General features: G+C 43.0%; 5 protein-coding genes and 1 long non-coding RNA gene across 7 annotated transcripts; 4 read left to right on the forward strand and 2 right to left on the reverse strand.

Annotated features, from left to right (window-relative positions):
• Positions 1-696: 696 nt before the first annotated feature.
• LOC115388904 (glycerol-3-phosphate dehydrogenase [NAD(+)], cytoplasmic) lies at positions 697-5,127 on the forward strand. The gene is made up of 8 exons (XM_030092212.1): positions 697-777; positions 2,281-2,458; positions 2,572-2,712; positions 2,817-2,955; positions 3,223-3,335; positions 3,714-3,950; positions 4,047-4,153; positions 4,470-5,127. The coding sequence occupies exons 1-8, from the start codon at positions 731-733 to the stop codon at positions 4,564-4,566; spliced, it is 1,059 nt and encodes a 352-aa protein (XP_029948072.1). The 5' UTR covers positions 697-730; the 3' UTR covers positions 4,567-5,127.
• Positions 5,128-8,779: 3,652 nt separating this feature from the next.
• On the forward strand, positions 8,780-29,397 carry cers5 (ceramide synthase 5). Its single transcript, XM_030092211.1, has 10 exons — positions 8,780-9,089; positions 17,472-17,577; positions 18,653-18,783; positions 20,462-20,519; positions 20,599-20,649; positions 22,220-22,312; positions 24,808-24,936; positions 25,900-26,006; positions 26,799-26,955; positions 28,295-29,397. The coding sequence occupies exons 1-10, from the start codon at positions 8,917-8,919 to the stop codon at positions 28,499-28,501; spliced, it is 1,212 nt and encodes a 403-aa protein (XP_029948071.1). The 5' UTR covers positions 8,780-8,916; the 3' UTR covers positions 28,502-29,397.
• On the forward strand, positions 22,325-24,801 carry LOC115388906 (uncharacterized). Its single transcript, XR_003931528.1, has 3 exons — positions 22,325-23,372; positions 23,457-23,459; positions 23,500-24,801. It is a non-coding gene; the product is annotated as an uncharacterized LOC115388906 (long non-coding RNA).
• On the reverse strand, positions 29,169-29,600 carry cox14 (cytochrome c oxidase assembly factor COX14). Its single transcript, XM_030092213.1, has one exon. It carries the CDS (start codon positions 29,592-29,594, stop codon positions 29,412-29,414), a length of 183 nt encoding a protein of 60 aa, XP_029948073.1. The 5' UTR covers positions 29,595-29,600; the 3' UTR covers positions 29,169-29,411.
• Positions 29,601-31,256: 1,656 nt separating this feature from the next.
• bcdin3d (BCDIN3 domain containing) lies at positions 31,257-32,975 on the forward strand. The gene is made up of 2 exons (XM_030092184.1): positions 31,257-31,466; positions 32,111-32,975. The coding sequence occupies exons 1-2, from the start codon at positions 31,260-31,262 to the stop codon at positions 32,648-32,650; spliced, it is 747 nt and encodes a 248-aa protein (XP_029948044.1). The 5' UTR covers positions 31,257-31,259; the 3' UTR covers positions 32,651-32,975.
• A 1,631-nt stretch (positions 32,976-34,606) lies between these two features.
• ppp4r1l (protein phosphatase 4, regulatory subunit 1-like) lies at positions 34,607-51,452 on the reverse strand. Of its 2 annotated transcripts, XM_030091831.1 has the most exons (20): positions 51,223-51,452; positions 47,615-47,659; positions 47,022-47,151; positions 44,834-44,940; positions 44,594-44,736; positions 44,296-44,442; positions 43,699-43,806; positions 43,111-43,176; positions 42,459-42,617; positions 41,631-41,755; positions 40,611-41,125; positions 40,214-40,527; positions 39,764-39,850; positions 39,460-39,645; positions 38,298-38,459; positions 38,088-38,188; positions 37,736-37,856; positions 37,190-37,324; positions 36,528-36,669; positions 36,280-36,425 (listed from the first exon to the last, which is right to left on the reverse strand). In XM_030091831.1, the coding sequence occupies exons 1-20, from the start codon at positions 51,227-51,229 to the stop codon at positions 36,280-36,282; spliced, it is 2,946 nt and encodes a 981-aa protein (XP_029947691.1). In that variant the 5' UTR covers positions 51,230-51,452. The 2 variants fall into 2 exon arrangements, with proteins under 2 accessions (XP_029947690.1, XP_029947691.1); XM_030091830.1 differs by lacking the exon at positions 51,223-51,452 and having other exon boundaries at positions 34,607-36,425; positions 47,615-47,714.
• Between the last annotated feature and the right edge of the window lie 281 nt (positions 51,453-51,733).

Below are 51,733 nucleotides of genomic sequence, written 5' to 3' on the forward strand. Positions count from 1 at the left end.
ACTTTTTAGAAGTTGGGCTGATCTGTGATCAAGTGAACTTATACGTTACTGATTTGATATGTGGCAAAGTGTTGGATTATAAATGACAACTGAGTGTAAAATCTTGGTTGTAGAGGTAACATTCAACTGATAAAAGGAGAGAAAAACAATCGGTCCTTTGATGTGAAGTTACTTAAAATGTAAATGCGTGTCTTGAAAGATAAAATACAGTAAGCAACTGAATATTGACACAAGACTGAAGAAAGGCTACAATAAAATACTCAGAGTAAACGATGAACTAAAGGTTTCTAAATTACTTTTGAGAAGACTGAAAAACAAGTTAGGCTGGCTTTAGAAACGGTGTGAAAATGAATTTAAAGTAGAAATGTAATATAGTAAATGGCCAGAACTTAGTGTGAACCTGCAGCCTGTGCTGATTGAATCAGACTCAGCTGATTGAGACAGGATGAATTGATCCCTGGGTATCAGTTCTCTTCTTGTCAGCATGTCTGTCATGCTTTACGCACACTTTTTAGTGACCAAGCTGCATCTGGATCCGGATCGATCCTGCCGCTCCTGTGAGGGTGAGACTAGATCCGAGCAGGTCTGAGCCGACACCAGGGGGAGGAGGAGGAGGAGAAGGAGGGGAGAAGGTGTGTCTGAGACTCCGTCCCTGTATAAATACGGCGCGTCCAAGACTCAGGCTGTCTTTGCACCAGCAGCAGCAGCTCCGTCTGGGAAAGTTCAGCACATGATGGCAGCACCCAAGAAAGTCTGTGTGATTGGCTCTGGTAACTGGTGAGTGCAGAGTTTCACTGCATGTAAATCAGCTGTAATGCACTTTTTCCCCCCCTCAGGACTTTTCTCAAGAGTTTACAACATGACAGGGTCCTGCTGGCTGTGCGCAACACCAACCCTGAAGTTTTTTGTTTTTTTTTTAATTCTCCAGATGAGTCTTCACACGTTTTGCAGCTTTTACTGACTGCAAACTCAGTGTTGGCAAAACTTATTGTCCAGACGGCAACTTTAACCTTCCGTGAACAGGCGTATAAATGATTCATAAAGTTCATAAACCCGCCTGCTGTTCGGAGAGGAGGGCTGTTCTGCGTCCGGACGCCTCTCGCTGCTTGGATGCGAGACCTTTGGCGCCTCGACATGACAAAATCTTTATTAAAGATCGGCCCTTTTATTTATTCCGCCGCACTGTTGCTGAATCAGCCTCCGTGTGGTGTTGATGTCCCTCAGCCAGCGTGACATTTAGAGCAGTCGATGCTGGGAGCAGCGAGCGGGACTTACAGTTCTCTCTGGGCCGCAGTAAAAGCAGATATAGAGGAGGGATGGGAGGGATCAGAGGTGTCACCCTCACTACCAATGAATACACATCAACAAGGATTGTGTGTTCTGATTTAATGATAAGGATTAACAATCTGATGTCAATTAATTTTATGCAACCAATAATCTTGCATACAGTATTACTCACAGAGTTGTTAAGGTGCAAATGTTAAAATAGGCCAGACAGTTAACAAAGAAAGGAAATTACAGTATTTTGTTCGTGGTAAATCACATGCATTAGTATTTAATTAGCTGTCATGCAATAATTGTTGTTATGCAATAATGTGCAGCCACATTTTGAATCCCTGTCTGCTTGGAAGGCTACATGTGAACGTCTGTGTCTGTTGGATCTAAATGAGCTGTAGTTAGATACATGTTGAACCCTGTGAGATATAGCAGCACCTAGAAGAGTATATTACTGAACCAGTTCATTCAGGGAAAAGGTCAACCGACTGGTACTCGATCTCAAAACATGTTCATTAAGATGGATCTTCAGTTTTTATATATACGTACACCAAACTGTATTACCTTGTAAACACTTAAAGCAAGATTGTTTTGTTTAGATATGTCATGTTTATCATGCTATTGTTTTAATTATGAAACACACCTTTTCTCACAGATCACAGAATTTGCATATAAGATTATTTTATTAGACAAAAGTGCTACTTCAAGTTTTAATAGGTGAAAAAGGCATTCAACATCCCAAAATGACAGTCTTCTGCTTGTAGTTTTTCGTGTCTTTTTGTATTTGATTGCAGATTTCATACACATGGTGGTGAAATTTTCCTCTTTCTCTTGTTTGGCCCAGAAGTGGTCAATACATGACCTTATTAGAGGCTCCCTGAGGCATCACACTTTCATCTCACCGAACAAAATAAGGAGCAGTTAACCCTCTTTTGGAGACATAATGACTTCAGCCTGCTGGTGTCCTGACAGCGCAGTGATCGCCATGTGTTGTCATGTCCACAGGGGCTCTGCCATAGCCAAGATCGTGGGCGCCAACGCGGCCAAGTATGACACGTTTGACACCACCGTGAACATGTGGGTGTTCGAGGAGACTGTGGATGGCCGCAAGCTCACAGAAATCATCAACACAGACCATGAAAATGTGAAATATCTGCCCGGACACAAGCTGCCCCCCAATGTGGTGAGTCTCCCTCGCCGCACTGAGCTCTCCGAGTGCAGAAAACACTGTGCCTTTTCTCTCTTTGTTGGAGCGTGATCGACATCTCACCTTGACTCCTCTCTTTTTTTCGTCAGGTGGCCGTTCCAGACCTGGCTGAGTCCGTGAAAGGGGCTGACATCCTGATCTTTGTGGTCCCTCACCAGTTTATTGTGAGAGTGTGCGACACCATCAAAGACCACATCAAGAAAGACGCCCTGGGAATGTCACTCATCAAGGTACTGCTTTTCTGTACAGAACACAAAACGTCAGAGAATGACAGTCATTCTTTAATCGGGAACTTGTTGTAAAAGTCTTCATGATGTCCATTTAACTGGTGCAGGGTGTTGATGCAGGACCAGAGGGTCTGAAGCTGATCTCAGAGGTCATCAGAGCGAAACTGGGCATCACCATGACGGTACTTATGGGTGCTAACATCGCCAACGAGGTCGCTGATGAGAAATTCTGTGAAACAACCATTGGTATGGAGTAGAAAGGACATGAGCAATAATGCATTAAAGTTCATTCAGTTATAATCTAGACTGACCATATACATCAACCTTTGCACGCGTAACAAAAACAGCTTTCTCATTAGCTTGAACGATTGTATTTTTCTAATAAGGAAACTACGTTGAACATATTTCATATTTCTCTATAATGATCTTATTATTGTTTTTTCATAAAAGGATAACATGTACAGTGCAAACCACTGCTGATGATTTACTTGCTGGTGCTTGATGTGGATGCAGGGTGCACAGACAAGGCTCACGGGCCCACGCTGAAGAAGCTGATGCAGACCACCAACTTCCGCGTGACTGTGGTGGAAGAGTCTGACGTTGTGGAGATATGCGGGGCACTCAAGGTTTCTCTCCGCCACCCAGCGAATAACTAACCTCTACCTGATAAGAATTCAAGGTTTAGAAATGCCTAATTACACTACCAGGCATCTGCATGCTGCTGTTTATGTTTTGGCTGCTGAATTTCAAATGGCTGGTTTGCTTTGAAATTAAGTATGTTGGAATGAATGCTTTATGCAATAATTTAATTTTGGTTTTAAGGTTAATTTTGTAGAATGTTTTTTAATGGCTGTACATTGGCATCCAAAATAGGCAATGAAAGACCTTATAGTCAATTTAGCAAAGTAGAAAATGCTCAAAAATGGATTTCCATCTGACGAATATGGCTTTGCGTCCATTCACATTACATTAACTGCAGCTTTTACCCTTTATCGTCTCCTCAGAACATCGTCGCGGTCGGAGCAGGTTTCTGTGATGGCCTGGGATTCGGTGACAACACTAAGGCGGCAGTCATTCGTCTCGGCCTGATGGAGATGATTGCCTTCGCTAAGGTCTTCTGCACAAACTGCCCCGTCTCCCCTGCCACCTTCCTGGAGAGCTGCGGCATCGCTGACCTGATCACGACCTGCTACGGCGGACGCAACCGCAAAATCGGCGAAGCGTTTGCCAAAACAGGCAAAGTACGGAACAGCTTTTATCTTCTTAGTTTTTTTATCTTTGATGCGCGACAGAAAAACATTAAGTGATGTTAGTAAATGGATCTGCTTTCTCTTCAGACCATTGAGCAATTAGAGAACGAGATGCTGAACGGGCAGAAGCTTCAAGGTCCCGCCACTGCAACGGAGGTGCATCAGGTCTTGAAACAGAAAAATATGGTGGAAAAGTAAGTTATTTTTATACAAGGACAATCTTTATGAGCTGGTAGCTTCTCTGCACAAAAACATGTTTACCGGAGTAGTTGAGTTTGTGCAAAAAAAGAGAAAAAGAGAGATACCGTGGTGGATATCTTTCCTCTTCACACTGCTCTGGTGAGGAAGTGAAGATGCTGCTGGCTGCAGCTTGTTTTTGTAATCCCTGTCTCGATATGAGAGGGCTTCTCATCTGATTCCTGACAAGAGAGCGATTAAGCTCGATGTGCCAAAATGCTGGACTATTCTTTTAATGATTTCAATTGTTCTCTCCCTCTCTCTCCCCTCCAGGTTTCCTCTTTTTACTGCCGTTTATCAGATCTGCTTCAACGGCCACAAAGTCACAGAGTTCATCAATTGTTTGCAAAACCACCCCGAGCACATCTGAAGGACCGATGAATGAATGGAAGTTGGGAAAGACTTTTCCTCTGAAAACCACTGTGTAACCAAGGAGTTATGGGGACATCGGAGGTTGCATGAAGTTCATGCTCAATCTGACTCCTCTCTTCTCCCGAGTCTCAGAAAGAGAAAACTAAAGAAAACAAAAAAAAAAAAGAAAAGTAATGAAGAAGTGGCATTGCCCTTCATCTTCCTGAGCTGCTGCTGCACTGACCCGAGGTCATTACTTATATTGAACGAAGCATAAACTGTTTCTTCAAATTATTTAATTACTGCATAAATCTCCTCAGTCTTAAAAGTTTTAGCAATTCAAAATACTTTAACTTAAACAATACACACACAGACAAAAATGAATGTTACTGAATATTACATAATTTATTGTGCAAAAGTGCCTTACCTTGTCTTATCACAGGCAGATATGTTTTCCAGTGTTAAACAAAGCACTGCAGACAAGAACAGTCACCGCCGCTGTTTTTCATTTGGACTTCATAAAATATAACCATCTACTTGACATGGTTTATTTAAAATAAACAATTTAATTTGTCTTATCTATTATCTGTTTGGAGTTTCCTGCTTTCTGTCCGGAGCACACTCTCACATCCACCCAGAGGAGCAGCCTGCTGTAACCTGACCTGAGCTTTGCCTGGCTGCCATTCTAAACTCTTCACCTTTACCATTTTCTGCGGCATCCACTTCAGTGTTTCAGCAGTGCATGCCCAGTCACAGTTCTTCATGTTGTTCACCAGCGATTATTTGCTACCGTAAACAAATCAGTGTGATAATTCTTTTTTTGCAACAATTGTTTGTGTTTTTCAATCTTCTCAGTTATGTTTCAAACATTTCTGGAGATCACAGCCATCTGTCCATCTCCATGTAACACAGAGGCCATCGGTTTTCAGTGCCTGTAACGCTCTGGTAGCCTGTTCCCTCTGCGCCTTCAAATGAAAGTCTGCGCAGCCTTTGCCCAGCATGCAATCTAATTAAAAAAAAGGGAGGGTAAAAATCCTCTTCGTGCACGTCCTTTGATCACAGAAATGTGTTTATTTTCTTTCATTTGCCAGCTCTTCTGGGCTTTTCTGGGGTGGACTGTAAAGTTACATCACTGACCACTTATTTAAAACTGGATTCCCTTGCTGAAATCTCTTGCATAGCTATTGAGTCAACTGCTTAGTGAGATTTCTAATAATAACACACTCTCCGAAGGGGCACATGCCCATCTATAATTAGATAGCAGAAAGCACTGCAGCTGCCTCATCCTCTCTTGACAACACTGATAACGGGGATGCTCCCTTTTTAAAATGAGACACTATTCCTTATCATAATGACATACGGCGTTTTGCACATTTTAAAACGAACACCTATAGATATTTATGGTGAGTTTCCCAGGAGTGCACTGCAATCTTCAACTTTTCCAGTGCAAAAGCAGCCTGTCAGTGCAAGTCAAATATTGCATAATAATTAAAATAGTAAGATTAAAGCTGTAATGCACCTGCTGGCCACTTGAGTGTGCAATCACATTAATCACAAATCATCCCACCCCGTTAGTGTTATCAGACCTCCAGGGCGCATGCTGCGATAAGCTATCACCCGGTTAACTCCAAGGGAAGTGATTCAATCTCAGAAATGCAATTCAAATATTCCACTACGAGACATACATTTTGCCTCCAGCAGTTTAAATGAAGTGAGACGGACACCGTGGAGCAGGCTCTGCAGTCTGCACCGTCTCCTCAGAGGGAGAGCAGGGACCCGCCTCACTTCCTCAATTCCACTCCAGATCGCAACAAGTGTCAAGTTCACCGGCGGCAGCCATAAAACACCGGAACACAGGCTGCGATGGTCTGAGAATTAAGAAATAAAAGGGCTTAATTCAACTCTCACGACCAAAACTTTTCCTTTTTCAACCAATTCCCACAGGAGAGAAATTCATCTGGACCTGATCAACATATTTTTAATGTTGATAATATAAAAGAAAATAAGGCAACCTATAAACTGGCATATTTAAGGGGTGATTTTATTGCTGATAACAACATTTTGTTTTGTTTTCCTATAAAGAAATTTAAGAACCACAGCTGAATCACAAAAGCAGATTTATGAATGACCTTTTTGGTTGAAAAGATTGGTTTGGTTGTTTCTGCTATTTTTTAAGCCAATTTTTAACATTACTTTGCCTTCACTTTCACTATATACAGGTATAAGGTAAATATAAGGGCTCCACTTCACCACAACAGTGCACACATTTCACTGTTTGAACAGCTGTCTTACACTCTTAAACTTTTAGCTGTCCTAACACACACACACCCTTCCGCTGGAAGAACACAACCTGTCCAGGTTGAGACTGGAATCAAATCAAACCACCACCGGCCTACATTGAATAAAATTCTGTCTCCCTTTAAGATTTTTGCTTTTTTTCCTTCCTATTATTTTCTTATTTGTCATCTGAAACTACATAAGCAATATACTTTGAGTAAAATTGTTGACAGTCAATTTTGAGAAAACTGAACCAGCACAGAGGGGCTAAAGCTGCCGCTCAGAGAAACTGAATGGAAACATCTTGAAGTGTCTTTTAAAAATGATTAATTAATATAGTTGCTGTGTGGTTAGATTTGATTTGGTTTTAGAAAACAGTTATTGCGTTGTTGCAACAACTAGCATGGCACTTGTCTTTTATGAAGAAGTAATCAGACTCTCAGCAGCATGTGACTGAAAAGCTGAGAGCTCAGTTTAGGATTATTTTCATTATACCAATCAATCATGAGTTGTTTGGTCTCAGAAACTGAAGATCAGTCAGCTCACTGTGTTCTGAAAAGAAGAAGCTTGAACTATGAATTTTTTGAAGACTTTTGGGATAATTCATTTTAAATTAAAAGCTTCAAAGCTTCCTGTCTTCAAAGACAAAGCTCCCATGCACAAAATAAATGTGAAGTGTCTATTTCAATTCTTGTTTTCACATGTGTCTTGTCATAATTGCAAGCACAGTAAGTAGGGGTTCAAACACTGACTGGGCCTTTCTGTGTGTAGTTTGCAAGTTCTCCCTGTGTGAATGGGTTTACTCTGGATATTCTCATTCACTCCCACAGAGCAAAAACATGTACATAAGATGAACTCTTGACTGTACATTGCCACGAGATGTGCATGTGTGTGACTGTCTGTCTGTCTGCCCTGTTATAGATTGGTGACCTGTCCAGGATGCACCCTGCCTGCCCTATTCCATAGTTTGCTGTGTTTGACTCCAGCACCCTGCAGCCTTGCACAGGATAAATCAGTGTAGAAGAGGGATGGATGGATGGATGGGTGGACTTGAGATAGTAAATGCGGGGAAAATTCCCACACAATATTCAAACTCCATACAAAAAGTTCCGATGACCAAACTTGAACCAGGGTCATCTTGCTGAGAGGAGAGCGATCTACCCTTTGATCGTTTCACAAAATTGTGATGTTCACCTGTAATAATGTCAGATTTAGTATGGCCGTTTTTAAAGTGTGTCAATATGGGCTCTGCATAGGAGGAATTTACTAAATTGGGTATCTAGTTCACAACGATTTTGTTCTTTTGTTGATGGCAGTAGCTCAGTTGGTAGAGCAGGTTGTCTTATAACCGGTTGGCGGTTCGATCCCCGCTCTTGCAGGCGTAAAACTGTTGTTGTGTCCTTGGGCAAGACACTTCACCCACGTTGCCTAGTATGAAAGTTGTGAGAGTGAGTGGTTGGTGATGGTTGGAGGGGCCGATGGCGCAGATTGGCAGCCTCGTTTCCGTCAGTCTGCCCGAGGGCAGCTGCGGCTACAGTAGTAGCTTACCACTACCCAGTATGGTGTGAATGAATAATGCAATGCAATGTAAAGCGTCTTTGAGTGTCCTGAAAAGTGCTATATAAAACCAATGCATTATTATTATGAGTCAAGAAAATGTTTGAGATGAGTAAATATTAGATAATTGCTATAGGATATGAATACTTTTATTTATTTTGATCCAAATTGAATTTCCTGAATTTGTATTGAAGTTGGTTAATGATTTCTGGCGGGAGATTGTTCTGCGTTGCTATTGGTCAGAATGGCTCCTCTCTGCTGATCAGCCAATGGCGACGCGCTGTTCACCCGGAAGTGTCGCTGACTTTCTCTTTTCAGACAGACCGCCGTCACAGTTATTTTGAAGGCGTCCACCGGATGTCGGTCCGCTCTCCTCGCTGCTTTCACCCTGGTGCGGTAAAGTTGAGTGAGGCAAGTCATCCCGCAAGTGACACAGGGCGCGCAGAGAGACGCCGAACAAGTTATTTACATAGTTTTTCTTTGAGGTAAAAGCATTTCGCTCCAGTTATCCGGGGACAGGGACGCCGCTACGAACATGGCTGCTCTCTCAGCCTGGTTCTGGAACGAGAGGTTTTGGCTGCCGCACAACGTAACCTGGGCGGATCTGGCGGACCCCGCTCCCGGGGTGGAGTATCCTAAAGCTGGACATTTGTTTACTGCCCTGCCGCTGGCTCTGGTCATTTTCACCGTCAGGATGCTCTTCGAAAGGTGTGTACGTGCTGTTTCAGTTCTGCTCTTTTCTCCTAAATAAAAAGGAATTCCTCCCTCGGACGAGGGAGATGGGTTAGCTAACAGGGAGGACCGGTGTTTTCACACAATCACAACTTTTCCTCCTTTCTAAACTCCATCATGTGTCTTTTGTCAGTAGCTCTAACGTCAAAATTCCCCAACTATGCCTGCTCTTATTGTCTTCTTTTCATTGGGCATGATTGTCACTGGTATTAAACACACTGTCCACAGGTTTGACCAAACTGACAGTCGTGTCAGTGGTCCTCTGGAGACATGAAGACATGTTGACACCCAGGCATCTTCAGAGCACCTTAATTCCACCCAGTAATCAGTTAAGCGAGATGCTTGATATTTATCAACTTGGATATTTTCAGTTTCAGTGAAATCTGTTAACAAAATAATCCAATATTTTAAACACTTTCTCGTTTGATTTTTTTTTTTGTAGGCCGCATAATCCGAGAAATCATCTCTCTCTCTCTCTCTCTCTCTCTCTCTCTCTCTCTCTCTCTCTCTCTCTCTCTCTCTCTCTCTGTCTCTCTCTCTCTCTCTCTCTCTCTCTCTCTCTCTCTCTCTCTCTCTCTCTCTCTCTCTCACACACACACACACACACTTTGATTTTGTATCCATCAGTTGAATTAAAATGAATTGTTACTGCTGAACCCACAGCACAGTAAAGTGCTTTACCCACAGTAAAGTTGTCTTCCTGTAAAAACAAAAAAAACTCTTGGCATCTTGCCTTTTTGGCTCTGAGTCCAAACGTGTGTGTCTTTGTGTGGAAACAGATTTAGGCCCCCATAACAGGAACAAAAACGTTTACTTACTCATACACACTCACTCACACACTAGTTTGCTACATATTTTGTATTTTGGACACCTGCGGGGTTTGAAATGTCCAGGAAGAATTTGGCTTTCGTCAAACATCAACAGTGAATTTTTGGATTTGTTTGATTATTGCTTCATAGCAAGTGACGCTATCTGCCTTGGCTGACCCTCTCCCTCCAATAAAGATAAGGCAGCCTTGTACTCACACATATACAAAAGCAGCAGTATCACATATGAGGCAGTTTCCGAGTAGCTCTGTGCTTTTATAGGTGTGTCTCGCTCTCCTCCCAGGGTCACCTGTGAATCCTGACCCTGGGGGGGTGATGTTAGTGCTAACGATTAGTTTAGAAAAAAGTCCTGTAGGTTAAGCTGAACAGCCTCAAGCGTGAAAGAAAGATAATGGATTTCTTGTGAGGTTTTCATCACCGGTTCACAGATCTGGAACTTGTGACCACCGACACTAAGAGTAGCAACAGGAAAACCACACTAACTGTCAGAGAATTATTCACTGTAGAAGCCACTTTGAATTTGACAGGACCTGAGATTGTCTGACACTTTTGCATATCAATAGCGTTCGTACGAGCCTAATTAGTTTGTGCATGATGCTGTCTGCGTAGGGGATATGTGGGCCTTACGTTTGTTCAGCATAAATACCAAACCTGTGATCTTGCAGTTGAATATGCCTGTAATGATCAAAGTAGGATACAGCAAGGAAATGTGGGTCATTTCTTTGGTTAAACAGATCAAGGTTAAAGAATACTTGCAGACACGGGTTCAGTATCAGTGCAATAGACCATGGTAATTTATGTCTTGACAACTTGTTGATAAAACCATAACCCTAATATAACTAATATTATTTCTCTTGTTTGTTGTCTGAAGTAACCAAACTTTTTATCGCTGAATATCACATTATAACGAAGTGTCTAATATATAGGTGTTATTTGCTTTTGTCCTTTTTACCCAGCCTTAGACATGTACAAAGTCATGGTATCTCCTCTACCTGTGTCAGATTATTTTGCACATTATTTTTTAAACAAAATTCACATAATTAAAAAAAAAAAGTGTTATCCTCAATCAACTGTGTTTGTGCAAAGGAAATAAAAAAAAAAAAAAATCTGATTTTTCTGAAACACCGTAATGTTCAACAATGCCCACCCAGAAACTTTAGAAAGTGCTGTGAGGGTTTGTTGGGCCTTTCTTCAGGGCGAAACTGTTTCCACTCTTAATCTGGCCTCAGGTTCTGCCAACGGAAATGCTCACCAGAGTTCTCTGTCAAAGCACCTGAAGTTGAAACTTACATTTTCGAAGTGTGACAGAGACATACAGTATGTTCACAACTCTTTATCACAGGCAATGAGGCAGCTTTCCTCACCTCGAGCATTGATACATGTAGTATTAAACACTCTTTCAAGTCGCTGGGTGCTTCAGCAGTCAGTTCTGCTCACACCTGCTAACTTGTGGTGTGTCATGTTTCCATATGAAGCAGAGCTTATGGTGATCTGGGGGTTTATGTAGTTATGAACAGGTGGTCCCCGAGTACTTTGTGCTGCATTTTGAAACACTTCTTTCCCTGTACCATCACTTCCTGTTTCATCAAGTATCTGGCACGCTTTGATGTATTCCCCACAACATTTTTTGGCTTTTGTGCGACGCTCTGCGCAGAGTGGTGGGGGATAATGGTGTGTACATCACTACTTCCATGAGTTGTTGACAGTAACGTTTGTGAAGTTTTACTGCAGCATTCAGTCAGGGCTTGACTCCATGTTTAGCTACAGTTATTGCCATTGTCCTTCATCATGTTTAATCAGTAATGATATTATCACATGACATTGTACTAACTGCAGTAGTATTTTTCTTTTTTTTTTTTAATCCCAAGCTTGTGGGAACTTTATGGAGCGCAGCCCTAAAGCATATCAGGGTCAACCTAAAAATGCCATGGATGACAGCTGTGCTTTTGGTATCTAACTTTTCTGTTACAATTCAGATGTTTTCAATTAACCGGAAATAATCAGGAATCAGATATTGGAGGTGTAGAAACAGAGTCGCCGAGGTGTCTGATAAGAGGCTCGTGGCTTTCAGCCACCTGCCTCAGGTGCCAAGGCTGCCGGTCGTTCCCTCTGTCCAGGGAGAGGCTGGCCCGACGCAGGGCGATGTTATCAGAGAGCTTTAACTCCCTCGCCAATGCCCAACACCACAGCCGGCCGCCTGGCTCATTCATTTATTTATCGGATGAAAACATCACACCACAGCTTCAGTTCCTGCCCTGCTTTCTGATAGGTTTACACACGCACGCACGCATGCACGCGTGCGCGCGCACACTCACGCACCTATGCTTTATTGGACAGGAAGACACAACAACATTAATGAACTTGAGTCTAGATGCAAATTATTTTATTATGCCACAGATTTCTTTTGACAGGAGTCATGTCAAAAGCAAAGTAAAAACTCTGCAGCTTCATGTGTTTGCTTGTCTGTTTTCTGTTTTAAGTTTTCTCTGCCAGTTTTTAGCTCTTCTGTCACCATTTTACATCTCAATCGATTAGTCAAATGCCTTACCTGCTACAATAAGATGCATAGAATCTTAACCAACTGCAGTCATTGCTCCAGTACATGATTGATGGGAAATAAATCAACAACTGTCTTGATTTAAAACAGAATCAATGTAAAGTTTGTTACTCTGAATTATCCTTTGCCTGTTGCAGCTGTTCTTAAGCACTTGGATTTGAGCAGCTATCACAGCAGTGAGTATATACACGTTATAATGCCTGAAAGCACTTTACAGCTTCACAGAATCCATTACCGTGACCTACTTGGTTATTTCAATAGTTTATTCAGGTGGCTTTATAATGCTTCTAATGAGAGATAATAGATTGCCATCACTCAGTGAGGAACAACAGTTCATTTTCTGAAAACGGCTTTTCTGCGTTCACTCTCCACCCGCTGTTATTGTCCATGAAAGCTTTTCCTTTCGTCTTCAAAATGCCAAATTTTTACACGTAATTACCACGTGCTTCTGCAGAATTCCTTCTCGACCTACAGGTTTGTTGCTCACTGCCTTGCAGGAAGGTTAAGCTCAGCCGGAGCTGCCACCCCCCCCTCCCTACCAGTTCATTCTTGTTTGATCATAATCATCACTTTGCTGCTGGCACTGACTTTGTAGAAGGAATCGGGCAGGCTGTATTGTGTGTGTGTGTGTGTGCGTGTGTGCAAAGCCGCTGTAAGCCGTGTCATGTGTTGAACACTGTTAAGATTACAAAGTCAGATGTGTATGAGATTATTATTAGTCAGACTTGTTCTCATAACCTTGCTGCTGCTTATATTGACAGATTCCTCTTAAATTTTGTTGTTAGTCTATATTTTTATGGCGTGGCAGTGCATCCTGTCCCTTACACTATCTCCCCTCAGGGTTTCAGTGCCTCACCCACTTCATAATATTGTCTTGCTCAATAGCTGCATTTCCACTGTCGCTTATGTTTTGAAGTGGAGTCAAACAAAGGCCGCAGTTCCATCCAGCACTGTGCTATGACGAGAATCTAACCTGTACCTGTACCTCAGGCCTGGCCCTGGCCTTGGCAGCGTCAGGGTTGTGTGTGCAGTCTCCCTTGCTGTGCAGCCATTAAGGGCGTCCGTGTACACATATCGCACCGAGCCTGTCTCTTGGTAACGCGGCTGTGTGTGTTCTGGAGTGGTCAGTTAGGAAAAAGGAGCTGGGATGTTTTGACATTTCAAGTAAATAGATTATTGTAACCGCCCCGCCCCCTCGTTCCCTCTGCACAGATGCCGAGGCATGTATGGGGTGTTTGACACTTTGTCTGTTTATCATAAATTTGACACCCGTTCTCACAAGAGAATCCGCTGTTTCTGTGCCGCCGCAGCTCATCGTTTACCTCCCCAGTGTGATTTGGTGAGTGTTTCATAGAGAGTGAACGCAGTAACTTGGAGACAGCCCGTGGAGTCAGTTCAGGGTGAATCAGACTTCCAGATGTTACGTCACCCTCAGCGCCGGTGTCACGCCGGAGCTTTTAGCTGATATAGTGCAAAACACCGATCGCTGCTTGTTGTCTGTGATCATTAAATGTGTTTTATGCTCATGGTGCTCTTCAACAGTGAAATGTGGATTACCTCAGGTAATATTTAACAGCAGCATACCACGTAAGATGAAACAATGCAGTCCAACCCTTCTGTAGGCTGCGCTTTGCTTTGGTAATTAGCTGCTCAGTGTCTGCTGCATATTTGCGATGCTCTACTTTCGCTGTCATTTAGTTTACGTAGTTTGTGAAGTGAAACCTGTCTTGAAAGGTCAAGTAAGTTACAAATTTCCCTTTTTAGGAACTTTGGTTCCTATTTTCTCAGCATATAATCACATGTAGGTTTGAAATATGTTCTTGAGAGCTTTATGAATGCAGGAGACATAAACTATAAAGTCATTGCTTTAAGGTAGACGTTACCTTAGCCCAAGGAACTAAGTGCTGAGAGATAAATTCTCACTGGGATGAAAACACTTAAGAAACGGAGAGGACAAGAAGTTTGAATGGTTCTGCAGACAAAAGGCATCGATTTTTCTTTTGTGAGTTTTTCCTCTTCTTTACTTCAACACAATGGCTCAGGCTTTTCTTTGCTAAATTGCGGATTCCCACCACCAGGAACACTCTCTCTGTACCCACGCAGGACAATGAAGGTTTCGGCATATAGGAGATTTTGTTACGGTTCAATACAGATGTATTACCGCTCAACCAGTACTTGAAGAACCTGATTTAATCAAGCTGTCAGACTTCAAGGAGTTCTCGTGGTGAAATGCAGCAGTTTCCTCATCATGAAATGTCTGTATGTTCAGTGAAGAGTGAAGAGTTTCCACATTCTGGGTATCATGAGAGTGAACTCACAAAAACACACAAGTACACTACAACAAATATGTTATGAGCAGTTGATAAAACACTACTTTGTTTTGAACTTCAAGTACATTCAGAGGAAACACATTTGACAAGCAAAAAGCTGAATTTGCTTATAAGTCCAACTGAAGAGGTTTTCTTGTCTTGAAGCTTCAGCTTGTCTTATGTCCCGAATTTGTGCTTTAATGAAAGTATTAATCAATCCTGGAAAATGCTAATTAAATATCTGCAATAGGTAACATTCAGTGTTGAGTTGAAAGGCTTGATCTGAATGACGGCAGTCATCAGCACACTAATGATTTTTCAAACGACTCGTTTAAGTTGACACACCTATTAAAGAATTACAGTGATGTTGAAAGATTAACTGGAATGACTGTCTTTGTTGGGCCCGGCTGCAAGCAGTTGCATCTTCTTTCAAACACTACTTATTAAATTAGGCGGAAGCAGAGAGTTTTGTGACGATATATTTAACTACATGTAGCTTTTATCTTCTTAAAGATGTCAGTATTGTTGTTTTTAGCACAATAACTTTTTTTTTTTTTTTTTTTTTTTAGCGTAGTTGTCCACCACTATCAGTGTTGGGAAAAAAATATTTGAACATATTCTTGCATGTGCAGCTCAACTTTCCTCAGATGAAGGTATATACTGAATATACAGTATGTAACTTGTCTAATAGTCCCAAGACTTTAACAGTTTTCATGAAACACAGCTGCACCGTCTTCCCCCTCAGTAGAGATTCTCCTCACAATTTATTGTTTTTAGACAGGATGTAAGTTATCAGAAGTATTTTTTCAAAAATGAATGATGGTTTTGAAATGAAAGCATGAAAACTGTTTCAAGAGGGAAAAGTTTTATGATCACATAACAGATTTGATGTCAATATTTTGTTTTCAGGTTTTAGTTGTGGGTTGAATTTCTTGAAAGGCTTTCATTAACAGGACAATATCGGCAACCGAAAGCCAGTATTTTATCCTTGACTACATTTTCCAACCCAGACCTGCAGCTGTGTGATCACCAGGGTTCAGGTTATTTTGATGAGTTCCAGAAGACACTGAAGTGCATCTCACATCTGACTTTGAAAATACATTGAAACATGTCAGCTCAAGTTAAACACGAGTTTTCAAAGTGGTGCTCAACCAGATATAGCGATTGGCGGTCGGCCCACTCCTGCTGGTATCGCCAGCAGCTGGACTGGAGCGTTGCATAGTGTTCAGGACATGAGCCAAACTGACTCAAGAGCTGAACAACATGTAGAAATGTAAATAGCAGCATAACAGAGGAAGCTTGCAGACTGCTCACTGTAAACATTGCCCATTGTCATTCCTCTGTCGCTCTCTACTAGCTAGCTGTAGACCGTTGTTAGCTGGGATGTGTTGCCTCTACAGGAAATGGTTTATCGTTGACAACATCGCCACCTATTGCCACAGTTGTAGCATGATTTAAAAATAAATCGATTACACTTGGAATACAAGTACGCAATAGCAGTCCGACTGAACAGCTGTAGCTCTTCAGAGAGATTTTCATTTGACAGATTAACCACCTGAAATAAGTGAATAATTAAGTCTTTTTTAATTTTTTTTTTTTTATACTTCTCAACACTAAGATTTAAAAGAACTTGTTGGTTTGCAGTTTCCTTCCACTGATTCGTCCTGGCATGCTTTTCCCGATTGAAGCTCTCTGTCATTTAGTATGTCTGGAGATCCGTTAGCCTGGCACGCCAGACTATCTCTCCACGATCAGAGATACATATGTGTGTAACGCACAAATAAAGTCGGTCTGGCATGCCAGGCTAGAGATCCGTGGCTGCAGACTGTCTACACAGCCGTCACACTGACATACATTCATCATCTGTTGGACTCGGCCCACCGAGCCTGGATCTCTGACCCCTGCAGTCTTCTGTTCTGCATCCGTCTCCTGGGTCTCAGTTGAGCTCCGAAGAAGAACAAAATGAAGCATTTGTGTATAAAAACAGTGACAGTCCACCAGTGACCTGTAATAAATTTCAGGTTATATTTAGTTATTGTCTTTGGCATGTACTGTATCAACCAGCTGTTGGTGCACAGCACCATCGTTCACCGTATTTGTCTTACTTGATTGGTGTCGGCAAGCAAGTAAGGCAGGAAAGAAATTTCTTGATCTCAGTCGGAGGAGCAGTAATGAATTTAAAGATCGTGTCCTTGCTCATTGCAACTGTTAAGTCATTAAGCAAAGCACATCTGCAGGGAAAGTTCATGAAGGGTCACAGTGTTCCCATAATGAAGAAGACATCCCTAAACCACTGGGGATTTTTAAAAAAATCTTTTTCAGCAAGTTCTTTTTCCCCTCTGTATTTCATCTATTGCTTACCGTTAAGCAGCATGGCTAACAAGCTTTCTGTTTTTTTTTTTGCTGGAGATGAATAATACACTGCAGGTTTGGAGCGCTGAGATACGCAAGAAAGAAACTTTGTATTTTGAATTCAAAAATAACCCCAGACTGAAGCTGTGTGAAACAAAACACACCAACTCAATTTTTCTTATTTTATTTCTGTTTTTCTTTTTTTTTTGTTATCTATTTATGTTAGTATGTTTTTGTTTTGTTTTTTTTTATTGTGGTTTTGTGCATATTTAAGCAGCATGGAGTCATTTTCCTTCTCTCACTTCTGTCACAGATTTATTGCTGCTCCCTGCGCCCGAAGTCTCCTCATTCATCCTGGTGTGAGGAGAAGAGCTCAGCCCAATGTGGTGCTGGAGAAAGTCTTTACTTCCATCACAAAGGTTTGCTTCGCCCTTTCAAAGACACTTCAGTGGACAATTTTATAATATCATCTTTCACGTTGTATAAAAATCCAAGGTGGGAATGTGATTGCGAAGCTGTTTGTGTCGAGCTGAGACGTATGAAGTGGAAAAACGCATTAAGGATAGGTGTTGTGATATGTCTGTGTAATGTGTAACAAGCGGCTCAAAGTCACAAGTATAAAACTTTATGGTATAAAAACTGATCTGTCATAGACTTCATCACTGACTGGACTTTGAACATGAGTACTTCTCGTAATCACAGCGCCGGCAGCATTATGAGTTATAGAAAAACAAATTACAAAAAGACAGTAACACTGCTGATATGTTTTGACCAGTTGAGCAAAAGCACATGTAAGTTACAGCCGGAAGAGTGTGAAGTCTTTAAGCTTGATGTATTTAGATTTAGAGTTACTTGCAATGCATTCGTTTTAGGCTTCTTTGCTATGAGGAGCAGGGGAGGAAATATCAGATATTTGTGCTTTGATGCCTGCTGATTAATCGTTTGGTTGTCCGTTTTTAGTCTGACACTTTCCTTCATAAATGAGTCAAAGATAGAATCGGTTCCAATAAAAACTCCTTTCCTAAGTTTTCATTTTCTGCTTCAACTTACTCAAAATGTCACCAGTAGAGGTTCTTTCTTAGCCAGACTCCTCCTGTGAAGACTCACTCTGGCAGGCTGCATCAGAGTTCTCAGAGCTATAAGCTCTGATGCCGCCTGTTGATAAATCACATTTTTTTCCTGGCAACAAGATGGCAATTTACAGTGAGCTTGTGTATTAAACTGACCTTTCACTGAAGGAAGTGTAACCAGACGCAGCCGTGTGTGACAAAGCAGTGACTCATTTCTGACTCAAATGGAGCGTTTGTAGGAAGCGTTTCACCTTCATTTATCCCCCGCCACTTTTCACTGAAAGTTCTCACCTTCATTGTAATTTTTTTCCAACAACTTTCACTCCTCCTGAGACATCAAAGCCCGGTTTGTGAATTACAAGCAAACTCGCACAAATGTCGGCTGTAAAAATATGTGACTTCGCCGTTTCATCCCCTGTGACAGAATCCAGACTTCCGCCATCTGGGTGGCCTGTCCAAGCAGCTGGACTGGGAGGTGCGGCAGGTCCAGCGCTGGTTCAGACACCGCAGGAACCAAGATAAACCCAGTACACACACTAAGTTCTGTGAGAGCATGTACGTTGATTCCTATTGTGTTCACCTTTAACCTCTCCGCAGGCCTGAGAAAACTCTGGTTGTTTGGTTTGGTTTTTTTCCCCTTAGTTTTTTTTTTCCTGTGTGTGTGTCAGTGTTGTTTTTGGCAGCCTATTTTGATTTAGTTTTAGTCTTAGTCTTTTGGACGAAATGCTTATTAGTTTTAGTCACATTTTAGTCATTTCTACACTTGATAGTTTTAGTCTAGTTTTAGTCGACGAAAACCAAACGGGTTTTAGTCCAGTTTTAGTCATAAAAAAGCCTTAAAAGGAAAAAGACAAAGGAAATTGTGAACAAAACAAACATAATAAAATATACTTAAATGGCAAAAAAACAACATAACACATTGATGCCTTTGAATATCAAATAATAAACTGGACTAGTTTGATACTTTTGCAAACTCAATGCAGTGCTTATATGAGCTCTGCAGACAGAATGAGAGGACTAATAGGATTTTTGCTGATACTTTCAAGTTATTTTTATAATGTCAATGCTGATATAAAGGCTGAGATCTTTTATTAAAACTGGTCTGTTATGTTTCTGTTACTGATTTGAACTGAGCCTGTTATTATTTTGGAGGAATGATAAAACCAATATTAAGATGGTTATTAGGAAAATACGAGCATTAAAAATACTGAAATAAACTAAATTAATCCCTTGGGTACACCTGATGGTATGAAACACTTGGAAGTCTTCAAAACTGAAATGACAAACATAACTTGAGTTTGATAAACTTTGTAAGTATTCCTTACCTGAAATTTCTCCATACAAATATTAAACAAAAGTCAAAATGCATTTCTTCAAAATAAGACAACACCTGAATTATTTAAAAAGAAAGAAAGAAAGAAAGAAAGTAAAGATTTATTAGGTAGGCTACTTGGGGAAAAACTCTTCACTAATTAATGGTGGGCTCCTATTGCAGTTTCACAGTAAGAACAAACAGTCAAACAGTTGGATTAGTTCCTCCGTCTCCACTACCAGACATTCTGTTTTATTTTCTGCTGGATTCTGGTTTAAATACATTCATAAATCACTGCGTCTTTTCCTCTCGACGAGCCCCGGCGAAAGTTGCTGCCGCTCTCGAGTGCGCCGGTGCATGCAGTGCAGGCGTGGTCAAACAGGAAGCAGCTCGATCTGTGTGAAAAGCTGGGAGAATCGCATTTGTTTTAATTTATTTTGAAAGTCAAAATACTGACATTTTCGTCTCGTCTTGTCTTGTTAACGAAAACAACAGATAGGTCTCGTCACATTTCCGTCTTTTAAAGAGATATTTTTAGCTCGGCACGTCTCGTTTTAGTCACGGAAAAAAGGGGCGTTGACGAATTATTTTCGTCGTCGTCGTCATCGTTAATGAAAACAACACTGGTGTGTGTGTGTGTGTGTGTGTGTGTGTCTACATTTTGAGACACAGACTTTCCACAGCTCTGTGCTGCAGGGACTTTCTGTCTATAGGAAGGCCCGACAGCAATAGAGAACGTGCATTCTTTACTGTTGTGGGGACCTGAATCTTTGCTTATTATAGGGGAAAGTGTTAGGACCAAAATGTTTAAATACAATAGGAGTCTTGGTTACAGGAAGGAAGTTAGGTGATGCATGTTTCATAGTTGTTAGGTTGCTGTGTATATCTGATGTTTACCACATTTTCCTCTTCAACCTCCAGGTGGAGATTTACATTTTATTTGTGCATATTTACCTATGGGTTCCAGTTTCTTTGGCAGGTAAGACCGGCCACTATCAATTGCTGTATCTTGATCCAAGAACAAGTCGTCGTGTCTAATTTTCTGTTCTTGTTTTCAGTCTCCGTGGATGTGGGACACGAAACACTGCTGGTACGGTTACCCCTACCAGGTACAAGCCCGTCTGCTCACCTGTAATAGCGCTCATTCTCAGACATTAACCAGCAGGAAGCAAACATTTATTTCACACCTATTTGAATGGACTACATGAGCTTTGTATAAGTGGATGAATTACTGTGAAAGAAGTTACTGCTGACGTTTTAACATTTGCACCATAATGTAAATCCAGTTTATCCGTTTGCTTTTACTTCTCTGCTTTGTTTGTATTCTAAAGCTGATTTTGGGTCATAAATAGAAGCATTAGTAGCATATAGACTTTCTACTTCATTTGATCTCATTATGTTCGGGAATAAAACTGTTTGACACTCGCTGTCATTAGTTGTTTGTCGATACGATTTAAATTCTTAACATTTAGAGACCAGATTGTTCAGTTGACATGAACGCTGAATTAAGTAATCGGACTGAGGTGCAGGTTTCTATGCCTCAAGAAAAGCATGTGTATCATTCCCATTTGTCATTTTTCACACCAACATGCGAGCTTACATCAAGCTTTATCTGGAAGCCTTCAGGAATTGAAGGTGGTTCAGAGTATATTCAGGAAAAGACACGTGTGTGTGAATCGACACAAGGCGACATTATGCTACAGAAAAGCACCGAAAGCCTCGCTGGTGGGAAATAAACTGATGTGCCACTTGCAGGGATTGATTGGATCACAAGCAGTGTTACACCTCCCCATAATTTCAATGGAACATTATTGGTCTAATCAGATGTTTAAATGTTTACATGATGCAACTGTAATCCGATCTGCATTCATTGGGTTGCATTATGCTTCATGTGACGGCTGCTGTCGAGTCTCTGAGCTTGAGCTCATAATATATGAGGTTGGGGGTCATAGAGATCAAGAAATACTCAGAGGAAAAACATTTTTCTTTTGTGTTAAATCAACATCTCCTGGCTTTTAGCTTATCTGGCCTTGGTTATCATTTCAAATAGCTGCTGGGCTTGTGTAATGTGATGATGTGCAATGTGATGATAAAACCCTCAAAACAGTGCCATATACTGTATAATTCATGCTCTCCTTGTCTCCCCGCCGTTAGAAGCTGCTGCTGTTGTAAACACAGGGGAAATTATGGGGCAGGACAGGCTTTAAACTGCTGGATATTCATCTAATTTGTACATAACTTAATTATATTTACTTTATTGAATTACCAAAGAAGTCCCTCCATAAAACCTCCACTCAATATGCTGTTCCGCAGTTTATAGTCGTTTTATGTCACGAAGTGACCGACGGTTCACCTTCACGTCTTACAATAAGCTAAACGTTTATCATCAGGTGTATTTTCTTCCGCGCAGTGATTGTGTTGATTGAAAACAGGCGCAGGCATGAGACACTGCACTGGGAAGCGCAGCTCCTCGTGCCTCAGCGCTTATGTAAGCTGGACTCTGCCTGTGATTCACTGGGCTGGGATGTGCTTTGTGATTCTTTGCTGCATTGTTGAGCGGCGGTGGTCTTTCTTATCGCTGTGTGCAATCGAGCGTGATTTTTTTTTTTTTTTTTTTTAAAAGCCGAGTTCATTTTTGGACCAACTTGCTGAACCTGTCTCTGCTCCTTCTGTGCTCAGGTCATGACTCCGGGTCTCTATCATTACTACGTGATGGAACTGGCCTTCTACTGGTCGCTCATGTTCTCCCAGTTCACCGACATTCAGAGGAAGGTGAGAGGAACACTGGTCGGCTGTCTGTCGGAGCAGACCACACTAAAACACCCCACAGCGGTTACCACTCCCTGGCAAACGTTGGTCAATACACGTATTGTTCCTCATTTGGCAGCAGCGGCAGACAATGTGTGCGCACGGGCGTGTGCGATGCACGCTTATTTGAATTTCTGCATTGCGCTGGTAAAAGTTTCTCGCTTGTTTTGTTTCCAGGCCTTCACTCAGGAGTCGGGGGTCACATGTTTTCCTCTCTTCTGGAGCGGGGTGTGGCTGATGCTGCTCGGTCTGTGCATGCCTTGTGTTTGCAGCGCGAGGGAGCCCACTGTCATGTGACTGCAGGATGGAGCAGGCCTAAGTCTATTAGAATTACAGAAATTCCTCAGAATGGCAGCGTATCAAAGCTGGGGTCAGCTCCAGCTGCACACGCTTTCCCTTTAAAGATCTGGAATGCCATTCCTATTTTCATCTGACAGCCTCATCTCGTTTCAAATCCACCTTCATTATATTTTTTTCCTCCTCATGATGTGATATTCAGGTGACGCAGACTGAGTTCATTGGACGGTTTTATCAAGCTCACGCCTTCATTCATGCAGGAAATTCCAAAAGGCCTTTCTGACTCTTTTCACCACCTTTGTTCCAATCGCACAGATGGTAAACATGTTCGTTATCAGTACTTTAAGACGAGCACAATATCCAGCAAGCTTCGGTGATAAAGTTGAATTCGTCAGTGCAGGAACACCGCCAGGCTTTAAGGCGTATCGAAAAGATAACGATCGACATTGCACCTTTGCTGGATGGACTCAGGGCTTGGTTGTGTGCGCACCTGGACCTTTAGGATTCCTGCATTATCTAAGGAAATGACATCTATAAAATCTGTCTTACAGCTGCATTTGTTAGTTTCTGAGGTTTGCAGATTACAAGTAGTTCGGTTGTAATATACATACCAAAATGAATGAAGACCGGGGTTCAAAGAGCTGGATGGAACACGTAGCAGTGTGTTTCCGAACTATTTCAACGCTGGCGATTGCTTTGTTATTTTTAAATACAGTGTTTCTGGTAGGTGAACTCAGCAGGCTAGCAGGAAGACTTGGTTACACATGCTTGCACTCACTTGGCCAAATTTGGCTGTAATCCCTCCTGTTAGAAAGTCTCTGCAGACCTGCCGAGAGACTCTTTTACACTCAAAGGTGACACAAATACACAGGTTAAAAATGTCAGCACAATATCCTGGAATTACGCTCCTAATTCCACTTCCTTTCAAACACTGATACTGCTACTTTAACACTGACAGAGATTATCATTGCTACTTTTCATTTCATGGTGGAAACATTTTAATTATTTGCTTGACCAGATCTCAGCTGGTTCTGGGTGTGCTCTCCAGTCCTCCAGTCTGCTGGTGTCAGCTGCTCCAGTGTCAGATCCACATGGCGCTCTGTGTGATTGTCTCTGGGTGCTGCTGAGCGCACTTCGTCTTTCACCTGCATTTCCTCTCACTGACCATGTCGGCTGCATGTTTCACACAACACAGACACATCTGTTTTACTTCGCTTTCCTCTCTGTTTCTGCTTTAAAAAAAAAAAAAAGTGAACATTAAGTAACAGTAAAGAAACTGAAACAAGAAATGAGATCTTCTGAGCCATAATCGAGGCTGTTTTTGTTTTCTTCCCACTGGTGTATGAAAGCACAGCTGAGTTTCTTGAAATGCGACTATAGCTTTGATTTGGATGCAGACCTACTGCTTCTTTCCAATGAGATTTTTTTTTAAGGATTATATAACATTTGTATTTTGTAGATAATGCTTGTCCAGTATCTGGCAATAACCTGCTGGGGTTTTTGTTCAGTCCGTCACCTCAAATGTCTTCAACTACAAAATGTTGAAGTGTTCTACATTTTTGTGCTTTTTTTTTAATTGACTTAATTTAATCTCTGTGGTTTTTCTTGCCTAGGTCATTCAGTAAGCAACAGTTCCCTATTTTGTTGGATGAGTCGTTATGCTCACAGATATTATTACTTATCGTGAAGCTCTTTTTGATGTGGCTCGGAATTCAAAGTTAGGTCAGTGACTGCAAGCTCCTCAGTCCTCGATTCAGTGTGAAACAACTTCTTACTCGACAATTAACGTGTGTTTTCATAACTTGAAACTGATTTCAGGAAATTCCCTTTCCAGAACACATTAGTAAAGAATCCTCTGACGTTTGCCTTCCTGTCATTTAGCAAACTGTTGCTTCGCTCATCTCAGAGGACAAACATTTGCTCCGTCCTCCATCCTCTTTTCCACTAGAAATGTTTTTTTTTTTTTTTTTTTTTTTTTTTTTTTTTTTGCATGAATTTGTCTGAGCAGCTGATCTAACCGATTGGGAGTCATCCATACTGATTCCAGGTCCTTTTCCTTACAGAGAGGTTGTGTATGCCTCAGAGAGCTTGAAGACACCCGAGTCTGAAGCGCTCGGCGCGCACGAGCGGCATCCTAACGTCTCACCATGTTTTGATTTCAGGACTTTCTGATCATGTTCATTCATCACTTGGCCACTGTCGGCCTGATCAGCTTCTCTTACGTCAACAACATGGCGAGAGTCGGGAGCCTCGTGTTGTGCGTGCACGACAGTTCGGACTTCCTGCTAGAGGTCAGTCTGACACAAGAAAACTTTCATTTTCACATCAAAAAGTGGCAAATAATGAATTAGTACTTTATTACTGCACCTAAGCACATTCACTTCCTTTCAGTATTTATTTCTCTTTGAATGTTTCACTTTTGTTTCCTACGTTTTAACAGAAATATCTCTCTTCTCTCCTCCTCACATTCCTCAAACTGGCTTGTTCCTTATTTTAAATTCTACTCAGACAAACAGTAATATATGAATGCATGTGCTTATGTAAAGTAGCTGTGAATGAATGCTTCTACTTATTTTAGTTTAACTTATTTATATTACTGGCATACTCAAGTAAAGAATGTGAGTACCGTTGCCAGCTTTGTGTAAATCACTACTTTATACTGCTTTCTCTTTCTTGTTGCTTCTTGTCTGAAACAGGCACAAGAACCTGCTTTACGATGATCTTTTTATTCCAGTTTTTCCGCTGTGCTCTTCGCATTTCTTCTCCTCAGTCATAATATTTTCACATCTACACAGGAGATGTTGACACAGAAGCCGTCCCATTGGTTTATGTGTTTGGAGCTGAAACGAAGATTCAAACTTTCAGTGCAGCTGATATTGAATAGAAATAATCACAAGCATGCTTATGCTTCCCTCCAAACACAAAACAGAAGTTATATAGTAGATTTATTAAGACGTGGCTGCTGCTGGTAATGGAGAAGCCTCGGGTTTCCCATTCACTCCTTTCCCTTTTGGATATTTATTGTTCAGCTGCCTTTTTGCCTGATGCCAGCTGGCCTCCTGAGCGGCGGAGATGGATTGTGATTGTTGTTTCGTGTTCTCAGTCACTTCCACTTGGCTGAGGTTCAAGCTTATTATGAGTACGAGCCTGAGAATTGAATACAGCCCATGTGCAGAGCAACAATTCTTCACCTCACAAAACTTAAGCTTCATTTCATTTCACCTACTTTTGCTTTTTTTTTGTTTTTATAACAGGCAGCCAAGCTGGCCAACTATGCCAAGTACCAGCACTTGTGCGACTCCCTCTTCATAGTTTTTGGTGTGGCATTCTTCATCACACGACTTGTCATTTTTCCAATATGGTGAGTACTTCCTGACACCCCCACAACACCTGAGTGAATACCGAGGCTTTGCTGCTGCGTTGTGATCTACATATGACATCTCTGGTGTATGAACCACTTTGAGTTTTTCGTATAACCACATGGTGGTCATAAAGTGCTTTGATTTCTGGAAAAGCCATAAGTGCACATTGGCGTCGCCCAAAAATATGGAAGCGTAAAAAGCCTGGATTGCACGTCATCCTAACATCCTCGCATCGAGATGCTGCATTCAGCGTTTGAATGACTTGTTAACAAGGTCCTGCGCCTGTGACGGGTGGGATACACACTGTACAGCAGTGTTGAAATCACTCGTGGTCATTTCCAGGACCCCCTCAGGCGTACGGTGACCTCTGCACACGGCCGACCGTTCCTCAACAGACGTGGACGTTTCAGCTCCGACTCCAGAGAGACAGACAATAGACCGCCTATCAGTGACCGAAGTAACCCGAGCAGCTATATTCAGTGTCTTGGTGTGGATGAGTGATAAAGCTAGTGTTGCCGCTGAAGCTACCTGGACTGAAATCCATACCTGTGCAGGGGGGGCGAGTGAGTCCATTGACAACGGCCCGTCACTCATTTAGATCTAAAGGAAGATGTGACCCGAGCAAAGACTCCAGTTTAATGGAGGAGCTGTGTATTTGCATGACCTTTCTCAGTGTGTGACGTCAAGCAGGACCCAGACTCCATGACAGGAACTCAGCTGTTTGGTTGCCGTTTCCTCCCAAACAGGATTTTCTGTGTGAGATTTGTCCGTCTGTGTTTTTGGTTCCAAAGGGTCCTGAACTCTACTATGTTTGAGAGCTGGGCCATCGTCGGGCCGTTCCCCTCCTGGTGGCTCTTCAACCTCCTGCTGCTGGTGCTTCAAGTCCTGCACATCTACTGGTCCTACCTCATCGCCCGTATCGCCATGAAAGCCATGTCCCGGGGAAAGGTGGGTCAGGCTAGTCCGTGTCAGGAAGGATGTTTGTCGGACACTAATTTAGATTATTATTAAAATCAAACGAAACGCAAAGATGCTCTTGTGGAGGCGCGGGGCTCATACTGGTGTAAACCAAGATCCACAACTTTACCTTTACCAAGTTGTTCCATGAACAATGTTTAAGAGCCACATCCCAGCCGGGCTTCTGCCTCCCATCAGCCTGTGTGTGTTGTAATACGCAGCACAGCAGCTATTTCTGGTGATATTTTTCTTTTTTCTTTCCACGCCTGTCCCTGACGGTGTCCCGTTCTCTCTGCAGACGCAGTTTGTCTCCTCTCCCTCCGGGATGAGAGAGGGAGACCCCGTCTTTCTCTCTGTCTTTGTCCAATGAGCCCTCCTCCGCCGCTCTCTCGCTTCCCTCCGTCTGCTCTGTCCCGCTTGACAGCTTCACCTTCTCTCTCTCTGGCTGTAAGTCTCTGCTCACTCCCTCGCACTGACGCCCCTCACAAATCCTAATTTGCATCCGTCTTATCTGTTTTCATTCGGCGGCAGTGTGGTTGGAAGGGATTTCAATTGAACAGCTGTCGGAATGGAGGCGGGTCTCCTCATGAAGTCAGGAGAGTAGTAAATAATGTAGTCGCTGTCATGAATGTCAGGTATTTGCAACTGTTTCTCATTAGGCGGGAGCGCCTTCACACTGTCCCACACCACCACCCGGTGGCAAACCGTGTGGAATAATTCAGTTCTTAAAACCATTTTTAAATGATTTGGCTTGTTGAAGGATTACACCTTTAATTTTGTGCATGAATCTTTTTATTTTATTTTAAGTTACTCGAGTTTCTGCTCATTCTCCCCAAAAAAAAAAAAACGCTTTCTTTCAAGTCAAAACACTTCACTAACAGCTGTGCAGCTTTCAAATACAATCATGTTCTGGACACTCTGCTTACCCTACTTGAGCTCGGTCGGTAACTCGTTTTTTTTTTTTTCCTACTGATATCAGTGAATCATGTCACACCCACACTTAAATGGCTTCAGAAGCCGCCTTTCCTGTAGATAACTAGAAAATAAAAATGTAATTAGATACAAATTGAACTTATATCGAAATGATAGTCATCACAATAATACTGATAGTTTCTACATATTTTCTTTTGTTTTTTTGTTACAATTGAGACGAGCTTTTTGTGAATGAAGTTTTTGTTGTACAGAAAAAAAAAGGCTCCAATTTTGTGTATCACAAATTCTACAGCATGTCTTTTAAAAATTCAGGTTTGTGCTTTCTGACATTTAATAGTAACTTTACAGTCATATATTTGGCGGCTTGTTATTGACCGACGGTCTCCTCCCTCTGCAGGTGTGCAACGACGTCCGCAGCGACATTGAGAGCAGCTCTGAGGACGAGTCTGAGACGGCAGCTGACGACCCGGAGCCAGAAGCTTCTCCTCCGCAGGGCTTCAACGAGAGCCTCGTCTGTTCCAACAACTCACGAGGCTCATGTTCTCGCTCACACACGCAGATCACACTGACAGTGGAGAGCGTGCACAGGTTCACGCGTCAGTGACGAGGGAGACACGCCCGCCGGCGCGCGGCTTGTGGAGAGCCCAGCGGTCCAACGTGGCCCCAGAGGCGACATTCAGCATCTGAAGGGAATGACTTAGCATCGTCTTATTTTTTTTTTCTTCAAATGTTGGATTCTCTTTCGTTTGTGCGCCGACTGTGCAGTTTCAACGTTCTCTTCCAGTTTTATTGGCGGGATGAACTTGAGTACTTTGGGGTTTGCGAGGTGAATTCAGTCTGAGTCGCACTGGGCGGACACGTCAAAGCAGGCGTTTCACGCAGAAATGACTAATTTCGGTGTTGTGATATTAAAGAGTGCAGCTTCATGAGCTTTTAAAAGCAGGACACCTGCTCTGTGAGTAGAAATAAGTCCAACATGCTCCAACATTTCTACCCTTTGCATTCCACTGTGGATTCATTGCCATTTGACCACACTGTTTGCTACTTTGAGATCTGTTTTACTGTTTTTACTTCTTCTGAGACCAAATGTGTGTGAAATTGTTTGTCATTGCCTACAGGGGAATCCAGGTGTGACTACCATACTGACTGTCTGGTATATTGTTCTACTGTTCTCACTTGAGTGCCTTTATTAAAAAAAAAAATAAGTATTTCCAAATATATTCGGTTGTTCAAAGATTTCTTTCATGTTGCAGAAGTATAACATTAAACTGTGCAGTTGAAGGCATTTAATATATTACAAACAATTACAGCCATCTTCATTGTGGCAACAGAACAATCTGCCAGAGGACACTGATGCAAATATGTTCCTGCTTGATTTGCTTGGAGAAGATTCATAAACAAAACCTCGACCTTCGCACGGAGTCCGTGTCCTTGGTGAAACCACACAGCCATCCTGGGAAGAGGGGGGGAATGAGAAATGTCCACATCTGTGCAAAGAAAGGAGAGCAGTCCGTCTAACTGGAGTCTTTGATGACTTCAGGGTCTTGATTCTCTGCTGCCAGTTTCAGCTGTTTCTGCCTCTCCATGTAGCGATAGCCCCGCATCGCGCACAGGTAGCCCCCGTACAGCGTCAGCGCCATCATTGAGGCGGAGAACGCCCGATATCCAATGTCCGCCAGCCGCTTTCCTGACACCATGGTGACGGTCCTGAAGGGAACAAAGGAAGAACAGGCAGAGGAGTTGAAGAATGGGACATATTGAGAGAGAAGTAAACAGTTTGTGTTTAGTTGAGATGGGACATTTATTTTCAGAAATTGGAAATTTTTAAATGAGGTTAATATCATACAGTAACAGTTAAACTATGTTAGCCAACTGTATTAGAATGTGAGGAAATCCTCTACTGTAGAAAGAACCAGCTGAAGGGAGGACGGCGGTTCAGTGATGTTCCGTCTCTCAGCAAGAAAATCCCAGGCTGCAGTTTGGAGAGTTTGCATATTCTACCTGTGCATGCATAGGTACATGTTTCTGTGTATGAGAATGTGAGGGTGTGTGTGTCTGTGATGGACTGGCGGCCTCTTCAGGGTTTAACCTGCGTACACTCAAAACCAATAAGCTAAGAAGTGGATCAACTGATGGATTGAGACATTCGTCCACAAGATTAAACCTAATTTATCTAAAAATGTTTCAAAGTAAAATTATTTTCTTGAAACAAGCATGAATGATCGGTGTGATAAACTTAATTTCAAGGCCATATAGTAACGCTTCAGACTCGTCAACTGACCTGATTAATCTGAAGATCAGGAGATAATAGATAAACCAAACAGAAAAGTTAATCACAGTTGTTCTTTTTTCATACGTCTGAAGGCAGCTCACACATTCATTTCAACACAAGTATTACCTCTGACATTTATAGAATTCAAGTTAAAAAAAAAAACCATGATCAAAGCAAGAAAACGACGAAACCATTTTACATAACTGAACAGGCTGAAGTGACATGAAATCTATTTATTCAAATAAAGGTGCAGCAGCACCTCCGACCACCTTCATGTTTGCATCAACAGTATTAACGCAAGTCACTGAAATCACTTAGCATATTTTCCTTGGTAGCGTTTCTTACAAAAACCTAATTACAACGTGTGACGTGTCTGTCCAGTGTTTAGGGTTTAATGACTTTTGTTTTTGTCTCAGTTGAGGGTAATGAAAGTCAACCCCATTCCCGGTGTTTCCTACACGAGCTGAAGCTTCAAAAACCTTCACACGTGTGTAAACATGCGCGCAACTTTCGCATTATTTTATACATTAGTCCCCACATTGATCTGAATTTGAACTTTAGCTTACCTTCTGATATTTAAGGCAGGAATAAAAGCAGAATCACGTTATTTCTGTCAATGTCAGCGCACCGAGCTGTAGCAGCGCAGCTTTCGTAAGGTACGGAAGCTCAGAGGGCGACTTTCTTCCTGAGGTGGAACACTGCGGAGCAGGTCGGGGAGCGCCCCCTGGTGGCCGGGAGTGGAACCGCAAGCTGCACGGACGGATTCGGGTGAATTTGTTTTTTTGTTTTGTTTTGCTTTGTTTTTTTTTTGCCTAATGATGATAACAGAATAATTAGGAAACAAGTGTTACCTCGTTGGAGCAACACAGTGGTTACCAGTATGGTTATTGTTCCCTGTGTTTGGCTGTGTTTAGACTTTTCAGAAGCGATGTAAAATCTACTAAAACTACAAATGTAGTTTTGACCCGCTTTCTGCAGATCTCCACAAAGCGGAAAAATGTAATTTCCTTTCGCACAGTCTGGAGAAGTTTATTTGTGGAAGTGTTTCCTGTCTTGCCTACACGGAAACATTTAAGTGGTGCACATAGCCATGGCGGCATGCCCTACGGCTTTTGACTGCGATGCTGAACTAAACGACCCCGGAGCGGCTCCTTACGGCAATTTCATAAACTACTACACCTTCAACCCCCCGGAGAACCGCCTGAGCCTGATCCCCGGATCCCTGCTGCACGATCTGGGATACGGCGGCGGAACCGAGGGCGACACGCTCATCCTGGATGTGGGCTGTAACTCCGGGGTGAGTCTGCGCTGTTTAATGTCAGAAACGACTCTGATCAAGGAATATTCTTAACGCATTGGTGATGACTTTAATGCTGATGTCGTTTTTCTCGGCGGTAGAATTGAAAAAAAAAATTAAATTGAATAAACAAATTTAATTTATTCAACATTTCAACCATTATGCTGCCTAAGTGTAATGGAGGCATTGCATACACATATGTATCATATTTTCATTAGATTATTTGATATTGCAAAGATGACGCATCACATGTCAAAGAAAAATTTTATTATGAGAATTAAATTTCTTTCAGGAGTCATGAGTGAACTGCAATTCGTTATTTTCCTGAAAATGATCTGTGTTAAATTTGGAAGCAGCAGCATTCATCCATCCATCATGCATCATAGTGCTGGAGCAGATGGGTGGAGTCAGGTCACACCACTGCTGACCACTTCATCACAGGACACTCATTCACAGTACTGACAGCCTCAGAAGCAAGGTTTTGGACTGTGGAAGAAACCTGGGTCCCACACAGACAGAAAAGTGGTCAATAAAGAAAATAACCATGAACACATGATGTTGAACATCTGGGGTTAAAATGTGGAATTTCCCTGTAAATGACTTTTTCCCTTACTATTTCTCTTTTCTGTCTTTGTTAATGTCAGGAGCTGAGTGTTGCTTTTTACAAGCACCTGGTGCAGGAAGACCAGTCAGAAGGGAGGAGAGTTCACCTCCTGGGCTTTGACCTGGACGAAGCCCTCATCCAGCGCGCCCAGCAGAACAACCCTCTGCGCGGCAGCATCGCCTTCATCCCTCTGGACATCACCAAAGACACGGAGCAGCTGCAGGACTACCTCCGCCTGCACGGCTGCCCTCGCTTCCACCTGTGCCTGTGCCTGGCCGTCACCATGTGGATCCACCTGAACCACGGAGACGCCGGCCTGCTGCGGCTGCTCTCCCGTCTGGCCTCCATCAGCCAGCACCTGCTGCTGGAGGCCCAGCCCTGGAAGTGCTACCGCTCCGCGGCCCGCCGCCTCCGCAAGCTCGGCCGCTCGGACTTCGATCACTTCAAGAGTCTGGACATCCGCGGGGACGTGGCGGGACACGCCAGGGAGCACCTGGAGAGACACTGCGGCATGGAGCTCATCCAGAGCTTCGGCAGCACGGCGTGGGACAGGAAACTGCTGCTGTTCAGGAGGAGGTGACGCCCGGAAGGAAGCGTTTACAGGGGTCTGATGTGCTGCAGAGAGCAACCACAAGACAGAGCACAACCCAAGCTGTTGTTAAACAATTCAACAGAACTGGACGTCTATAGTTTTTTTGTAACTGCAACAATATATTCTTAATAAAATGTCATTTTTCTTCAGAAGTTCTTTCAGAGCGTGTATTTTTTTGCCGAGACACTAAACATGATTTTGGGTTTGATATTAAAATATTACCTCACAGTAAACCTCATCTTATCTCTCATGTACACAGTGAAGCTGAACAATACACAGCAAGTATGTTTCAATAAAGAAGGCTTGGCATTGTCAACTGTTAATGTGAGCGGAGTCATTCTTTATAACCCATCCATCCATCCATCCATTTTCCACCGCTTATCCGGGGCCGGGTCGCGGGGGCAGCAGTCTCAGCAGGGATGCCCAGACTTCTCCGTCCCCAGACACTTCCTCCAGCTCCTCTGGGAGGATCCCAAGGCGTTCTCAGGCCAGCCGAGAGACACAGTCTCTCCAGCGTGTCCTGGGTCTTCCCCGGGGTCTCCTCCTGGTGGGACATGCCCGGAACACCTTCCCAGGGAGGTGTCCAGGAGGCATCCTAAAGAGGTGCCCGAGCCACCTCAGCTGGCTCCTCTCGATGTGGAGGAGTAGCGGCTCTACTCTGAGCTCCTCCCTGGTGACTGAGCTCCTCACCCTATCTCTAAGGGAGCGCCCAGCCACCCAACGGAGGAAACTCATTTCAGCCGCTTGTATCCGGGATCTTGTCCTTTCGGTCATGACCACAGGTGAGGGTGGAATGTAGATTGACCGGTAAATTGAGAGCTTCGCCTTTCGGCTCAGCTCCTTCGTCAGCAGAACGGACCGATACAGCGACCGCATCACTGCAGCCGCTGCACCGATCCACCTGTCAATCTCACGCTCCATCCGTCCTGCATCAGCAGGATTACTATTGCAACAACACATCATCAGTAGGATAAAACTAACCTGTCTCACGACGGTCTAAACCCAGCTCACGTTCCCTATTACTAGGTGAACAATCCAACGCTTGGTGAATTCTGCTCCACAATGATAGGAAGAGACGACATTGAAGGATCAAAAAGCGACGTCGCTATGAACGCTTGGCCGCCACAAGCCACTTATCCCTGTGGTAACTTTTCTGACACCTCCTGCTTAAAACCCAATAAGTCAGAAGGATCTTTATAACCCATCTTACCATTTTTTTTTTTTTTTTTTTTTTTTTTACTTAGCTGCATCACAATGAGTCATCCAATATTTCCACAATACCCTGAAGTTCACAATATTCTTAACTTAGGGAAATAAAAGATCTTTGCTCAAAATGTTTGGTAGGATTTCATGGAATTCACAGGAACACTGTGCAAAAAAAAAAAAAAAAAGGCTCATGGTAATAATATTTTAAGCAGGAACAAATTTAGTCATCTGCTGATTCTGAAGACGGAGCAGCTCGTCTCTTATTTCAGCTGAACGAACCACAGCGGCCGGAGTAATTTTCATCATTTTAATTACAGAATACTAAAAATAACATTACATAAAATGTCTTTTTAAAAGAAACCATTGAATATTACAAAGGTTGTAAATTTTGTAAAGTTAGGATATAAAATCTTTGAACAGTGGTGTATAATTGAAAAAGAAAAATAATTTTCATAAAATGTATATATTAACTGTTCTACTACATAAAAAATGAGATGGACACAAATTGCAGACAGACGAGATGAGTAGACACCGCCATTACCGCAGTGAGCTCTCCTTTCCAAGGAAGAAAGACTTTGAGATGCACAGCACACACCACAATCAGCTTCACTTCTCAACTTATGTCTATGTTAAAAATAAAAAAAAGAATCGGGCAGAGGGGGTTTATCATTTACAACAGAGGGGAAACAAACAACCTCAAGAGACTACAAAAAGTGACTTGGTGACTGCTCCCAATATTCACACACATACACACACCTGGATGGGTAAAAACCCGACTACACTGGCCTTGGTTCCAATAACGCACCTGTTTTTTTTTTTTTTTTGTCGTTTCCTCCACAGGTTCAAAGCTGTACAAAGATCTGCGAGAAAATGTTTGTGAAATCTCATACTTAAAATCGTTCCACCAAGACGGAGGGGGAAAAAAAAACAACAAAAAAACTAAATGATCAGGCGTCTTTCGGTCTGCTGACTCAGCCTTTTCCTAAATCCTACTGTACAACCGGTTGGTCAGATCAGCTGAAAGAAACCGTGGTCACGACTCAATGTCAGGAGGTCAACTTTCGAGAACAGACTATACACAAGGGGGGGGGGGGGGGGGGGGGGGGGGCACATGCATAATCCAACAGTGTGCTTGCTTTCTTCCTCTTCTCTCTGAGTTTTGCGTCACCCTGTGTCGTTTCATCGTGAGCCCTTGTTGCTGATGTGTTTTGTCGCCGACGCCACAGAAATAGCAGACCGGGGACGTTCGGGGCCCGTCTGGACGACGTCCCTCCACGCAACGCCGCGCACTGGCCACTCACGTCCAAGCGGAGGTATTTCATCCGTCCCCTGCCGTTGTGGGAGACGCGTTGTGTCAATTTTTTTTTTTTTTCTTTTTCTTTTTTGGTTGACAAGACACGAAGCGAGGGAAGGGGGGGGGTGGCGGGCGAACGACGGTCCGTCAAAGTTCATCTCACACAAAAAAGTCAAAGATATGGGCTTGAATGGAGCCACGCCGAGTGGCAGAGCCGCTGTTCCCTCTGTGCAGTAGTAGTGGTTTCAGTGGTCCGATGAAGAGCAGGCGAGAGGAGGAGAGTGGAAGGAGAGGAAAAAGGGAACAGACATTGACCCAGAGGTGTGGGGAGCGGCGCAGGATGTCGGAGACATCGGGGGGGTTGGGGGAATGACGCGCGAGACACCAGCAGAGCTACTTGGTTGTGGCTGGTCTGTTGCTCGGATGGCTGGAGGCTGCGGGATCCAGGAGCTGCTGCTGCCGCTGCTGCTAAATAATGCTGTTTAGGTTCAGATGAGTCCCCCTGAGTTAGTGCACACATCAGAGTCAGGCAGGCCTCGCCCGCTTGTTCGTTAAGGAAATCCACAAAAAGAAGTAAATAAGAGGAAAGAAAGAAAACTGTTTTTTTTTTTGTTTTTGTTTTTTTCAATTTTGTATTGAGCTTAGAATCAGCTTTGGAGAGAAAAAGTGAGTAAAAAGAGAAAAAAAGAGTGCCTGTCCTGGTTTTACCAGTCTGTGACTGAGGAAGGAGTCGATGCAGTTAGTGTGAAGAAGGTCGAGTTCAGGCGTGTTCGTCCGCTGCCACGATGCTGCACAGCCGACGTCTGAGTCCTGCTCATTTTTTTCTGAGAAGTTTGCCTTTCTTTTTTTTGTTTGTTTTTTTTGTGAGTGTGCGTTTACGTCCCTCCCGCCCAGACGCCGACTCCCGCCGCCGGTCGAAGGTGTGATGGAAATATCTCACGTGACTCCAGCGGTCGTGGGTGAGGATCCGGGCGGCAGGCGGGCGGTCGGTCGGGGCTCCGGTCGGGTGCTGGTGTTGCAGGTTGCGCTGAGTGTGCGTCAGTCAGACAGACAGGAGGGTGAGGCAGGCAGGCAGGCGGGGGTTTATTTTTTGAGGAGGGCGATCGGGGAGCCGAGGCTAGATCAGAGGAGCCGTGTCCATCAGGTTCTTGTTGGGGTCCAGGCTGGCGAAGAAGCGGACATCTCGGTCTTTGTCGGACTGCAGGGTCATCACCGTCTCCTCCAGCTCGTCGGCGTAGGCACAGCCCGGCTCCTTGAAGTACGCTGGACACACACCGGGAAAACAAAGTCAGGGGGAGGAGAATTAAACACGGGAATTCAATCATCTCTGTACCGTTGCAGTCGAGATGTTTGTGTGTGGATTACCTTTCTCCATCACGCTCTGCCGTAGAGCCTTGGCCACCAGAACCCGCACGTTGGCCACCGGGTCCGAGGAGAGGCTGAGCAGGCTGGGTAACAGATGCTGGCTGAACTGCTCCATGGGCATGCAGTCCTCCTCCACGATGGCCTGCAGGAGTCACCAGCACACACCAACACACACACACACACACAGATATGTGAGGCATTCAGGAGGACGAAGACAACACAGAAATGTGGACCAACAGGCTGGTGAACAAAAACTTTTCAGTGATTCTCATCAGGTTGTAGAAAATGAAAAAAACTAAACAAAAAAAGAAACAGAAGAAATATCTACTTGTTTGTCTTTTTCAAAACCAAGACTATAAAAAAAAGAAAGAAAATATGACAAATGTTCCAGAAAGTATAAATCAAATCAGAAGCTTCCTGAAGTTCCGTCTCTAAACAACTCTGTTTGAATATTGAGTTACTGATACAGAGACGAGACCGGCACGATACCGCTTCAAAATGCGCTGCAGTGTTCTTGATACGTCTTCATATCACTACAAAACACTGAAGTATACAATCCATGGTTTCCTGAATAACAGTGGCCTCTCTCTTCTTGTGTTGGCGCCTCGATCGAAGCTGCTGCTCTGCTTGTCGGGGGCTGAGTGAGGATGAGGATGTCTGACCTGGCAGATGAAGGCGAAGGCCTGCCTGCCCACCCACTTGGGACAGTGGCAGAACCGCACGGTGAGCTCGTTGATGAAGTTGAGGCCCAGCTCATCAGCTCCACTTGCATACAGCTTCTGAAGGATCTCCACCACCTGAAAACATCACAAGACATGACGCGGTTAACGGATTCACCCCGAGACGGGAAAGTGATCATCTGTGGCAAATTCTGCATTTCTATTTGCAGCGTATTGATTTTTAAACATTTAAACAATCAGTAAGTATATTTACTTTCTATTTTGCATTAAGACATTAACAGTGGGTAACAGCTTTATTCTATTTCATCAAGGAGGCTGACTACGCGGCTGCCCTCCAGCTTATTTCTATCTGAGCTGAACTGATAAAATCCATTCTGAAAGCATTACTTCATCCATCTACACACTCTGAACACGCTCCGTCTGTGATTCATTTCCCTTTAGTCATGGATTTTCCACGGTTTCTGCTGACACAGCATCCCCCAGCAGAAGTTCCCTCCGCCAGCGAAAACCCAGACGCTGCAGACGTACCAGCTTATAGGAGATCCACCTGACCTCGGAGACTTTGTCAGAGCAGAGTGTGAGCGCGATCTGTCTGAGGTAGTCGTAGACGTCGTAATGGCTGTACAACTCGATGATCAGGATCAGCTGCCTGGGAGAGGGAGGGGACAGAGAAAGCACTTCACACGCTGCGCACGGAGACAACACAACGACAAGCATCACTTCAGTGAATCAGTAAATAATGACTACAATAGGAAATAATCTGGTTTCAGCATCAACAAAGTCACGAGAGCAGAATTCCACCCTGCAGCAGTGTGAGTGGAAATCCTGCTCAAATTCAAATATTCTTCCATTCGTCGTGTGGCAGAAGGAGGAAACGTACTCTGCCAACTCATATCTGAATCTCCAGTTGCGACTGTTGTCCGTCACCATGAACTCCTGCAGCTGGTACAGATACTCTCTCCTCTTGTCTGCGTGAAGCAGCTGCAACAAAAACAAAGTCGCAAATGAGTTTGGTTCTCAGTGAGAACTACCGTCTCCTTCCTCTTCTCTCATCTTTAAGCAGTTCTGTCGCTCCGTCGATAGATCCCACCTTCAGGAAGTCGTAGAGGTGCTTGAGCACGCCGATGCGGACCTCGTCCAGGTCTTTCAGGAAGCCGTTGAAGATGGGCACCAGGTCGGCCGCCGTCAGCTGGTCACCGAGGATCACCGCCAGCTCGTGGATGGAGAAAGCCAGCGTACGTCTCACCTTCCACTGAGAGCGAGGAAATGGGAGCAAATACAGAAGATGAATTCAGCAACAGAAATTGGAAAAAAAAAAAAAAAAGTTAAACAAGCCTTTTGAAATATGTTTTTGAAGAGAAGTACCTAAAGTATGTGAAAATGGAAATGTAGTCTGAACTTTATATGAACTCTGCAGTTGAACTCGAAAGCAGTGTTTTCTACATCGTCCAGTTGTACTTTGCCAGTCTTCTAAAAATAATTTAAAAAAACCCAACTTGTTTACATGGACTCTGATCAGTACATAAACAGAATTAATCACGAGCCCTCTGTCTTTAAACCAGCCCTTGTTTCTCTGTGCCTCTGATATATGAACGAGCCGGTGGTCAAATGCCGTGGAATATTTTCAAACACGAAGACGGTGCAAACAAGTATTTCACGCTGACGACACGTCTCTTCCTGCATGTTTATTTTAACTGCGGCATCTGACACGGTTAAAATAAATACTAGTCGATGTGATACAGTCTGGGAGAGTCGCATGTGACAGAATGTCTGTATGCAGATGTCAGTAGATCTAATGTATTTTTATCATATTAAAACGCCGCTCTAGCTCCATAGATAGAGATATATAAAGCCAGAATTAACATTAAACCACTCAATTTGAACCAAAACCAACTGCCTATATAACATCAACTGGATGCTTATGGTACAAAATTGTGATTACATAAAATCTGCAATCTGTATTGATGTTTTTGGCTTTTATTTCAGACAAAAAGGAGCAGATGAATTCAATTTAGATGAGAATCAACTCCCAGCTAAACTGTGAGAGCTGAAAGAGTACATTTATACAGAAATAAAATAACTGGCAATCCTCCACTGGCAGAAATCCCAGAGGTCCAAACTCTAAAGTGCCTTTTCTGAGGCGTCATGTCAGAATGAAGCTGGCGCTTCTCATGTGGGGATTGTTCTATTTTAGCATCAAACAGCAGAGCTTATCCCACATTACACCAGAGGCTTCCCGTTCCTCTTCCTACCTGCACATCAGTAGCCAGGGTTTCATACGTGTCTTTGAGGCAGTGCCAGTTCTGTCGCCCCAGCGTGAGCGCCACCCCCGGCAGGCTGAAGGCACAGTGCTTGGCGATCTCTGTGTCCACCGTCTGGGCCCGGGCGGGGTCCGTCATAGACAGGTACTGATCCAAGAGCTGCTGGGGGATGACGTTCTGCAGACAACAAAAAATCAGTTTAATTAGTCTTTTCCTTTTTCACTCCATCCATGTCAGCACTAATCAATACTGACTGTGAAGGAGTTATTCAATATATCGAGCAGCGCAGACTGACCTGGATCTTGGGCTTTTCCTCAGACAACGGACTGTGAGCAGAGTCCTCTTTTCCTTCCTCCTCCACACTCTCAATCAACTCAGACTCCTGAGGGAAACACAAAATCACAGATACGGTTATGAAACACAGACGAACACACTGAAAAACCTCTTCGGCCTGGTAACTTTCTATAGATGTAATCGCCCAAAAGCAGAATTTACAGCTGCTGGCTATACAGCAGCTTCGGGGCCTTCTGGATTTAGACTCCACCATTGCTGAATTGCACCTTTTCATTGGGGCAGAGAAGACGCCACATGCAGGGAGCACAGAAAGTTGTCTGGTCAGCTTCTGATAAAATGAGAGCTGAGGAAAGTGAAGACTTGGCAATCTCCCTCTCCCTGGTGCATAAATCCACACCTGCATGGTCAGGATCTGCGGCAGAGAGCTACACATGAGAAAAGATGAGAATACCAGAAGAGGCGTGCTGGGAGGAGACTCCTCCTGGTCCTCCAGAGGATCCGTCTGCGTCTCCTCGTCTCCTTGCTCCTGGACGGGACAGGACTCTGCTTCTGAGGGAGTTTCCATCTCCATGGACTGCTGTTCATCCGTGCTGCTCTCTTCGCTCTCTTCGCTCTCCGACTGAACCTCCACGGATTTGCTCTCCACTGACGGGCTGCTGGCCTCGTCCTCCGGCTGCTCCTCCGGCTGCGGCTCGGCGGGGCTGTCGTCGGTGGGGCTGTCGAGCTGCGCCGCCTTCAGAGCTGCCGACAGTACCTGCACTTGAGCTAAAGGCAAGTAACAAAGAACCGTCGGTCAGGAAAGAGCCGGATGTGCACAGCTCAGACGTGCTGCGGCTCAGCATGCTCACCCTGCACGTCGGGATCGTCGATGTGCGGTTGCAAACAGTCCAGCACCTTCTGGATCTGGTCGCTGGTCGCTTTGCCATGGGTCGACTTGGATTCGGAGCAGTTCTCCTCCCGCTCCTCCCCTTCCTCCTGGTCCACCTTCTTCTTTTCCTCCTTGTTCTTCACGCCCTCTGACGTTTGACAATTCAGCATCTCCAGCTCCCCACTGATGTCGGGCAGAGGAGACCTCCAGTAGTGGAAAGAGTTAAAGTTCTCGTCTGTCTGCTCCGTGTCTCTCGTGTTCTTAGTGTTGATGGTCACTGCGGGGCGGTTTGCGTGGGCGAAGCCGTCGTGCGCGTCTCCGGGAGCAGAGGTGTGGCTGTCGTCAAAGCTGTGCAGTTCCTCGCCGTCGGCTGTGGACACGTGCTCCGGCGACGGCGTGGCGCGGCCGTCCTGGTTCGGAGGTGTGTGTGTGATGGTTCTCTCTGTGTGGCAGCTGCCCATGTCAGAGCAGTTCAGGGAGTTTAGGGAGCAGTCGCTAAAAGGAGAGAAATGACCAGGGATGGTTTTATATCATATTATTGGATTCTTTATAAAGTACAAACTGTAACAACAGAATAAAATACATTTTTTTTCCTCCTAAAATTTCGAGCCCCAGCTCCTGGAGAATATTAGAAACGCGTGAAATCATTTGTACGACAAATCTCAATACAATTGTCTGGCTAAAGAGGATCTTAGAAAACAGCTCGTTTCCAGATTCCATCCCTCTGAAGATCATCATTCAGACAAGTAAAAACCAGTCAGTCCAGGTTAGGGCCAATTAAACCATGATTCATTTATCTCATGACACAATTCAAACAGTCTGTAACAGGAAGGAAGGCTCTGAAAAGTTCTTTCGTCCTGTTGATTTGCTAGATGTATTTTTAATAAATGATCATGGACAAAAATAGCTCATTTAGTTTATCATTGGTCAAAGAAAAACATAGGCAGAGAGAAGGGGAGAAAAAAAAAAGTGTTATGATTGTTTTCTGAGGTGATATTACCTGTCTGACGTACACCTGGGGACCTCGAGCAGAGCTCCGTCCTCTCTGAAGTGAAGGCCTGTGCTGGAGGGGTTGGCAAAAGTGGAGATAAAACGCCCAAGAGACTGAAACGCCGCTTGTCGCACCTGCGAAGACAAACGCATCGCTTACATTTAGCACCGCGCACAGTATTGTTGTGAAAGTTGTGCTGCAGAGTATACGCGTCGTCACCGAGAGTTTAGAGTAAACCAACTGCAAATCTTCTCTTCTCTTCCCACTTGGTCCAAACTGGAGGATTACATCACAAGTGTGAAGTGAACACTGCTTTTGAGCCGTTTGTTAGTGACACTTTAAACGCTGCCATCAAACTGAGGGTGCACAGGGAACAGATCTGTTTTATTCTCCAGGCAAATGTTCTGCGGTGGTGTTGCTGTGCGCAAGCACCGCAGAGGAATTCCTGCTGCTCCATCTCCACTTTATAAGCTCCTGATCTGCTCTCAGTCGAGAAAAATACCACCGCAGCAAGCCTAGTTCAAAGTTTACGACGGAGTTCACTCAGCACAACACTCAGCAAAGTTCTGAAGGTTGTAAATGTTGTAAAATTATGAGGGAAGCGAGGTTACAACCAGGGGTTCATTGGTTCCTATCCCACAGCCTACAGCACAACCGCTCTGCTAGACTCTCAACCCCCCAACTGCTAAGTCTGCACGGGCCACTCAAGAGTTTTTGCAACGACTGGCCTCGTTTCAACAGAACACACAGGATGTTACAAGTGCAAGTCTTTTTTTTTTTTTTTTTAATGCAACCCCTTGAAATGCAGCTTCTCCTGTTCGTGTTTCTGAGTCTTACCCAGCGGGACTGGTCACTGATGAGGTTGATGAACAGGGGGGACAGCTTTGCCCGTCGCACCTCAGGGGAAGTGGAGTTGGAGACCATCATGAAGCATTCGGCACAGGCTTTCCTGATGCCCCAAAGGCTGTCTGAGCACAGATCGAAGAACTTGGGCATCTGTGGTTCAAAGAAGGGAAAAAATAAAGCTGAGTACAAATGAAACTGTGTTTGGGTCAAACAAACTGCTACTATATAGAAACTATCTGAGCATGTTTACACGGTGAGATCAGATTCTCCCCGATTGTGAAGTCAGATTGTCCCATTCAAATGAACAATGGATACAGTAAAAAAGTGGGTTAACAGCCACTAACAATTCAATCAGTAGATCAATCCGACAATGCTTTGCACTGTGGTGTTATTTGATTCCACCTTTTCAAACAGGATTTGGAAAAAAATGTGGCCAGTGGGTTTTGCTTGATCTCTTTTGGAAATTCTGCAATAAACAGAGTGTGAATCTGAGAGCAAAAGATAAAAAAAAAGGGTCTCAAAAAATAACTTTGCTTAATTTTATTTTCAGTTGAATTGTAAAAATGATTTTAGGGCATTAGGACAGTTCATTAGACATGTGCAAGTATTAAATATGTCAAGCAAAGAGTAATGAGTGTCTCACCAGCAGTTTTTCTGTGGCTTCCTGACCAACAATTGAACAAAACTCTCCAAAATTGGCAGCACACACCTGTAATACATGAATAACACAAATACTATCAACTCTGGCACAAACACAAATGATAACTAATTAACAGTTTCATCCTAAATAATCAGCTAAAGGCCAAGTTTAAGGAGTGCAAGTTTCACTTTCATTTATCAACCATTCAAAATCCTCGATTTCTGATGACTTGTACGGCATTCTGATTTGAATGTTTGCCTGCTGGCTCGAATAACACATTCACACATTTCAGGGCTTTTTGTTCAGAAAAGTATGACAAAAGATATAATGGGAAACCAAACTGATACATATATTCAAATTAATTATATTCAAAAACAGGAAAAAGATGGCATATAGAAAGACATCTCTGGCAAAAACAAAGTTGTTTTGGGCATTCAAGCTGTATCTGCAGCTTGTATTGTTCCTTGACTGCCACTATTTACACCCTGATTATATTCACATGGTGGGGCAGCAGGACACAAACCCCGAGCCTGTGAGCGTAAAACAGAACATCTCTGCTTTGGGGGACAAAAGGACTGTTGTGGTTGTTACCTTGCGCACTTGGAAGAGTCTGGCATCACTGCACAGGTTGCAGAAACGTCCCAGCAGTAAATATTCCACCGTGTCTTTGCTCAACATGGTGACTACTTTACACATGATCTGCAGGGGGGGAAACGTACAGAGAGCACTTAGCAGCTTAATGACCCCTGCTTGTGTTTACATTACATAACTATGCTGCACTTGTGACATAGAAACCAGATAAGACAGAGGAAATGAACTCATGGGGCTGCAAAGAGTGACTGTGCAAACCAAGGAAAATCAAACTGGTATTCAGAGCGAGCGTGTTTGAGAGGGTTAAAACTTATTTAATAACATCTGATGAGTATTGAGTGCGGTTTAATGGAGTGCTTTCAGTGTGTAGCAGAAGGCTTTGTGCGATTGAATCGACTACTCACACAAAGCCTTGCTTGTTTATAATAAATCAAATTATTATTATTTACTTTTTCTCAATTTCTAACCGATAAATGCAGCAGGTTCACACACTCACATTTAAACAATTACTTTCCACTACATTTTGTTTCACTTCACTCCCCCCGAACCACTTATTGATTAAACCACCTTAGAAAAAAAAAAAGAGCATTTTCTTACAGCGACAGCTTCAATTTTGTAGTCATCGTCACTGTTGGGCTCTGTGAGGTCGAGCAGAACTGGACAAACTTTGGTCTCCATGTCATCTTTAGAGATGAGGCCCTGCTCCAGCAGGACCAGTAGTGCCGCCTGACTCGTCTTCCTCACCTGAAACAAGAACAACGGTCGGGTGAAGATCTAAATGTTTACATGTATGTGAATCTCGCCAAGTAACTGATTTCTGCTTGTTCTGGGAATATGTAAACGGAGAAAAAAAAAGCACAGCTTGGCTCTCGTGGCGTATTTAAATGAAACCCACCTGGTTATTTGGATCAGTCAGATATCGGACAACGATCGGCACCAGGTATCTTGAGAACGCTGCTGGGAAGTTGGGCCGACTCTCGTGCAAAAACATGGCAATGTTGGGAACCTGTTCCATCAGTTCAGCTCGCACCGTGGGCTCTGAATAGACACAAGACAGAGCACGCCTATGTGTACCACTATAAAAACAGCAGCAGCTGGCAGCTCCAACAGATGGAAAGGCGAAACACAAACCGACCTCCATCTTCTGACATCCTGGCGACTGTCTCCATGACGCTGATGAAGTCATTTTCATTGTCGCTGAACTCTCGGAGCACGTCGAGCAAACCGCGGGCCACGATCTGCCTAGAAAGCAGCGGCAGGTTTAAGTTAGCGGGCTGCCCGCCAAGGCCCCGGTGTGTCGAGAGCGCGCAGCGTAACACTCAGCACTAACAGGCCTGTCAAGCACTTTCGAAGTGACGGGAGGGCCGGAGCTGTGCGGGGCTGCTCATGAAAAGCCTGGAGACGGGGGCTAAAACGCGTTGGTGGAGACGACAGAAGTAATACATATTTGCAGCGCCGTGACTGAACTACTGAGCAACAACTGAAGACTTTTTTTTTTTTTTTTTTTTTACTTTTGAAGGTTTTAACCTTTCACCAGACACACTGTAAATGCATCCTGCTGCAGAGAAAATATAAACATCTACACAAAGGAAAACAGCTTTTAAAGTAGCGCCATGAGCCTCATGTAAGGCTCTCTCACAACCTTCACCCAGGGCTTTACTGCTCACTTCATTCCCCACGCCGCACACAGCCGAATATAAACTGGAGCGAAGCATTAAATGGTAACACAATACCCTTCAAACTCGTCTCTGTCAACAATATTGTTTTTTCTTTTAGACAAACAGGTCATGTCTTCAGCACGTGCTAAAACGCTGCATTTTCCAGTAAATTCATTATGAAGAGGAGCGTCTTCATTTGTGAAATTTTTTTAAGCTGACTGAACATTCTGACGGACAGATTTTGGCCCACGGGCTGTATGTTTGCCAACGCTGCTGAAGACATTCCTTCATTGCGGAGTTGGGCCTTGTCTTTGTTGACGTGCAGAAATGCAGACAACAAATAAAACAACTCAGAGGAAAGTTTTGCAAAGATCTTGATGTTATGTTAAATGTTTTAACGAAGCATCTATAAAACAATTCTGCTGTTATTCAAAATTAAGTAAGACCGTCCATTATTTGAACTGTTTAGTACTTTCTATTCTTTCATTTCGCTCAACAAATGTTAACGTTTGTTTTATATTTGTGATTTCATGTTGTTTTATCCATTTTCCAGCTGGTGTTTTGATATTTTATTTGTTTACATCATTAGATTAAAATTTCCCATATTTCTTGTTGGAGCAATTAAAAGTTATTTTTTGTTCCTTCACTGATCAAAAAAGTGCTGTGACTACATCGTTTATGTCTCTTAGCGTGATTCATTTCCATTTCTATCTCCTACTTGTTTTCTGTGCTCATCTGTTCGGTCATTATCATTTTATTGATCATCTGTCCAGCACAGTGAATTGTGCTGACTTGCATAATACAAATAAGTTGGATTCTAAATTTAATCCCTTTCATTATTATAAAACTTATTGCCTTTTAACATTTCTATTGTGCAGCAGCAGCTGTTTAATTATCCTTTCAACAAATAATATGCTTTAAGTATTTTAGTTATATTTCTCACCAACGTTTCTGTTTGATAAATGACATTGAAAGTTTCCACCAGGAGTTTTTAATTTTTCCTCCTGAAAAAAGGTCTGAAAAAGTACAGTTGTCATATACTGGGGGGTTTAGTTTTCAGTTCTCGATGGTATGAAGGCCTCTGCATGTTGCACGTGATCTGATGACACTTGAAAGAGCCATACAGACGTCAGGAGCGTGGCGTGAACAGTGACTTATTAATCAACTAAACTAAATGCAGAGCATGAGAGCAAAGCCAGCGAGCCTGGAGACTGTAGATGGTTGACAAGATTTTATGTAATGAAGAAACATCTGAGAACTTTAAATGTTTGGCCGCTGTGTCCCTCTGAACACGTGTCCTTGCGGTTATGTTAACATCAGGCATTTCATACTGTGAATGCTGAAATAAATTTGCGCAAGTTAACAAAAAGAAATAAGAAAAAAAGTTGCTTTAGCGTTGCTGAAAACCCAGAGTTTATGCAATATATGCAACGTGCTGCAGTGATTTCACAGCTGATATCCAGCAAAGAAACGGAACAAAATGATGTAATAATAACACTATGTGCAATTAGAACGCTACAAAGAAAACCAGCACTAATGTATCCACTGATGTACATAATTTCACAACTTAACTTCTACATCATAAACTCCTTGGTGTTGGATTTTTCCTATGTAATCTAATTTCTGCAGAGTGAAAAACAAAATCGATAACGGAGCTCCACGTACCTGTTGAAGACGTTCTCGCTGAAGGCATACTTCTCGAGCCTCCCGAGAGGAGTGAGGTTGTCCTGCCCTGCATCCAGGAAGGCTGTGATGCGGATGCCGTCGCACTCTGAACCATAGTCATCAAATCCAACTGTGGCAAAAAAGAGCAAACAACATCAAAACCACAGAAATTAAACCAAAAGCCTGCGGTACGCTTAAAAGTAAGAGCAAGAAAACCACAAGTGTTTCAAAAGATGAGCTGCAGATTTTACAAAGTCCTCCAATTCCAGGTTGAGGCTGAAGATGCTTGTTTGAAGGTAGCGAAAGACTCTTAACCCAAGTTTAATGTTCCAAGCAGATAAAGAGTTGCTGACACTGCAGCTGTACCTAAATACTGCCTCATCGCCTGGAGTAATGCACACATCTCACAGTGTGGGCCCATATAACAGCTAATAATAGCAAGGCATTAACCTTGAAATACATTTGACAGCTTTAAATTTCATGTGGGTTCACAAGAAAGGCGACACACCTACATCGCTTCTGACTGTGTGCAAGAAAAACAGACAATCTAAAAGTAAAGGTGTTGTTTAAGGAGATTTTAGAGAAGCACTTACAATCATCCAAGTCGTCGTGGCTATCTTCAAAGTATAAAGATAGACCTGTGGAGACAAAGCAGTTTGTGTTTGAGGAGGGGGGAAATCCAGAGGCAAACATATTATCAACATACCATCACTCTACGACACACCCCCGGCAAAACGAGAGGGGCTCGTCGGGATGGCAGATTTACTGTCCCACATTTACTAAGAAGGGACAAAATCTCCCTTCAGTAAGACTGACATTAAATCACCGAGGTCTCGCTTATCAATCACACTGGGAAAAGCAAAACGTCATGTACCCAAATGACACTGTCAGCATACAACAAATCAAGAGAGTAAATGTGAATGGAATACATTTAACTAAATGAAAAAGAGTTTACAACATCATGAAAGTGTTGATTCAGTTGCCACTTTTTAATATGACAGTGTTCATTAGCTAATAAGTCAAGTGAACAGCCATAAAAACCCATGATCATGATGCCATTGATCGTTGAGGAACTGTACGAGATTGTTGGTTGTTTATCTGGTACTCAGAAGAGATTTTTATGATGTTTAGTCCACTCTTGTTTACATCAATTCATCTATGTAGCAGGAACACAAACAACAGTCGGATGAACGAAGTGTCAAATAAAACCCAAGAACGCGATCGCCGTGATATTTTGAGACATCAAATACTCTTGTGTCAGAGGCTTGTCTGTCTATCTCTCTTCTCCATCGCAGGTACTGAAGAAAGCCTGCGTTGTCACAAGCAGGCACAGCTGAGTGAACAACAGTGAATATCAAGTTGTTTTTGACACAATCGCTGACAGTCCTGTACAAATGACTAGAATGGCCACATGATATCTGCACAGCGGCATTTTTGATAAATAATCACCAGCGCTGTGGATGTAATGACTAAGTGTGTAAAGGCAAATAATAAACCAACACGAACAGTTTTGTAAGTTGAGAAAATTGTTACATCACTTCACTGCAATGCAGCCCTTAAAAGCAGCTGAAACCAAACACTGTGAGCAAATGACATTAAAACATCCAAAACTGGAAAAGTTCTCTTATCTCTGTGAAAAGATCACGATAGTTCTGAGCCCTAGAATCAGGTTTCACTCACAAAAGCACTGACTGCAGCCAGTGTGTGGGCATATTCATTGTCTTTTTACTTCATAGACAGAAACTGTTTCCCTCACCTGATGATTCAATTCTCTCAAAATATTTATTGACTTTCTTTCCGCATACCTCGAGTCTCCTTGATTTTTACGAGTCCATTTGTGTTTCACTGTACATCAGGATTTATGATTGCTTTGTATATACTGTACTTGGCATTCGTCTGGAATTCATGAAGTACACAGCTAAATATACAATTTACAATATCCTCCTGCGCATGGAAAGAATTACATTTAAAACAAACATCACAAATAAAGAATAAAAAATAAATTAATTTAATCAAAATGACATTCACCATTTTAAATAATAGTAATTAATAGCATAAATTGATATATATTACTGTATCCAGCACTGGCAAATTTTACAGTTGAAAAACAACACACATTCAGAATATAAGCTGATTTTTACCAGACATTTCAACGCTTCTCTTGAGGGAAAATAATAAACCCCTCAAATGCCCATGAAAGAATTCTGAGTGCAGTTTGATGCTTACACCAGGTTCACTTTGAGTCACGTGCATACTATTTTCTGATAATGATTACAATCTTGAAGGAATTTTTTTCATGCATTGTTTGTTGCATCAAATATGATGTGCTGCCTCACCCTAAGACAAAAACACAAGTCATGGCATGAAGTTCCCATCAGACATTTCATTTATAACAGTTCAAGGAAGTCTTTAGCATTTAGAGCACACTTTATTCTGTGACATCTTTGAAGCACAGGCTCATATAAATGGTTTCCTCATTTCTTTTAAAATCTAGCTCATTTTAAAGACTGCCAGCCTTTACATTTTTATGCAGTTTTTTTTTTTACCTGGATTGATCAAATGTATTTCACTCAGAAGTTAGAGACAACGCATGTTCAGTATCTGAATACGATTTAATAAATGAAGAAGTGACAAATTATGCTGTAGTTTGAAGCACATTACTTGTGAAAACATCTTGACTATATAGTAAAGTGGTAATAATTGCCTTGTTGATTCTCTTATTTTTTCTGCATTGAAGCGAATACTTGTTGTAACATGCTTCCATGGTCTTTGTCGATTTCTCAGATGTTTTGACTCTACCTGAGTTCTAACGATAAACATGTTGAACACTCATCGAGGCCACACAGCAGTGCAGTAGGTAGCAAGAGCCCCTGCTTTGAATTTATGTTGGAGTAGAGTTTGCATGTTCTCCCCGTGCATGCCTGGCTTTCCTCTGGCTTCTTCCAGAAACATGCCTGATACTCTACATGGGTAGAGGGTACAGTTAGATGGGATCAGTTTCAGAGTCAAGTTACCCTGAATTAAATAAAGCATTATAGGATACAGACGCATAAACTTTGGAGAATATAAAGCATATACCACTTATACATATAGTCACACAGCAGGTAAAATATGTTTAATGATCATCTACTTTGGGTACAAACCAATCAGTGTATTATTGCTACATTAAATTTCCCGACTGCCTGAATAAGTGTAAAGCTTTTTTGTGAACAAATAAACATTATCATGAAGATATTCAGCACTTATGGTATGCTTCATCTCAACTAAAACCACTAACTACGTACATATTTAGGCGTTTCTCTAATTCCATTTAAATCTGATAGATCTGGTCAAACATAATATTTACAGTCCGCTTCCTTTTACCTCGCAGAACAATGCGACAGGCATATAAAGACATGATTTCCAGCTCTTACACAAATATCTGCATGACATAGCGAGACTATAGGAAGCCTGTTTGCCATTATTTACTTCAAAATAGCACCCAGGCCAAAGGCAGAGACAATAGCAGGGCAGAGTGGTCAAAAGAAGAGCCCAGAAAGACGTCCCCGGAGGAGCAGCATGTGTTTACAGCTAGGCAATGCAAGGGAATGTGCTCCAAATATAAAAACAACTGCTGTGTGCGAACCATACGCTTAATCTGGTGCTTCAGCGAGGAGGCGAATAACCTTCCTAGACGTTTAAAAGCAGCTCCAGAAGCAAGCTGACAAAGAACAACATGCCTCCTTTGTTATGGTATAAAGGAGGATTTGGTCAGCTTATGGCTGGAAATGACTTTAGCAACTCGGCTAGCGTTAGCTCGGTCGACCCGCTAGCCTCGGCTACAACAACAGTTCGTAAATAAGCACGACTGGAGGATAGTTGGAGTTTTTAAATACAGAAGAACTGAGTGGTTTAAAAAATGATACACAAAAATGCAGCCATAATAAATCTAAACGTACCCATAATATTACCGATTTCGACAGTTCTCAGATAGCTATCGTAAGCTAGCATGCTAGCGGAGCTAAGTTTGCTAACACGGCTCTCCAGCCCTTTCGCTTGACTTGGCTCGCCTTGGCTGGTATTACGGCAGGAAATACCGAACAAACAGCAAAGTGTGGACTGCTATATAACCACCACAGGCCCGAAAGCCACAATCACATCCCAAGAGCGCCAATAAGGCGTTGAAATGCAGAAGAAAACAGGGTTTAAGAAGTGCCATTACCTGCCATCTTGAGTGTCGGCTCGGCTCTGCGGGCTGCCGTCCCGTGTGGGCTGTCACCGCCGCTCAGCTGTCACTCAAACAAAGGCACACTACTTCCTGAGAACACTTCCTGACGAGGGCTCCACCGGCTGATTGTCTCCCCAAACTAATGTTTCCACCACAGGCTCTCAGCTCTGACACAAACTCCACATAACTGAACCTAAATCGGACTGCCTGTGTGGCTTTGAACCCTGAAGTCAGCCTCCGGCTCGTTGATCCTCCCTCAGTGACTAAGGGCAAAGCTAAGGGAAAGCTGAAGTCACAACATCCAGGAAGATTGAAGCAGTAATACGGCGCTCAACATTTCATATAACTTAAGTGTTGTGTTCTTGAAATCAAAGACCCTCTTCTATATTTTCTACATTGATAACATTAAATGTTACAGATGGAATTAAAACAATAGATAGCGTATGTATTTCTATTATTTGTGATCATCGGAAAGCATTATTAAATATGAACTACATTACCGCAG

Source organism: Salarias fasciatus, chromosome 5 (genome assembly GCF_902148845.1).
Source record: "Salarias fasciatus chromosome 5, fSalaFa1.1, whole genome shotgun sequence".
Lineage (NCBI taxonomy): Eukaryota > Metazoa > Chordata > Actinopteri > Blenniiformes > Blenniidae > Salarias > Salarias fasciatus.

What these genes read in the sequence shown, in the direction of transcription:
- LOC115388904 (XM_030092212.1), top strand. Translation starts at nt 731, where the DNA reads ATGATGGCAGCACCCAAGAAAGTCTGTGTGATTGGCTCTGGTAACTG. An exon ending in AGATATGCGGGGCACTCAAG is followed by an intron (nt 3,336 to 3,713) that starts GTTTCTCTCCGC and finishes TCGTCTCCTCAG; the next exon opens with AACATCGTCGCGGTCGGAGC. An exon ending in CGTTTGCCAAAACAGGCAAA is followed by an intron (nt 3,951 to 4,046) that starts GTACGGAACAGC and finishes CTTTCTCTTCAG; the next exon opens with ACCATTGAGCAATTAGAGAA.
- cers5 (XM_030092211.1), top strand. Translation starts at nt 8,917, where the DNA reads ATGGCTGCTCTCTCAGCCTGGTTCTGGAACGAGAGGTTTTGGCTGCCG. An exon ending in GGTTCCAGTTTCTTTGGCAG is followed by an intron (nt 20,520 to 20,598) that starts GTAAGACCGGCC and finishes TCTTGTTTTCAG; the next exon opens with TCTCCGTGGATGTGGGACAC. An exon ending in TCACCGACATTCAGAGGAAG is followed by an intron (nt 22,313 to 24,807) that starts GTGAGAGGAACA and finishes TTTTGATTTCAG; the next exon opens with GACTTTCTGATCATGTTCAT.
- cox14 (XM_030092213.1), bottom strand. Translation starts at nt 29,594, where the DNA reads ATGGTGTCAGGAAAGCGGCTGGCGGACATTGGATATCGGGCGTTCTCC.
- bcdin3d (XM_030092184.1), top strand. Translation starts at nt 31,260, where the DNA reads ATGGCGGCATGCCCTACGGCTTTTGACTGCGATGCTGAACTAAACGAC. An exon ending in ATGTGGGCTGTAACTCCGGG is followed by an intron (nt 31,467 to 32,110) that starts GTGAGTCTGCGC and finishes TGTTAATGTCAG; the next exon opens with GAGCTGAGTGTTGCTTTTTA.
- ppp4r1l (XM_030091830.1), bottom strand. Translation starts at nt 47,714, where the DNA reads ATGTTTGCCTCTGGATTTCCCCCCTCCTCAAACACAAACTGCTTTGTC. An exon ending in GACTCTTCCAAGTGCGCAAG is followed by an intron (nt 43,177 to 43,698) that starts GTAACAACCACA and finishes CATGTATTACAG; the next exon opens with GTGTGTGCTGCCAATTTTGG. An exon ending in CGACGATCCCGACGTGCAGG is followed by an intron (nt 40,528 to 40,610) that starts GTGAGCATGCTG and finishes ACTTGCCTTTAG; the next exon opens with CTCAAGTGCAGGTACTGTCG.